The sequence below is a fragment of the Ambystoma mexicanum genome, chromosome 2q (assembly GCF_040938575.1).
Source record: "Ambystoma mexicanum isolate Mex_15411 chromosome 2q, UKY_AmexF1_1, whole genome shotgun sequence".
Taxonomy (NCBI): domain Eukaryota; kingdom Metazoa; phylum Chordata; class Amphibia; order Caudata; family Ambystomatidae; genus Ambystoma; species Ambystoma mexicanum.
Window position 1 is genome coordinate 39,838,186 of NC_090924.1, and position 72,089 is coordinate 39,910,274.

Below are 72,089 nucleotides of genomic sequence, written 5' to 3' on the forward strand. Positions count from 1 at the left end.
GAGCCCTTTCCAGTAAACAGATGCGTAAACCAGGCCTGTGTCTTAGCACTGACCCTATTCAATTTATATGAAAACAAATTGGAAAATTATGTTGAAAAATTGGAGGTCAATGCCCCTTTATTAGATGGCAGAACAACAGGTTTACTATTATTTGCAGACAACACAGTCCTGATCAGAAAGAACTGCAGCGGGATTAAAAAATCTCGTATTAAAATGGGGCTGGAAATAGATTTCTCTAAAAGGACATTTTTAATATGGTGAAAAAAACAAGAACGTTCCCCCACCATACCTAAACATCATCATATTGAGTTGATTTCTATGACTACCTAGGTATTTGAATAGACACGACAGGTAGGTGGTAAAAATAAGTTAACAAGTATGCGCTAAATTTAATGAGACAAGGTAATGGAGTGAACGTTTTCCTATGAGATTCAGAGTCAACTGATCTTTCAGCCTGTGGAGAAGCTTTATCCAGAAGCTTTATACAGTGCTGAGCTTTGGGGCCATGCAAATCTTAATCTTTTGGATAGCAATGAATTGAGAAGTGTGAAGAAATTCTTCACAATGCCCAAAAGTATTTCATCACTATGCTTACACCTAGAATGGGGATATATGGTTTAACATTTGAAACTAAGCTTAAACATTCGGTTAATTGGCATACAATAATGACCTCAAGTTATTTTACATAATACAGGTTCGATTTAAAGGATATTTTGCCGCAAAATGGTGCTAGTAATATTCAGTGGGTTAGATATGTCTGAGATGTATGCACTACTTTAAATCTAAATCCAGCTAACATGTCCTCACATTATCATACCTTAATATCCAGATCTGAAATTATTCAAAAGTATATGGACGAATTTTACGGGTTTACCCAAGATCCGTTCTGCAGCCTGATTACAAGATAGTTAGGCCCTTATTAGCGTTTTCCAAAGGGATTTTGCCATTATAAAATGCTTCCCTGTATTAGGTCCTTAGACCTGAAATTATGCTATGACTGTAGAGACATCTTTATTTTATAGAAGACAGGTTAGCAAAATCGTTGCACCTGAAAGCCTCTTTGGGTATCTTACCATTTAACTACCTTCACCAAGAAATGGAATAGCGACAATTCAGATAAATGCAGATGTTCTACAAAGCCAGAGAATCTTTTCCACTCTTTTATATTTATTTTTGCTTTTATTTATTTTTATTTGTGTTTCATGCACAAGCACCTTTACAACATAAAATAAGATAACAATTACATAATCGCATAACATTTCAAATCGCATAAGTTGAGCAATATACAGAATAGTAAAATGATACTGTACATGCAGTTATACTAGTGCGTATTGACACAGGATTAATCATCACACTTTCATCAAAACTACGAGTAAGACAATTTCTGTGTTACCATCAACGTGACTCATTTGCTTGATATTATTATGTCCAGCTATGATGCCATGATGAATCTTGTGATAGATAGTTACACTTGTCATAATACACAAAACATAAGTTCAAGCCATATATAACAAGAATTCTTCCTTTTTTTCTGCTAATATACATTAGTAATATTTCATTCTTCAAATTTGCAGAGTTTTACCTGTACACAATCGAGTAAGCGTACCAACGAAAGGACTAGGGCGTTACTATGTCCCCATATACAACTCAACCACAACAGTTCACGAGAGAGAGATGTGTTTGAAGACAAATATTTACCCAGTATTCATAATCTCAGATTTTCAAGAAACCACAGAATATAATTAAGTGCTTCAATGTTTCCAGCTCTATAGTACTGTGGCAGAAGCGACAAAGACCATCATTTTCAGTGTCCCTATTACATTTCCAGTTTTTTATAAGTACATTGGTATGAACTAGGTTTAATCTAAATCTCATATAGACATTCCTGGCTTGATTACACAGGAAGCATATTAAGTATGGCATACAATAGTGTTTCTTATGTCTACATTTTTCATATTCTATGTATGATCAATATGTGGCAATCTGATCTAGGGTAAGGGTCCAATCAAGTTGAAAAAGCTTTTTCTTCACAAGTGCTGGACTAGTTTGAAGATCTACAGGTTCCATCACTATCGTAGCCAAGAAGGTCAACATTGGCTTATTGAATAATGAAATCAACGCTGGTGTAGAGTTTGCATGCATTACTCCTAGGTCCTCATATAGGGAATTGAGTAGAGGATGTGACATTTTAGCATAGTTGTTGAGCCTTCTCCATAGAAGCTTTGAGGCCAATGAGGACAAACCCAGCTCGTGGATGACTATTACATTGAGCAAACTTTTAGGGAGGCCAAGAACGATTTTCCGGATTAGACCTTGAATTTTATTAATAATGTTGCCAATGTCAAGTAAGCATAGATCAAGCAATTAAAGAATGATCACCTCTACTTTTAATAAATAGAAGTCAAGCAATGGTATGAGCAAGAATTTGCAATGCTTGCAGTATATGGGCTTCATTTGTGCTATCAAGGGGGCAATTCTGATTGTTAGAGAACTATGCCACATCTTTAAAGAGTTGGTGTTTGTAACATTATAGCCTAAGTATGTCAATCCCATCGTACATTGGATTGGGTTATGTTCGATGTTGTATTGAAATCTCACTATAATAGTCGTATTAGAGAATACAAGAATGTTCGATTTTGCAGAGTTCGTGACCAAGTTGTGCTGTTTGCAAAATATAGAAAAACTTTGAAGTTTCTTCTGTAACCCAAATGGTGTACGATCAAAGAGAATGATGTTGTTGGCAAAAGCAAGCCAATTTAGTCTCAAATCTCCTAATCTTACTGGAAAACTTGTAGAGTCAGACCATAACAGGTTGTTGTTGGCCAGGTAAAGGTTAAAAAGTACTGCAGCGGGATTACACCCCTGCTTTACGGAAATTTCGATGGTGATTCTATGGTATAGGACAAAATGACCGAATCTAAAAGACTTACCCCACCAAAAGACCTAAAATGCACATCACGAAAAGTTGTAACTATAAAAATTTTGAACTTTTTGTGGTATGTGTTTAGGTGTTTAAGTTGGGTCGGTATGGGGCTGTGGCAGTGTCCCCTAGTGAGCGGGGATTGCAGGGGACACCCCCCACCCCTACCAAAAAAAAACCCTTGGGGCTGCAGGGTTTCCCCTGCAACACCCCGCTTACTATACTATGGAGTATAGTGAGCGGGGTGTTACGGGGGACACCCCAGCAACTCACCCAAGCAAAAAAAAAAAAAAAAAGCTGGGGGCTGCAGGGGTGTTTCCCACTACAGCTCACTCACTATACTATACAGGGGTTGCGGGGGACACCCCTGCAGCTGCCCAAAAACAAAAGAAAAGGACCCTGTGGTGAAAGGGAACCGGCACTGCAGGGACACAGCGCGAAGGAAGGAAAGGTAGGTAGGTTGGTGGGAGTATGTTGGGGGTGGGGGTGTGTTGTGGGTGTGTTGTGGGTTTGAGTGGGGGTGTATGTTTGGATTGTTTTTTATTGGATGTTTACATGGGAAATGTACAAACATTTTTAGTGCGTACCTTTCCCATGCAAACATTTCCGTCGCTGACTTTTCCGCGACAGAAAAATCACATAGATCCGATTCTATCTGTAAGAAGCCCTGATTGGTCAGTGCGAATATTGAAGTTAGTTTGAGTATGCAATAATGCTATGATTGCAGTAATATGTGTTGGAATACCATAACATTGCATTTTTTGCCAAAGTGTACCTCTAATGACACTGTCAAATGCTGATGACAGGTCGAGAAGTGCCATATAGATGGGACCATTTTTGGTCTTTCCCGAAGATGCCAGAAGATGAGGTAGGATGGTGGCGTTCAATGGACTGCCCATTAGTTTCCTGAAACCCTTCTGGAATTGAGTATAGTTAGTATCTGATGAGACAAGATGTAGTGTTTCAGATTTTTAAGTACTAATGTAGAAAATACCTTAGCTGCAACATCGATCAGAGCAATCGGGCGGAAGATAGCTGGGATTCCAATTGGGCCTTTTTTTTGAAGGGGAATAATAATGGATGTCAGCCACGATTCTGGAATCCCTGAGATATCATATCGGTTCTTCAAGATTGAGGTTCAAAAATGGGGGTCATTTTTGAGGAAGCTGGTATTTCGTCTTGTAAAATGCTGTCCAGGTATCACCTGAGATAGCAGCTTGAAAGGTACGTATTTGACGGCCTAGTGGATTCCTCAAGATCACCCATATGTCCCTGGCATTTTTGTGTACTAGGAGATTGATCATTGACTGATTATATATCAGATGATGTTCAAATTGCATTTTTTTCAACTCTTTTTTGTAGGTAGAGATAATGCAAAATGTGGACCGAAGAGGAAACAGATTCCCTTTGTAACTGTCTGATTTTGCAATTTTTTCGTTGTTTAAGAAGCTTTATCGCTTTGATGAATTTATTGGGGTGTGAAGTTGACAGGTGTATTTGTTCTTGAGCAGCAAGGGTTCTAAGATGTTAGTGTATCATCCACATATTCCAAGCGTCCGCTTCTTTGCTCACACCTCCCAATAAGTCAGGATCTTTGACGATCCAGAGATCACAACTAACATGGGCTGTCGACAGCCTACACAAGCTGGGATTCCAGCATACCGATAGTGTGGGTCTATCGATTTGTACCAATGTTAGTTTGGGGTTAGAGTGAAATTGTTTAACTGGAAAGGATATATTGCATTTTAGAATCATATGATCACCCAAATTGGGATTACAGATGGTTGAAGGGCTACTGCTGCTTGCCAAAAAGTGAGATGTGGCGTTTGGGATTAGAGTGAAATTGTTTAACTGGAAAGGATATATTGCATTTTAGAATCATATGATCACCCAAATTGGGATTACAGATGTTTGAAAGGCTACTGTTGCTTGACAAAAAGCGAGATGTTGCAATATAATCTATACATGAGCTGCTATTTCCATGATGCCAGGTGGCATTTGAGAGGAGCACATCCGGTGGAATAATATGGCCATCCCACTGTTTCAAAAAATTGGTCCAGTGAAGGTAATGAATAATTAAAGTCTCCTCCTATTATAATTTCATAGTTTGGCTTATTGAAAAATGCATCCATTAATACTGAGTTTAAGCTTGCAAGTGCTATGTCCAAGGGGGTAGCATTGGGGATCCAGTCTACTGACACAATTAATATACTAAGGGGACACAAGCTATCAATGGTTAATTCAATGGCTAAAAATTCTGCAGAGGAGTATATGTGTTTAGAAGAAAATGTAAAGCTGTTTTCAATCAGTATGGCCATGCCATCTGAAGGACGACCCATAGGTCCTCTGCCAGCTCTCTTCGAATAAGAGGTGAAGCCATCTAGATGGATGTCAGAAAGACTCATTGTTTCCTGTATTAGGACAAGAGAGGGTAGCTCTGCTGAGAAGAAAGATTAATGCCACAGATTTTTTTTGAAGCCGAAACAATTCCGCGTTAAGATGGAAAAAGCAGATGATTATGACTTATCTGAAGGTTTATGCTCATTGGATAGAGATTTAATCATAGTTTCAAGCCAGACTAGACCCTTTAGGATGTTTGAAAAAGATTCAAGTTGTCCTAACATTGCACTGTTCAGGGCATTAGATTTCTGGTCAGAAGTACCCAAACAAGCCATTTCTGTAACGGATGGTTTGAATTCAATAAAGGTACTAGTCTCATCCATGGACCAAAAAGCATGTAACTGAAAGCCAAGTAGTACCAGATCTGTTGTATGGTTCCATAAAAGCTGGGCAATTATTTACAAAGCATGCACTTATTGTTACAGATTGGAAGTTTGATCCATTCTACATCATCTGAATCGCTCATTTGCTACTTCCATTAAGTCATTTTTTGGGTTGTTATCAGTGCCCAATTTATGAGAACATTGTTGCTTAGCGATCTGGGCATAAGTTTTTGACTGACCATAAGAGCCTTCTGTAGTTTCTTGGGTCTGTGTGAACTTAGTTGCAGTAGTTTTGCTAGTATCTTTTGGCACATTTGGGGGCTGCTTAGGTACTTATGTATGTGAGGGCCAAAATAAGTGACAGTTTTCCTGTGCCAACATAAATCCTTCCAATTTATTTAATTTGGCGAGAATGTCAGATGTAGATGTTATAAGCTCACTAATTACTAACACCCTGATTCATGGAATTATTTGCATGTAAAATGCACATTTGTGTGCCATTCTTCCCGAAAATCCCCATACCTCAAACAGGGATTTTAGGGCAGAATGTCACGCAAATGTGCGTTTTACGTGCAAATATTTCCATGAATCAGGGAGTAAATGGGGAAATTCTGTAATTCCTGGTTGTTTAAATCAATAAGGGATTCTTCAAGTGGATGAAAGGGCAGCAATGAGTATGGCTGTTGTGGTTTCTCTGTCTGTGTGTTTGGATGAATCATAGTGTGAGGAAGGACTGGAGATTGTGAATGGATCAGCTCAAGAATAGCCCCTATTTCATCTGTTGTGTTTAATGACCCGACTCCACTCGCATGAGACAAACTTCCCTGTTGTGGAGTCTGAGCTTTAAAGAAATGCACTTGTTCGCGAAAGGCAGTTGAGCTGGAATCAGGCGATGAGGGACCTAGAGAAAGTCGAACGCGCTTGTGAATTTCTGCCATCACCGCAGCTGCCACCAATGACGTATTAGAAGTAGGCATCAAAAACTCTTCATGTGATATGCCCAGCATAGAATTATCATTAATGGGAATATTAATGTAACTTTTTGTTAGGGAACTGAATGAGACATTTGTGTTTGTTAGAGATGTCTTGATAATCACAGCCGTTGGTGAACCTTTTATATCTTGTAAGGTGTTAATTGCACAAAAGTCAGCGCGTGGAGAGGCAAGACTACTCTCTCTCGTATGAGCTGTCTCCTCACCAATGGCAGAAGCCATTGTTTGAGAAACCTCAATGCTTGCGTGCTGCTTTTCAAGAGATTTAGAGAGCACAGAAGTGGATATGCTCAGAGTCTGAGTCAGTTTAGAAAAGGAGTCTTGAAGGCATTTCCCGCTCCTAAGACTCTTGTCCATTATGGAACTGAAATACAACCTCGTCTGCTTTACTGTCCAAATTATCGATTTCTACAGTTAAGCAACGGTGCTCAATCCAGGGACAAACACCAGTCCAACACTGTGCCCCGCGGCTGCCCGACTACAAAAGTTAAACAGTGGGCAAATAAGGGAAGCTGTTCTGAAAATGCACAAAACAAAACACAAAAGACAAGTATGTATGCAGGTTATGCTCCTGCTAGGTCATTCACACACGTTGCACGCGCCAAATAATTGCCTAAGGCGTACTTAGGAAAACTCAGTGACTGGCTTGTTTACAAATTAGGGAGACTGACAGCAGATAGAATACAATGGGTGTGTTAGTTATGGATGTTGGTATCCAATTATACACCGAGTGGCTGGAAGGCCCTGGTTTAGCTGGTTGAATCCATTTGCCAGAGCTCCTAAATTAAAACAGAATCTGAGGGGTTCTCCCTATCAGATGGAAATATGTCACAGAAGGAGATGCATGAGTAAAGTTAATGAAGGAATGTGATGAGTAGGAAGGATGCTTGGGTAAGTTTAATGAGAGACTGTGATGTTGAGTGGTGATGCTGGGGAAAGGATCATGGGGGCTGTGAGAGAGAACATTGGTAGAGCTAATGAGGGCATATGATGTGGATGAGGGATACCATGCTAAGGGTAATAACGACCTATGAGGAATATAAGGAATGCAGTAGTAAGTGCAAAGGGATATGGTGACAAGTAGGGTTTCCAGAATAAGAGTAATGTGAGACTGCAACATGGGATGGCAAATGTAGAGTAAGGGGGGTGTGTATTATGGATGGGGGATGCCAGGATAAGGGTAATGCGGGTGAGTGTTGAGGCTCGTGGATGAAGGGGTAAAGATAATGAGAGGCTGGTGAGTAGATGAGTTGCAAGGTTAGGTAATGCATGATTGTGACAAAGGGGGAGTTACAGGCCGGGTAAGAAGGACTGTAAGAAGGAGTTTGAATACTAGGATAAGGGACATGAAGGGCAGTGACAAGGAGGGGGATTCCGGGATATGGTTAATGAGGGACTGTGATGAGGAGAAGGGATGTGGGGGTCAATGTAATGTCGGATTGTGACAAACCTTTAGGAAGCCAGGTTAAGCTAAATTAGGGATTATCATGAGGAGTGAGTGCCAGTGCAAAGTAATAAGGACCCTTATGCAGAGGAGGGATACTGGATTAAGGTTAATGAGGGCCTACATCAAGATGGGAAATGCATTGGTATGGGAAAGTAGTAACTGTAACTTGGAGAGGGATGCAGAAACTTAAATAATGAAGGACCTTGATAAAGAGGAAGGATGATGGTTTAAGGGTCATGGACTTTGTCAATGAAGGTTGATGCTGCAGTATCATGAGGGACTATGACAAGGAGGGGGAACATTTTGGTTGGGGTAATGAAGGACTGTGCTGAGGATGAGGGATGCCAACGTTAGGGAAATAAGGGACTGTAACAGGAGGGTAGATGCAGGTACAAAGGTTACAGTGGATGGTGACAAGGAGGCAGATTGCTCAGGTAAGTGTATAAAGGACTCAGACGTGGAGGTTGGATGCCAAGGTAAGGTTAATGAGATACCGTGACAAGGGGGACAGATCCTGAGTAAGGGTAACAATGGTAAAAGATTAGCAAAGAGCTTCCAGTGTAGGGTTATTAAGGGACAGGACCAGGGAAGAGGGATGTTGAGGTATGGGTAAAAGAGAGACTAGCACAAGGGGGAGGGTTGCTGAACAATACTGAGCGTTTGTGATGAGGAGGCAGGATCTACAAGTAAGGCTAATCAGACCCTACAGGATATTGCGGTATGAAATGGAAAGTTTTGCGGTGCAAAAAAGCGCATTCTGCAGCACAAAATTGTAATTATTGCAGCTTTTTTGTGGCACATTGTTTAATGAATTGAGGGTGTAAGATTGCCAAATTACAGGAAAGAGGCAGTGTGTGAGGGTACAAGCGAGCCAGGTTGTCATTATTTGTGCCTTTTGGATGAATTTAATAGAAAGAGTCCTAGATGTCCCTGGCTTGACAGAACAGTATTCGTTTTGCTCTACATGTTTGGCTTAATATGCATGCCTATCTGATATTATTAACTTTATTAATCATTCTCAGTGTTAATGGCTAAAATGGTAATGGTTAAAATATTCCCCCTCTATGTTCTCTTATCCCCCAAACACCCACACATGTCTCCCACCAACACATTCACCAATTCCTCATGTCAACTTACATTCCTAAATCTCTCACTCATGTGCATACTCACATGTTCTATCACACCGCCAAGTCACAACTCACACTCCCCAATTCTCTGCCACACTCCTAACCATATTCCCAACTCAAACCTTCCCAATTCCTCCCAGAGTCCACAGTCCTTCATTCTGTCTTGCTACTTCTGCATCTTGCATCCTTGTCCCCATTCTACTGCACACTTCCCTCATTCTTTCTTCCAATCAGCAGCTTGCTATACTCTATCCAGTCAACCACTCTCTCTCTGCTTTCTGGCCCACCGCTCTACCTCAGGCCCACTGCTCCACCTATGGGCCACTGCTTCCTCCTCTGGCCCACTGCTCTCCATCTGCTTTCTGGCCCATCACTCCCCCTTCATTTCCTTCCCTTACACATATTTTGACTATTTTGCATTTTTTTTTTTAATTTAGATTTTGGCCCAGATCCACACAAAATGGGGGATCTAAAGATAAAGCAGTGGATATGCTGCTTTCAGGCAACCCATATTTGGAAAAGAGCAGGTCACCTTATTCACAAAAGTGACCTGCACATTTCCACAGGGCTGAGCTGCAGTGCAAATGATGTGCTCGCCAGCCACTTTGAATACATTAGTGTCATAAGTGCTCTCCCAACAATATTCTACATGCTCCCAGTGCATTTCACTGTGACGGCCCTTGACGGGCCTATCACTGTTTGAGGAACCAAACTGTAAGTGAGGCATCAGTGGTTCAGACCTCTCCTGTCACAGTTAAAAAACAAAGTTGCATGACAGCATCAGGAAAAACCCTGTAAGACCCTGTCATAAAGTGTGCACCCCTCCCCCCCCAACCTATTCAAATCAGACAAATGGGTGTTTGCTTAGTTTTTGGCACACTTAAAAGTGCAGCCTGTTTGTAAATAAGGGATGTGCTTTTAAATGTGCAGGTGAAAAGGGCCATCTGAATGGGCACATACAGGATGCGCCTATTCAGATGTTCTGTGTTGATTGGGCTGCTCTAGTTTTTGAACAAGTGATAAGATGTGCTAGCACATAGCATTGATTATGCCATAAAAAGGTTTTGAGAAATTGGCCCCTTGTGTCACGTTTTTTTTTAAAACTGCCGTTTTTCACAGGTGTTTTTGCAAAAACTGCAGTTTGTGCAGCATTTTGCAGTATCATAAAATCGGAATAAGCTGGAGGGTCTGGCTAAAAAGGGACAGGGATGTGGAGGGGGAATAGACCAGAGTAAGGTCAATTTTGACAAGGAAGTGGTATGCCGGTGTTAGGATAATGATGGAATATGATGAATAGGAAGGATGCAGTAGGGAAATGGGGGACTGTGATGAGAAGAATTTAAAGAGTAAGGGTAATGTGCGACTGTGACAGATGGGGATATGCGGGTTTTATGGAAATGAGGGGCATGTGTCATGGAGGGGACAAGCCAATATATGGGTAATGTGGGACAGTGGCAAGCATTTGGGATGGAGGGGGGAAGGGTAATGAGGGACTGATGATCAGGCAGGGTGCTAGGATATGTTTTCTGAAGGATTGTGTCAAAGATGCAGTGCTGGGTTTAGGGTTTGAAGCACTGTAACAAGGAGGTTGGATGCCAGGATGTGGGTAATGAAGGACATTGACACGGCAGGGGGATTCCAGTATACCTTTAATGAGGTACTGTAACAAAGAAGAGGTTTTCTGGCTAAGGATAATGGGCGACAGTAATGAGGAACGGGTGCTGGGGTAAGGATAATGATGGACTGTGATGAGGGAGGGATGCTGGGTTAAGGGTAATATTGGAGTTTGACAAGGAGGGGGAAGCCAGGGTGAGAGTAATTAGGGATTTTGATGAGTGGAGATGCCAGGCTAAGGTTAATACGGGACTGTGATGAAGAGAAGTGATACCAGTTTAAGAGAAATAGGCTCTATGACAAGTAGCAGAAAAACATGGATAAGAGAAAGGATCGACTGCAACGTGGAGAGGGATGCAGGAGCAAGGGTAATGAGGGACTGTGATGAGGATGAAGGATGCTAGGGTAAGAGTAGTGGGTTGTGTCAATGCAGGATACTGTTCGGGTAAGGATCATGAGAGACTTTGATGAGAAAGGGAGCTAATTTGTTTGGGGGAATGAAGGGCTGTGATGAGGTTGAGGGGTGCCAGGCAAAGTGTAATGTGGTTCTGTGATCATGAGGAAGGATGCTGGAGTAATAGTACTGAGGGACTCTGGGGAGAAAGGAGGAGTCTGAAGTGAAGGTAATGTGGGTCTGTGACAAGGATGAGGGTGCTGTGTTAATGGTAAGGAGGGATTGAGATGAGGAGGGGATGCCATTATAAGGGGAATAAAGGACTATAAAAAGGTGATGGGATGCTGGGATAAGGGCTATTAGAGACAGTGACAAGGCAGCGGATGCTAGGTTAAGGGTAATGTGGGAATCAGACAAGGAGTGGGTTGCTCGGGTAAGAGTGTGATGTCACAAGGAGTTTGGGTGCTAGCTAAAGGTTAATGAGGCACAGTGAAAATGAGGAGGGATACTAAGGGTAATGTGGGATAGTGATGAGGAGGGGGATGCCGGGGTTACTTAGTGACTGGGCTGAAGGGGAGATATCCTTGGGTAGGGTATGGTTTAAGAGAGACTAGCACAAGGTGGAGGAATGCTGGCTTAAAGGTATGAGGAACTGTGATATGGTGGAGGAATGGGTGGGTAAGACTAATGAGGGAATGTGATGAGTTGGTAAGGTGCCAGGGTAAGGGTAACAAAGGACCAAGATTAGCTGACTGAATGTGGAGTAAGTGTAATCAGGGACAGTGATGAAGAGAGGGTATGCCAGAGTAAAGTTAATGATCAACAAAGACATTAGGTGCCGGGGCAAGGATAATAAGGGACTGTCTGTGGGATGCTGGGTTAATGAGGGACTGTGATAAGGAAGAAGGATATTGGAATAAGGAGGGACTGCCAGATGTGGGAGGGATGCAAGCGTAAATAGGTACCTTCCTCTGACTATCTGGCACAGCCATGAGTCTTGCATGGCATACACAGCACGGCAGAGGTCCATTGTTGATCAGACCAGTAGTTGATATGAAGCTGTAAATAAAATGAGATCAAAGACTGCTTAAAAAGCTGCACCGCACGTTGACTGGTTTTGTTCATTGTAATGTGGGACAACAATGAGAGGGGCAGATTCCACAGTAAAGGTAATTACCAGACTGTGTTGAGGAGAATGGTTGCAGAGTTAAGAGTAGTGGCGGAAGGCATTGTGATACACAAACCTTTTTTGACCCAAGTGAAAACGATTTGAAAGCAACATACCTAATTCAGAAGAGTTATATGCGTGTGCACATCATAGATGCCCACATTCCAATATCCCTGTAGCCTCTTTCACCTTTGGGCAAATCAGGGAATGGAAGTAGGCACAAATGGGATAAACGGTATGTTGCACCTGTTTGGAACGGTTCCAGTGTATGCAAAATGCATAGAAGCATCACATCTTCAGCCAAGTAATTACCAGCTTTTTTAAGAGGCCCTTCCTTCAAGGGCAGTCCAACAATGTAGTAGTCAGTTTTTACATGCCCCACCAACGGACGATATTGGGCTGAATTCACGCATCTCCAGCAGGTATGCAAAAGTCTTAGGCCCATGAACAGGCAGTGGCAATGAAGTACTGTATGGACCTGATTCATGGAAAAGTCTGCAGAGGTCCCACAAAGCCTGTGCACCGAGACCGACTGTGCTTGAGCCTGCGTGCAGAAGTTATTCTGCGTGCTCTGCATGTTCATGGAACTGTTCTTGCAAAGTAAATGTATAGGTAAGTCGTGGCTGGAACGCCCACAACATATCCCCACGCAAAGAAAAACAGCCAGAACAGCTACCTTTGCATGCTCCCCCAGTCGCAGATACATACACCCTTCAAACAGTGTGTGGGGGCCCCACAAGCAGGCATGCCTCTCAGGGACCCTGGGCAGGTCCGCCGTAACTGTTAACGGCATCCCAACAACATGCGTACAATTTATCATAACTCGGGTAAAACCTGGAAAATCTGCATGCAAACCCCCGTAAACCCTTCCTGCATCCCGCTACACTGCATATGTGTACCCCTAAGTCAGATCGGAACTCCGGCTGTGTACACGCACCCCCAAATCTGACATCCGATCTTACATCTGCACAGTGAATCCTATGCGCAAATGTCTGTGCGCCTGCCTTTGGGTGGCGGATAGTATAAGGGCTTTGCGTGGCCATTTCCCCACCAAGAGGTTACACGCTCAGCTACATGAATGCGTATCATTCCACTCAATATTGGGCATGCAATGGACTGCCTGCTGGCCGTCCCTGGTAAAGGCCACATTTTCATTTCATCGTCATCATTTTCCGAGTTCCATCCCCTACCCTGCCCTCTGTGCATGCCACACGCACACTCTATGTGGTGTCTCGCACAAGGCACTCAGCCTCTAGAGGTGACGTGCCGAACCTGCACAACGATCCCACAAAGTACAAAAAAGTACAGCAGAGTCGATTCCATGAATAGACAAACAGGATTTTGTGCGCGGTTTGGTGCACAAAGTTCCTATTTTCTGCACAGATATTTCCCTGAATCGGGACATATATGTTCACACCTTTCTTGATTATGTAATCTGCGCACACTGATGCATTTTTAATTGTAAGCAGTTATGTTAGTTTGTTTAAGGACTTATGTCTAAATTGCAATGTAGGCCTAGAGCACATTAATCATGTTTGCGTCCTAAACCTCAAACATCATGTTTTCTCATGCACAATTCCATTTCTATTGGGGTCTTCAGCTGAGCCAGCGTTACTGAACCTACTGCTAAGAAACACATGTTAGTACCCTAATCATCATGTACAATCCGGACTAGTGTCTTTTGCCGAGGGTGAATGGGCTGCGGCTAAGATGCATTTCCAATTTGACATTTTACAACCTACCCCACTCTTTTTCTGCAGAGATTATTGCTATGGGTGCGCAGAAAACATATCATTATAATTGCACCATCGTAGTAAAAAATAATGTCTTATGTGCAGGCGCGTCCTCTCATACCATGACATTGAAAGGCCTAACATGGAAAAGTACACTCCCACCGCTCCCGCTGTTCTTGGGATCCTAAGAACGCTACATGCGTAGAAATCATACACGCAAGTGTGCTGGAAAGTTAAATATAATAAATAAATACGTGGGTCACCATTGTGAATCTGATGGCCTGATCATTTTCACTTGAGCGATTCTAGCCAAAAATGGTGCGGCATATGAATACCCTATGTTTATTCAAGCCAGGTTGTATAGCCTGAAGAGAACCAATTGATAGGGTTCCATGGCATTTAATCGCGGGATGAAACAACAATGGGTTTATTAACGTGATTCCGCGTAGGTGAATACATTTTATACAATCCCAAAACACTGATATTTTCGGTATTTGCTTAACTTTTACACTTGTAAGAGATTCGAGAAATCTATTTATTGAGACTAGTCGGGCCATATAAGAGTTCTGCATCTCGCTCTCTTCAAAATTCACTGAAAACCATTGACATATGAAGAAGGGTGTTGGCTGTTATTGTGCGTGGGAAGCTATTTTAAGGAGAGGTCTGAGAGAGATGTGTTGAATTCAGCTATATACTTTTGATAAGGCTCCATCGCATCAACAACAAACTAACTACAGATGACCATCACTAACTGCACACGTTGTCTTGCCCGGTCCAATACTGACACCAAAGCGCAGCACACGCTGTATACTGGGCTGAAGCTGCCAACAGCACACTACCTCTATCACTCTTCTTCTCCCTCTTCTCCCCGACTAACCTAACCCCCACTGCCTTCTTGTTTACTCCGTTGGTGACCGTGCGCAATACAAATACCTTTAACATTTAACATTCAACAAGACTGACAAAACAAAAAACATAATTTTTTTTGCAGAGCGATCGAGTAGTTTGAATGGAAACATATGCGTTTGAGAGAATTTAGAAAGAGCTTACTAGAAATATAATTTAAAAGGATTTTTTTTTTTTTAAAGAAATGCAAGCGAGCCCAGGGAGTTCTTTCAGATTTAGGCTGAGATACATTACACTTTCTCTACCAGATCTTGTTCCACATTTCTGGTGTATTTCACACCAGGTGCCTTGCTGCACTCAAATCACACATGTGTACAGCATGCTAGCTTTCGGAAACACCTAAATTGAATAGCCACTAGTCTTGGGGAAAGAAATACCTTAGCAGAGTTGTAGATAATCATTAGGCAACAGCATTTCTAGCAGCAGGTTGATTGCTGTGTGATGCAAAAACATATCATGAGATTAACATTAGGTGTCTTCATTATTGATGGCAATCAAGATGATGGTTAAGATGGGCAAGATGTTGAGCGCAGCATACGATTTCATAGAGAACTGAATCAAGCTAACTGGTACCAACTCCAACAACAGCACAAACAGTGACACACAGGGTCATATCGAAGAAAAAGCGTGCTTCGAAACGTCAATTAACACCAAAGCCCTGCATGGTTTTTAGAGTGCAGGAATATCAGCAGTGGCGTCGCTGGGGAGGGAGATGGGGGGCCGCCCCCCCCCCCCCTTGTGCCTCCTACCCAAGACAAGCAGTGACCATGTTCTCCCCCTACTTTTGTCTGTGCCCCCTCTCTTAAATTTGATTCCTGGCGACCACTGAATATCAGAAAGCATGCGTCATTTGCATAGTCTCTTTAGGCACCCCTGAGAGTAAGTGAGGTTTCAGTGTGGCATGCTGTCCACCAACATCATCTCCAGCCAGACCAACAAAGCAAACATTTTCACATAGTGCACGCTTTCATCTCGCTGATCACCAAATTCTCTCTTTTTCTTGCTGCGTCCAACAGCCGGTGGCACTAAGTCAGAGTCCACTGTTTGTATCTCCCTTGTGGAATTTGTTTGTGCAAGGCAACAGCCACATTGTTCCACCTCCACTCTATGGCTTAACAATGTACAATGGCAAGCCAGTAACCATCTGGGTACATTCTCAATGCTGAGCGAAATGAAGCAGTGCCATTTAAAGGATTGTGACCAGCATATGGGGCCAACAGATGCCTGCAGTCAAACATTAATTTACTGGTTGTGATGTAGCTTACTGACAATCTATTTTCTCAGGTACTTGTTAAGTCCAAGACGTTCTTCTGTTTCAGAAAAAGTCCTGGTTATGAACATTTTGTTTGTTCATTAAGAGGTTTTTATGGGCTTCCGACCTTTTCTTGATATTAAAAACAAAAAAACCTTTTCAGCAGCTATAGCTTTATTCTGATTGAAGGCTTTTAGCCCTTGTTTTGTGTTTTGTCATGTGTTTTATGACGTTGCATTTATATCAGTTGAGTATGGTAAAAATGCTATTAAAAATATGTATGTTTTGCAAGCCGCTCTGATAGGTGAGGGAAACTTGTTCACACTTAACACCAACCTTTCAATCAATAAATGAATACAAATGTGTTGTAGCCAGTGGTAGAAGTGTTCTGAAAAAAAGTAGTGGAACTGTGGTCTCAGCACAGGAGAAGGTAGGCGGAAGCATAGTGAAACATGTAACAAGGTGTTTGCGGCTGGGTTATTGCAATAGCCTAAGTGACTATTAACTAAGGCTCCTATTACAACTTTACGCTTGCACAAGGACATGAATGGACAAATCCTCTGTATCGAATGGTGAATATGATGGTAAAAAGTAGAGGAATGGTCAACATAAGAAAAAAAAAAGTAGTGGAACACCGCTCCCAACTGTTACCACTCACTTCGATCACTGGTAGTATCGCCCAAAGAACCATTCAACACTCAGAAGCATGCTGGCACGTCTATTTACAGCCACTGATGGAACTGAAGGTATGCTGAAAAGTTCTCCCAGAGTTCCAAATAGAGGCAGTGGTGAAATCACAATGCAACAGCTCATCTTCAGTGACTCATTTGAGAGTAATTTGAGTGCAGCCAATCGATGCTTGCAAGAGCACTTTCTTGCAGATAAAAGGTTTGAAGGATGGGTAAAACCTGAGCCTACCTAACAACCCAAAAAGGAGGACGGAGGAAGGCAGAGAGAGCCCACGTGGTCTGCTGGTCATGCCCCCTTGTGCAGGAAGCTGGTCAGAAAAAGGGCTTCTTTTACAGGTTTGTTAGCACTCAAACCCAATCACGTGCTAAATTGCACTGTTTGGCTATTGGCCGGCTGCCTGTTCGGCTGGGTTGCACACATTGTGCAACAGGATAATTCAATCAATATGTCTGCTGATTCAGCGGAAACCAAGATAACGTCTGTACAGTAATGATTCTATGGCACGACAAGGAAGCTCATATTATGCTTTCAATCTTTACACTGACAAAATAGCAGCAAAGAATAATTTCGTTTAAACAGTAACTTTTTCTTATTAAAACAGAAAAAATCCATTCACCATAAGCACACAGTGTATGAACCCAGTCCAAGATGGGGTTAATAAGCAGCCCATCACCCAATCCTAATGAGCCCACCCCCATAAATGTCCTTTACTCTAACAGTAACTCCTCTTTCTTTGCTGCTGAGATAAGTCCTTTGTTACACGCTCGCCCTTTTTCTCTGTGAAAGGGTTTTAATTTGATACATTGTTTCTCGGCTTAAACTATATTTAGTGTAAATTGTTGTATTTACGTTCGCTCGTTCGAACGTGGGGGGAAACCTTGTTTGATATTGTATTCGCTCGGCGTGAGGCGTTCACTTCGCCTCACTCACGCCTAGAGCCGGACCCGTTTCTTTTTCCTTCCCGCCCTCTTCACTCCGCCCGCCCGTTCCCTTGAAACTTTTATTGTTCGCCTGCTCGGCGAAAGGAATTATGACTGCAGCGCTGCTCCCCAGTCTTTTCTTCGCACCTGCTCGGCACGTATTTACATACTATAGTAAAGGTTATTTGCTAGCTCGTAGGAGCAGATCCAGCGCGTTCAGCGCAGTCACACCTCATTATAAGAGGTTTATTGGTGTTACTACATTCGCCTGCTCGACGTTCAAAGTGACTGACTGCCTCAGGCAGTACATATAATTCATATTTTGCGTTACTCACGAGAGTTTGTGGGACATTGTTTCATGATTGCTTGTCTCCATTTTTGTACCTGCTTGGTCCTGGGTTCTTCCTAGGTTGATTGCATTCATTTTTTATATGCTTTAATATACGCATACATTACCACATATTTCAAGTGGAACTTTGATAGGTCTGCTGGACCTTTCTGTTTGGTCTGTGCCGCTTGGGTGTTTTTTCCCTCAAATTGTATTTTCTTTTCTTTGCTCTCAACAATGCAGTAGGGGGTAGAAGGGGTTCCCTCAGTTAATGCTAGCACTCAAGTTAGAGCAGCTTCAAAGAAAAGTGATAGCTTTAATGAGGATTCCGGATTGAGGGGGTTGGGGGAGGCCTCCCTGGTTCCACCCCATCTGTTTCTAGGGCAATAAAGGATTCCATGGATTCGGCTCTGTCGAATTTAAACTCAACCTTAGCCTCAGCATTTGACAGGCTAATCAATAAGATTGCCAACTTCCATCCTAGTCCTGTCCAAGGACCCTCTACAGCGCCCAAGAAGTGCACAACAAAAACTAAACATTTACAAGGGCAACTAAGCCCAGTTCAGAGTTCTCCCTCTTCCCCCGACTCCCTGGTTAGAGCATTAAAGCGTAAGTTAGGTGAGGGCATTGCCCAGTCCTCAGCCCCAATTAGAGTGACCTCTACTCCTTTGTCATCCCCTGAGTCCTCTGACGATTCGGACTCCCCGCCCAAGAGGCGTAAAAAGAAGGTTTCTTCTGCAGGGCTATCCCAGACTGTTGAGGAACAGTTGTTAGATGAAAGTGGTGTCCTGTTTTTTGAGCCCTCCCTCATTCAGCACCCTAGGTCAGTGGAATGGCGTCCTTCTGAGGCTTTGTCCTCTTTCCTCCATCATTGGGTTAGGGGGGCTCTTCCTAGTGAGGACAGGAGTAAAATACGTTCAGAATATCCCTGTCCTGTTATCCCTGACAAGATGGCAGTGACTCCTGTTATTGATCAGTCCATGGTTGACTTTTTGTCCCAAAGAGGTAAAGACCCAAAGAAAGGAGTGGATGGGGCACTTAAGACTTGTCAGGAAAAATTGTTGGACATGTTGGGTCCCTTCACTCAAATTTTCGAATTGGCAGAAGAGGCTGCTATTAATCAATAACAAATAGATGTTGAAGCGCTCAGGGGCTGGGTGCAGCGTACTGTTTGCCTGCTCGGCAATGCTAATTCCAGTATTTCCAAGGAGAGGCGCAAAGCTCTGCTTAGGTGTATAGATCCCAAACTACAGGATATGGCAGAGGGAGAGGCTGGTCCCAAAGCTCAAGGAAATCTTTTTGGAGATAAGTTTATTAAGGAACCTTACGCTTATGTCCATACTTTTACGGCATTGGACAAGGCCCAGACAAACATTAGAAACGTTTTTGCTCCTAGAGTTTTTGATAAGGCCGGACGAGGAAGAGCCTGCTCTTCTGGCCGTTCCTCTTTCAGGGGCTCCGCCCGACCACAACAATATGCCTCTAGAGGGGCCCATCATTCTTCCTCTGCTCGAGGATCACAGACGACCTTCTATCCCCAGAGAGGAACTCAATGGAGAGGTTGGAATGGCAGAGGTGCAGGTAGAGCGAGATCCGCTCCAGGTACTGTCTCGTCTCATAAATGTTTCTTCCCACAAAGGTTTGGGGGGCAGGTTGGTAAGATTTCTTCATTGTTGGGAAGGTCTCACATCAGACCCATGGGGGTTTCAGATAGAATTCTACTCCCCTCCATGTCAACTGTCACCACCTCCACCTCTTGTGTTCAATAAAGAAAAGCAGAAGCTGGTGGATGCGGAGATTCAAGAGCTTATTTTCAAGGGTGTGGTAGTCCCGGCCACATTCAAGGATTCTCAATTCATCAGCACGATTTTTCTGGTCTCAAAACCCAAAGAGGGTTTTTGCCCAGGGATAAATTCTCAGAGCCCTCAATTAATTTGTAGTTTACCATCATTTTAAAATGGAGGGCATTCATCTTCTGAGGGATTCCCTGCTCCAGGGGGATTGGATGGTGAAGTTAGATCTCAAAGATGCTTATCTGGTAGTTCCTGTTCCCCCCCCCCCATTAGGAGTTTCTTCAGTTCCTTTGGGGGGGTCGCCTTTGGCAGTTTGCCTCCCTCCCGTTCGGCCTATCATCAGCCCTGTGGTGTTTCACCAAACTAATTAAGCCAGTTATGGCATTCCTCAGGTCAAAGGGGATCAGAAGTATAATATATCTGGACGACATTCTTCTTCTAGCCCAGGATCTCCAGATTCTGCAAGATCAATTGAATCTGACAATCTCCCTTTTGCAGGATCTAGGGTTTGTTGTAAATGTCAAAAAGTCCATATTTTGTCCTACTCAATGTATCGAATTTCTGTGCTTCAATATCGATTCAAAGCAGTGCATCCTCCTTCTCTAAGACTCCAGGCTCTTGAAGATTCGGAAAGAAATTCGCCTCATCCTAAGGCTGGGGATTGTGTCCCTCGACAGTTAGCGAGGGTAGTGGGAATGTTGTCCGCCTCCATTCAAGCTATATTTCAGGTGCCTCGTCATTACAGGGCTCTTCAACGTCTCAAGGGAAGACATTTGCGCAAGAGTCTGTCTTATGGTCAAATGGTGAAACTGGATCCGGAAGCCCAATTGGTGCCTTTGGTGGCTCAAACATATGAATGCCTGGAATGGCAGAGCGATCTTTGGGCCCTCTCTGGATGTGGTTCTCTAGTCCAATACCAGCAGAGCCAGTTGGGGGGCCAGGATAGGTCAGATTTCCACGGGAGGGAAATGGCCAGATCAAGAGAGATTGCTTCACATAAATTGCCTAGATTTGCTCGCAGGATCCTTTGTGGTAAAGAGCCTCCTCAAAGATCAAGGGAATTGCTGCATCCTCCTTCGGATGGACAATGTTTCAGCAGTTCAAAGTATCAATCACCTGGGGGGGACCCGCCAAAAGCCCTAGCAGACTTAGCAAGGGAGTTCTGGCATTTTTGCCTGGACAGAAACATTCTGCTGCAAACAGAGTATCTTCCGGGGATAAGCAATTCAGTAGCAGACTGGAATTCCCGTTACCTTCAGGCCAGCAGCTATTGGATGGTGGACAGGAATGTATTCGCATTGATTCAGTCTCTCTGGGGTCCCATTCACATAGAACTTTTTGCCTCCCATCTTAACTGTCAGGTTCCTCAGTTTTACAGTTGGAGACCGGACCCTCGGGCTCTGGCAACCGACGCGTTCCTCCAGGACTGGTCATGTCCTCTCCCCTATGCTTTTCCTCCATTCTCCATGATAGCCAGAGCTCTGGTACAGCTGTGCAGGCAGTGCACTACCTTGATAATAGTGACCCCATTCTGGCCTTCTCAGGTATGGTTTCCCGCTTTCCTATAGATGGCCGTGGACTTTCCTCACCTTCTTCCTTTTCATTTCCAGCTCCTGAGGGACCCGTCCAGTCACCCTCACAGACTGGTACTTCAGGGACATCTTTCCCTTATGGTTTGGAAGATTTCTGCTCTTCCTGGTGTTTCAGAGGACTTAGGCAGGACTCTATTAGTGTCATCAAGGATTCCTGGGCAGCCTCCACCAAGACAGGTTATTCTTCGTCATGGGGCCGCTGGGTTAGCTGGTGTTTGGTTAGACACCTCAATCCCATTTTTGCTCCTCCAGTAGACATAGTAAACTTTTTAGTGGAATTGTTTAAAGAAGGCAAGGCCTATCGAACAATTAATGGGTTTAGATCAGCGATATCAGCTGGCCACGTTCTGGTTAAAGGGGAACCAGTTGGTAAACATTTCCTGGTCAGGAAGGCTCTGAAGTCAATTAGACTTAAGGTTCCTCCTATAGCCAGGTATTCAGTTCTGTAGGATGTTAATAAGGTTTTGAATTTATTATTTGCGTGGCCTCATAACCAGGAATTATCCCTTCAACAACTTTTTTCAAAGTTAGCAATGCTGTTATGTCTTGTCTCCATTAAGAGAGTATCTAATATTAGAGCTCTTGATGTGGAAAACAAGATCTTCTCTCCTCAGGAAGTGACTTTTTTTGTGACTAAAAGAACAAAATGTATGAATTCTTCTGTTTCTTATCCGGCGTTTCCTGAAAATAGTAAATTATGTGTGGTTCAGTGTTTGAAATGTTTTGAAGATAAAACTGTGGATTTTCGCCCCCCAGGTACCTCTCAGCTGCTTATTTCATACCATAAGCCTTATAAGGCAGTGTCCTCAGCTACTCTGGCTCGGTGGGTTAAATGGGTGATGGAAGAAGCTGGTATTGACATTTCTTCCTTTGGAGCTCATTCAGTTAGAGGTGCCATGGCATCTAAAACGGCTCTCCTTGGGGGAGAGTTGGAGTAGATCCTAAAAGCAGCTGATTGGTCCAGGGAATCTACTTTTAAGACATTTTATCATAAACAGATTGATCATGTGGTTTTCAATGTAATGCAAGGGCTTTAAACTTGCATAATATGAGGCTCCTTGTCGTGCCATAGAATACCTAATCCCCCGTACTATCGTGAGTGGGGGTTTAGATTCTATTAAATACAAGGAGGCAAATATTATGTGCTTACCCACCCAGTGCTAACATCTGTCTCCTTTTTCAGCTTCGGGTTGATCATCTTGGGACACCTGGATCAGCGGAAGGTCTCCAGTGTCTACGCCTGGAGGAGTTGCCTAGAATGTTCTTTAGTTGGACTGTGGACTTTTTAGGTTTTGCTTTTTAAGGCATCATTGCAGCTTCAGAAGAGGAGTTGCTGTTAGAGTAAAAGATATTTATGGGGGTGGGATCATCCTGATTGGGTGATGGGCTGCTTCTTAACCCCATCTTGGACTGGGTTCATACACTGTGTGCTTATGGTTTATGTGTTTTTTCTGTTTTAATAAGAAAAAAATGTACTGTTTAAACGAAATTTTTCTTTGCTGCTATTTTGTCAGTAGTAAAGATTGAAAGCATAATACTCGCCTCCTTGGCCCTCATTACAAGTCAGGCGTTGAGGGTTTAACGGCGCCGTCAGCGCCGTTAACGCTTAACGCCTGATTAAGTGGTCCCGGGTTTTAACGCCTGCTTTTTGCAGGCGTTAAAACCCATGCCGCAAAGTGACCTTGGTGCTAAGTACGGTGGCACAATTTGCGGCACCGTACTTAGCGCCTTACCCCATTCCCATTATGCCCTATGGGGCAAAAATGGGAATGGGGAAGGGCAAATGGTGAATGGGGAATTACCGCCCCACTCACCTTGGAATGGGGCGGTAATTCCGCCATCCACCATGCCGGAGTCCGGCATGGACCATGGTGCTAATAGCACCATGGTCCAGCGCCGGACTTGTAATGAGGGCCCTTGTCTTTAATAGAATCTAAACCCCCACTCACGATAGGTATTATTCTTTATTGTCCGTGACCTGACCACCTGCTGGACTTTTTGGCGATATGGAAGAAACTGTTTTATTTTTTAAAAGGGAAACATGTATGCATGTATACAGAGCTTACCTGTGTAAGTGCGTACAGTTTTGCTATGCTTTGAGTCTTAGGCAACATGAAGACTACAACTAATCAGACATCTCATCCTCTTACTCAAAATGTCAGCATTTTGGATCCTCAATAACATATGCTAATGCACTTATCTCTTAGGTATAGGCACTTTTTAGGCAAATTTCAAATGTCTGATTCTTTGAACAACTAACTACAGAGTGTGTGCCTCATTGGCCAATAGGAAAATACTTCAGGACCCCCCGCCAGCCCCTTTTATTTATTGACCAGTGGTATTTTGGCATTTTATCATGATCTGATAATACCAAAGAATATTCCGGGGGTGGGGGAAGGCAGGGCTGGTCTGGGGGTTAACTTGCCTGTTTTTGAAATCCAAAGACCTCACCATCAAGAGGGGGGACACACATACTCTTTGACAGTAGATGCTCCTAGGGTAGCCAAAGCTTATTTACGAGTCTCCTTTGATCATCATGACAGTAAGGATTTGATAGTTTGCATTGAACAAGGGGCCAATGATTTCATATTCTTTACAGTAGGGGTTGAGGTTACCAGTCGTTCTAGCCCACTCAGTCAATGCATTGACTTATCAGAAACATACATTTTGCTTTAACAACAACACTAATCAGTCTGTACCCCCTAAGTGTGAGGGATTTATGGGGTGTGCAAAGATTGTAGACTCGTTTCAAGGAACATTGTGAATATTTGTATCTTGATGGCATCCCTTAAGAGGCTTCAACAATCTTTAAAGACCAACTACAATGCCCATAATTGCCTGTTTTACACCTGCATGTAATAATCTAGATGATATGGTGGCAACATATCCTCAAGTCAATAACGAATCACGTGCCTTTCTAAACACTGCGGCAGGTAACAATGACATCTACACAGGGGCCTTGCAAACCAACTTTAATTCAGCATTTACCCTCTCTGTATTCTTTAGGCCTATCGGGGAACTGGCAGGCTTTAGCCGGCCCCTTTCCAAAGGCCCACATCTAAGGCACTGTCTGTTCCTGTCCGGTTGTGTCTGGGCACTGTGGGCCCCACTAAATTTGACAACCCCTCATTATGCACCTGGACATGTGGGACCTTATCCTGGCACTCTTGGGCTATGTGATCCTCCCCTCAGCTATCACGTAAGTGTTGACTCTTTGTATGCTGCCTGCATCATACCTTTGGACTCAGCGCCTATCCTGACAATCTCTTTTAACTTTCTTCAGAAGGCACTTTTCTTCTCTCTTTTTGTTTCGAAACGCAAAACCATAACACCCACTCCCTTCCAGGATTTTCAACTCTGCTGCCTACACCCCTGTACAGTTATGCTGTTATACCTGTTGACCTAAAAAATTAAAATTGTCTTTTTTGCATTGAGCACTTCCTGATTGTCTTGCTTCTGTTTAAATTGGATTTTGCTGTTTGCATATCCTGATTGTTTTGCTGCTGTTTAAATTCAAATTTTGCTGTGTGCACATCATGATTGTCTTGCTGCTGTTTAAATTAAAATTTAGCTGTGTGCACAAGGGCCTTCTTGAGATTTACTCTCTGCGCCAAACCAGGTCCCTTTGTTCGTTTTGTCTTTGGCGGGGGGTTCACGAGTGAAGCCCGCCTCTGGCTCCAGGGTGTCTGGCGGGGCAGGAAGCAAGGGCGGTGCCCGATACCCCCTGTGCTTAGTCTCCTAGGAGACTAGAATGCACTCTTAGGTGATTGGCCGGCTGGCTGTCCGCCAAAGACAGCCACCTTACTGGGTGACTGACAGCTAGGCTGGAATGAATGGGAGAAACCTGTATAAAAGGTGAGGCTTTTTGGCTTGGAAGGCAGAGTCGACCACTAGATGAAGGAATCCGAAGAAGAACTTGAAGAGGACGCCTGCTGCAACTCCTGGACCGTTGGCTTTCCCTGTGAAGCTTTGCTGCTGTGCTGAAACTCCAAATTTGTATCAATAGAGAAGCTCCTGCAAGGACGACTTCTCCCTTTGAGTTGATGGGACCAATCAACTCCAAAATAAGAAACCTCGACATCCTCTCTGAGCAGGTTGAAATCCCACTGCAGTTGCTGCTGGAACCGAATAGCCAGGGAGAGGAACACCAGATTATGTTTGTTGGTTTTAAGCTGGCCAAGAGCTCCACGAAGATCCATCCGGAATCCCACGAAGCAGGACTGACCAAGCCTGAACCCCCTCAACAGAGTGTGGGACCCCAGATGCAAGGAAAGCCCATCTCGACAGCCAAGAACCGCAGTGTTGCTATTTGCGGTAGACGCGAGGAGCTGAAACACCGAAGTGCCACTTGTTTGACGATTGCCTGTTGTGAACAGTGACTGTCCCATTGCATTGCTGGAGTCCCCAGAAGTCCTCCCTCTTGTCCCCATGACTGAGGCCCAAGAACAGCAGGATCTGCAGAGCTGCCCAGGAACAGAAGTTATCTGCTGCACTTTTTCTTCAACTTAAAGATACTGTAAAGTCTGAGAGAATTTACTGTTTGTTCTGCCACCTTGATTGTCCTTGTTGGAGACTTGCCTTGGTTGCCTTGGTAGAGTTTCTAACAGCTTCTTTACCTAATAAGCCTAATCAGCTTGTGGCCCTACTTTGAATTTCTTCTTATTCTACAAAGACTTCTAAAACATTGTGCAAGACATTTACCTACCTACACAAAGTACTTGAGTTCACCTTCACTTTTGCTAACTTAACATTGGCTGGCCTATGCTCCCTGAATGAATCTTCTCTCTTCTGCTTAGGTGTTGTGTCCTCCTTCCAGGAAGGAGTTAACTAATTATGCATTGGGGTTACAAAAAGTACTTACCTGATTCCGAATATTTGTATGATTTCTTGTTTTGTTCTGATAACCTTTTTCCTTTGACATATTCCTAAGTCGGATTCTAAATGCAATAGTGATAGATTAATGTCCCCAGCACCCTAACTATTGAAGTCACCTGTGGGTGTAGGTAGTGTCTGTGGGCCATCCCGAATGGGTACTTGCTGATTTAGAAATATTAAGAGTGTGTATTTTTTTAAGTGTATTTGAGTGTTACTATTATATTGTCCCTTGTGAAGAAGGCTTTTTATAAGTGACTGATAAATACATTAATAATTGTTTAATCAAGAAACCTTGTGTGTAAGAGTTTATTTGAAAACTTTTCACTGTGAATCTCTGTGTAACTCCCCTACAGCTCACATTGACCCCTCTTGAGATAAGCCTGGCTGCTCAACACGCTACCAACCTGTGTAGTACAGACTTCTACAAAAGGTTGGGTTCCTATTGCCAGGAGGTCAGGATTGTTGTAGTGCACCCAAAGGGTACTGCATACAATCTTATCTAACAGGCCCACCTCGGCTTCTCCCACCCCTACCCCCAGGGGTCAAGTCCTAAAAATAAAAGTGGGGGGACTCATCAACAAACGCAATGGGATGTGACGTCGCCAGAAATTAGAATATCCATGTGAAATATGCACATCTCATTAAATTGGCTTTGCATAACCACCCAAATTTAACAGGACGAATGTCATTTGCCTTTCATAAAATTAACCCACACAAAACCAAGACAGGATATTTTCTTCTAATAGTGTTTTTGAAAAAGTTAAGGTGTGCATGTTTTAAACTCCAAGAACCAATAAAAATGTTTTCCCTGGAACTTGCAGTACCGAAATGGGACCTTTCACCTTTCCTTGCTTGTTATTTTTCATCAAGTTATGTAGTGCAATGGTGAAGTGTCCGGCCTAAAAATCGATTGCGATTCGGCTTTAATTCATACATTCAAAGAGGACAGCCAATGTTTCTCTTTTAGCTGGGGGGACTGAGTCCACCCTCTGAATGAAGTGGGTGGACTACATCCCCCCGTGTGTACCCTGGACTTGAGCCCTGCCTACCCCTCTTCTTTGTGCCCACTCCCCTGTCACTTCTGAAGAGGTCCCTAGACAAGTCAAGTCCGTGAAAGCCTCCTCCAAATAGGTGTACTCCTGCCCCTCCAAAACCATCAAGGACAATATTGACACTCTCGCTCCAGCATTGGCCAACCTCTGCAAGCTCTCTTTCACCACTCGGGTTTTCCCTCTCCCCTCAAGCACTCTCTTGTGCACCCTCTGCCCAGAAAACCCTTTGCCGACCCATCCATCCCGGCAAACTATTGCCTGATCGTCATCACCTCTTTCCTGGGAAAACCCCTGAAAAAGCACGCTATCACTCAATTTACCCTCCACAATGAATCTGTTTGTTGTCTCCATGACCATCAGTCTGGCGTTAGAGCATCCAGAGGCAAACTGCTCTTCTGAACACCCATGAAGGGCTGCTCTCAAATCTTGATTCCAACTCTCCCTTTGCCCTCATTCTTCTCAATCTCTATTCTGCTTTCGATACGGTAAAACACAACAACCCAATCACCTGCATCTGTGATACCCTGGCCATCACAGATCAGGCCCTGGCGTGTCGTCACCTCCTTTCACTCTGATCGGCCCTAGCAGGTTCAACTCAGGCCCTTTATGATATGATATGATATGACATTTATAACGCGCCTATACACAAGTGTTTCAAGGCGCTCCTCTACCACTCTTTCTACTTGTGGGGTGCCCTAAGGATTGAAACTTTCCATCTAGTTCTTTAATATCTACTTGGCACCCGTGGCCCACGGGAGCTCTACCTTTACCTCAAACTTTCAGTGTTATACAGATGATATGCAGCTCTCTTTGAGGCTACCCTCGGCCTCCTACTCCTTGATCATCCCTGACTGTCTATACGCAATTCAGAATTGGTGCGCTGCTAACGATCTATGCCTGAATGCCAGTAAGACAGAGATCATCCTCATTGGGACCCTTGCTCTCGCTTTCTCACTGGCCTGCCTCCCTTGGCCATTTGCCCTTACCTACCAATGAAGCAAAACATCTTGGGGTCATCTTCAACTCCACTCTCTCCTTTTCTTCTCACATCTCAGACATCTCCAAAATGTCCAACGCCCAACTGCACCCCCTCAAAGGTATTCTAAATGTTCTCACTTTTCCCCTGAGGCTCATCACCTCTAAAGCGCTGGTTCTCTCTAGGCTGGACTATTGCAACTGCCTCTTTCTCAATCTTCCTACTTCTACTCTCTTTCCGCTACAACTCATCTAGAACAGGACTGCAAGACTTATCCTTCACCTCAAGCCCTGGGACTTCATCTCTCCTGTGCTGAAATTCCTCCACTGGCTCCCTGTGGCTGCAAGGATCAAGTTCAAGACCTGCTGCATAATACAGACGGTTTTCTGGGGCCAGGGCCCGCACTATCTACAATGCTCTCTTCCTAAATACTAAATTCCTAAATTCCTCTAGAGTCCTCCGCTCGTCCTACTCCAACTCTCTGCGGGTGAGCCGCTTTCACGAACAGAGATTTGGGGGAAGATCCTTATCCTCTGCAGGTGCTTCTGGAACAGCCTACCTGCTTCTCTCCATCTTGAGCCAGAGCACCTTAAGTTCTGGAAACTCCTCAAAACCTTCCCTTTCTCTTCTCCCTTCTCTCCTCTGCCAACCTCCTTTCTTTTCTCTTCACCCTCCTTCTCCCCCCTAACTCTGTTCAGTTTTTGCTGAGTGGTTGCCTGGTTCACCTCCACAGCCTACAGGTCCCATGGTCTACCGCAAAGTCTTTTATTTACACTTGCCTCCAGACCGCTGCAATTTGTTCAACACTACTGCACTTTCAGCATATGGTCCTTGAGCTGGGCAACCTCGCTGCAATTAACCCAGGAACTTGCTGGACCAGATTCTTTGTTCCCCCCGCCTTCCCCACCCCGTCTCTAGACCTCTGTCTGTAAGTATGCATGACCTACATGTACTAGGACCATTTAGTTCATCTGCCCCCCCACTCCCCTCACCATTTTTTACCCTCACCCACCTACAGAGCTTGGACTCAATTGTACCACTTCATGCACTTGCTCTAGGAGAAACGTTTTCAGGCCTAGTATGCTCATTTTTCTGTTTATATCATTCGGAATCCCCAAGGCCCAATAATTATTTCTGTATTCCCTTGTTACGTTCCCACATTAAAGCGCTTTGAAGCAATTCACCTGTGTATAAGTGCTATATAAATAAAGAATACATACATTATTAAACACCTCTAAATCTCCAGTGTGGCAGGATTCAGTGAGTCCCTTCATGTCTCTTGAAAGCACTTTCTTGTACACAATCTTCTCGAGTGCTGTAGGAGGATGGGAGCTTGTCACCAACCACTTTTTGTTATGCTTTGGCTCCTTACACAAAGTTCTGTGTACACATTTGTTGAAATGTTTGTTTTCTCCGCAAGAGTGTATGTTTGAACAATGGTGGAGCATTGAATGCCATTTTTCAAGCAGAATATCTACAGATTCATCACAAGTTTTTGAGCTCCACTAAAGATGATTGCTGATAGACTGTGTACAATTTAAAACATTTTCTCTACCCTTATTTTTTTTACCAGCAGTTGTATTTTTTAGAAATTGATTTTGTGAAATGCCATACATCATATTGATGCTGTGTGTGCGGGAACTGCCCCCGCAGGGCCTTTGCTATTCCATCGTGCCTGTCAGTGGCTATCAGGACTATTTGCATTCATCTGGATTGCAGAGGTTGAATTGATTTAATGAAACCATATTTCTCTATGGCAACAGAAGATGTACATCAGATGCTACACTTGCACAATGATTAAACTCACTATGGGCCTCATTACGACCCAGGCGGTAAGTTACCGCCTGGGTCGTACCTTTACCACCATGGCGTAAACTATGTTTACGCCATGGTGGTTGGCGGACTTACCGCCCCATTCCGAGGTTGGCGGGGCGGTAAGTCCCCAATCCCCATTTACCCTTCCCCATTCCCATTTTTGCCCCATAGGGCATAATGGGAGTGGGGAAGGCGTTAATTACACCACCGTAAATTACGGTGGCGTAATTAACATCAAGGTCCCTTAGCGCCATGGATTTTAACACCTGCTAAAAGCAGGTGTTAAAACCTCCATGGCGCTAAGGGACCTCGGAATCAGGCGGTAAGGGTCGGCGCTGTTTACGCCGCCGTAAACCCCTTACCGCCTGAGTCGTAATGAGGCCCAATGTATTTGCTTTCCATGTCTTGGAAGTGGTAAGTGCAGTATTTAGCAGAACAACCAGGACTGTCACAATGCTCATGTGGTCAATGGTCCCCATGCGAAAGAACCCTTTGAGGTGTACATGGTATTTGCCACCTTGAGTGTTCCCATCCACTCAAACCCCCTGTGAGTGCATGGGCACAGGTGTGAACTGCCATTGATACTGGAGGGGGGATGGCTGTGCATGAGGGGAGCACAGTAGGTCTACAACATAGTCAAAGGACACATACAAATGTTGATTGCAAGTACTGTGTCTTCAAAGTGGAGTCTGGAGACATGTGGCAAGTGGTGCCCATGTGAAAGAACCCTATAGGTGTACATAGTATTTGGCACCTAGAGCATTCCCATCCACTCAGCCCCCTTGCTATCGTACGGCCACATGTGGGAAGAGACCAGAGGGGGGTGGATGTGGATGAGACAAATGCAATATGCCAGTAAACTTGTTAAAACACATCAATTGTTCAGGATCCTTTTAGATGTTTGGACGTGTTGTTGACTTACAAAACATTTCTAACAACTTTTCATAACTAATTTTGGTAAGGTGGATGGCAGTGACAATCTTCTGTGGGTGAGTTACTGTCTGTATGAATCCCTTGTATTGTCCGTAGTCACTGGGGAATTTCTCACAAATGGTCTTCCGTGGAAACGCACGATAGACCACAAGCCTGTTCCACATGTGTAAGAGATACAGAAATAGTTTACATGAATGAACCTGATAATTTCCTTTATTTTATTTGCACTTCCGTCTAAAATGTCAGGCATTGTTATGCTTAAGAAAGTACCTTTCCAGGCAAAGTACTTGTGATTTCAAGAAATGCGAGTGCCCATTCCAGCAAAAATAGTTCTGGACATAGGGAAATATTGTTTTTAACTTCAAAGTGAAAGAAACATAATTGTTAGGATATTAAATATAGTGATGAATAGCTTGATTTGTGATTAGAATGTTAAATGTATTCAATTTACAGAAAAAACCTTTTGTCAGTGATCCATCGAAGTTATAATGATGTAGCAGAACAAGATACAATGGTAGCATCTTGGTTGTCAAAAATACAATATATATAGACTAAAAGTACTTGTTACTTCCTGCTGATCCTTTTGCACATTCCATCAACCCTGACTGCCTATCTGCCATCCAGGCCTAGTGCACTTCCAATGATCACTGCCTCAATGGCAGCAAAACTGATATCCTTCCCATTGGGACCCCTGCTCCCACCTTCTTCCCTTAACACTTGCCTTCCTCCATGGGCTCTTCCCCTGCTCCATCTTATGAAGCCCGAAACCTTTGAGTCATCTTTGCCTCTTCTCTCTCCTTCCTCGCGCACACTCAGGATGTTGCCAAGAAGTCCCATTCTCAAAGGAATTCTACCTTTTCTCACCTTCCCCCAGGCTTGACTATTACAATAGCCTCATCCTGAATCTACCTTCTTCCACTATGTGACCCCTCCAGCTAATCCAGAATGGGGCAGCAAGAAGTATCCTTGGCCTCGAGCCCAGGGACCGCATCTATTCTGCCTTTGCTGGCTCCCGGTTGCTTCACGGATTAAATTCCAATCCCTCCGTATCACCCACAAGGCTTTCTGGGGAAGGGGACCACATTATCTGCAATTCTCTCTTACTAAATATTTTCCCTCTAGACCTATGTGTTCCTCTTTGTGTGTGAAGCGTTTCTCTAAACAGAGGGCAGGAAGTTGATCGCTTTCCTCAGCTGGCACCCTTCTCTGGAACAGCCTCCCCCCGTCTACATCTTGAGTAGGACTTTCATAAATTCTGGAAGCTCAAAACTTTCCTCTTTTCCACCTCATTCTCTCGTCTGCTAATCTCACACATGCTTTGATTGGTGTCCATAGCCATGATGAATCCTCAGGGCCCTGATCTCCCCCACCGAATCGGCCCCAGCTTCTGTCTATCCTCAGCACTTGCCTCGGCACACCCTCTGCCTTGGAGGCTCTTACTTACCATACCTTGCACTTCACCTGTTGTACAACCAGGAGCACAGCCCCCCCAGCACCTACCCACATTGCCCCCTCCCTTCTGCACATGCATGTTCTTAATACTTGCAAGACATAGTAGGTGTATTCCTTTTTTAACTCTCCTCAGATTTTAATATTTTTTATATATTTTAATGTGTCTCATTCGCATGTCTCCTCCCAGTTGCACTGTGGGAACTTTGAAACAGAATGTACTTGCTTTATAAGCGCATAACAAGTGAACAATAAATAAATAAAACAAATACAAGGGCAAACTATAGCTCAGAGTTCGTGCATAAGGATTATCATCATTTACAACACAGATCTTTTAAGGCAGGCTGCCCTAAAGTCATGGAGCTCTGTAACACATAGCGTTGGTGTGTCTTCTTCGGCAATGTAGGCCAAGCTGGGAGAGATTTCTCTGCAACAGCATTCCACCACCACAGTTTGGTTTACCTCATAACGATGGAAGGTACAAACATCTTCCATGCAATTTGGTTTAGGTTCCTGTGATTGATCGTCACAACTTTTTTTCTGAATTCATATTGTTTTGGCTTCTTTCTCTTTCAAGAATGTCCTCTTCTGATTATTTGGGCTCTCACTGGTACGACTGAATTTTTGCCATAGCTCCTGAATATTTAAGAAGTGCAAAATCAACAGCAAGAAAAATAAAAATGTTTTTGTTTGTATACAGCAACAAAATTAGTTTTTACATTAATATTCAACATTAAAGAAAGACAAGAGAAGAAACAGCCGTGTTACACAAACCCATTGTGCAAAGACAAGAAACATATGCACAAGCTTTGAAGGTTCACAAAGAAACATGTAAAGAACATGCCATGTAAAAGTAGAATTTAAATATAAAGACATTTATATATAACATAAGAAATGTTTAAATAAAAAAAGTGACCACTGAGTTAATTCATTTTAGGTCATATAAGGCCTGTACTCGGTGCGTTGTACTTGGAAGATAGCTGGACAGGGCAGAAACAAGTCATTGAGGCTTGAAATGAAATACACTGACACGAGGGAAAAAGAAACTCCAATGCTGTGTGGTAAAAAAAAACTTGTGTGACCCTCTCCATGCACTTGCGCATTCTCAATGTCACTGGGCCTACTAAGATCATTCTTTTATTCTCCCCTGTTCCTTCCCCTCCCTTGCCTTGTCGCGTTCTGAAAAATCTGTGTACGAGCACGATAGAAATAAAATTTCAATTCAATTCAAAGGATGTGTTTATACTTGTCTAAGAAAGAGGCATCTTAGCATTTCCATGAAGGCACATCTATAGATGTTAAAAGAGGACGTTGACATGAGACATGCATTGGCATTGTGAAAAGGGGCTTAAGCACCTAGTGATGTTAGCTTTAGGGGGCGGGTGATCTGAATTACTGCTGTGAGGGCACTTGAACTTGGGGCAATGGATCAACAGATACGTTTAGCATAAGATAGCAGTACCTGACCCGTCATTTTTGCATGTGTAAATATGAGGAGCAACTATAGTAAAATGCATTGGACGATGTATGCTCAAAAAAAAATGCCCAATTGATTGGGCCAATACAATTTCTGAGCAAACCTCCCCTTTGAGATTATAGACTGCCTTGGACCACCTTACTACAAAAGGCAAAGCAAGTATATATCTTGGCTGTGCTTGTTTCACCTTTGTTATTGGAATCACTGTTGGTTTGAAGTAGTGTGAGGTCTGAGTAGACAGTTTAGACACTCTTCATCCTTGTCTTCATGCATAGCAATAGTAATGTCATCACAAGAGACAAAGGCAGAAACAGGGATAGGAGACTGTAAAAGGGAAGGCTTTCTAGATGTCTTGTTATGAGCCATATTACACTCTATTCCCTGTATATTAGACTACACCTTGCTTTCAGCATTTTGTATCACTGTTGGATGTCTGGTTATTACGGGTGTCCATATTTGGTTGTGGGAAAGGCTGGTGTGGAATTGGAAGCCACATCATCGACCTCTGAGAACTGCATGTGGTGACATTTTATTTTGTACACTGCTCCAAATCAATCATATCAGCCTACTTAGCAAAGTGTTATAGTATTGAATCATGCAGGTCTCATATATCTACGCTTTTCATGTCCTACACTAATAGTGGAATTAGGTAGCTGGGAATGTTCATCAGGCAGGCAGAAAGTGGCAAAATGGCTCTGCCTTTGGTAGTTGTCGGCCCACTGCACACCCACCCTGCAACCTCAACATTCTTGTAGTCTTAATAATAATAATCTTTATTGTGATTAGTTCACTTAAGAACTTTACACAAGATATACAGTTTAAACTCAAGGAATACCATATAAAACACATGAGTTAAATGCTTACTTAAAACCGTTAGAGTCGCATGCCAACACTTAATAACAATTAACAACAGTTAATACAAACCAAGAGAGTCAAAAGAGAAGTCGCATATACCGTTTGTTCAATACTTCATTCGTCAATCATATCATCAATTAATCTACACATCATTCATTCACTTCATTCATTCATTTCATCCTTACTGAGAATTGTCCAAGAAAAAAAAAATAAAGACCTTCTTCGAATTATTTAAATGTTAATACATAACTAAATCCTGAAGATTGGGAATCTAGTTGTTTATCTCAAAGTCACTAGTCCAGATTTTAAAATAGGTTCAATATTGCCAAACATATGGATGGGGCCTTACTGCACCCATAATAGGTTACTGTAGTTCTGTCGCATCTAACACGTCTATACTGAGGTTTTCCGTGTTATAGAATGACATCCTCGTCCTGATGTAATTACATTTAGCATTCGATACTAGCATAGTTTGTACACATTCCCATATGCGCAAGAGTGCAATTTGCAATTTTAGAGAGTCTGGGTTGAAACATCTGTCCCAAAAGGAATCATTAAGAATGATGTCATAACTCATAAAGTGGACCGTAATTAGTCATATATATGTTTCCCAATTTAGAACAGTCTATAAGCAAGTGCCTAGCTGTTTCAGGTTGAGTTATATGGGGATATATGCAACCGTATCCATCCTCATTCTTCAATTCCTGACGAGGAATTAGCACAAGATTGTGCGTAAGGGCAATTGATTTACACGTAACTTTAGGAGAAAAGTTCTTTAATTTAGGGTCTAGGCAGAGTAACAAGTAAGACTGAGTTTTGCAGTAGCAATGAATCACATGGGATACAGTCTCGTAACCCTTCAGGGTACTAAGGTGGGAATAGTTCTTACACCAGTCCCAGCGATCCAGCTTTTTCTTAAAGGATTTCCTGAAATTAATAAAAGGTGTCTCTAAACTGGGACTATGAATCCAACCAATCTCTTTAAAGTACTCTTCTTCCAGGGTTTGGTAATTTAATCCTGAATATAGTTTTTGGGCATGAAAATTGCACCCAGTGATCGATAATGGCTCACATTCTGGGTTGGCGCGTGATTTTAAATAGAGACAGCCTCTCGCCCGGTTTGCCATACCCCTCAATGAGATGAGTCCCAGCTCCAGGCGTAAATATTCCATGGAGCAAGAGGGACTCAAGTGTTACATAGTACACCAAAATCATCCTTCCAGGGCATCAAGCCAATAAAAGCCTTGCATGGCCAGAGCATCAAGGCCATGTAGTATGGCCCGAACAAAACATTGTTCATATAGAAGCAAAATCCCGGCAGGCGAGAAACCTGCATGTTCCTTCGCAAATGTACATGCTTGTAAAGTTAACATCTTAACTCTAGGAGTTTTCTTGGTTTTAATGACTTCGTAGCGGCCATCTGTGCTAAAGTCCAATCCAAGATATGGGTAGGAATCAGTGTAATTAATAATGCTGAATGTACTGTTCATCTGAGCGCAATATACCCTTTTTCTAGTAATAAGCATCAAGCTGGTTTTCTCCAGACTGATAGTCTGAGTAAATATTAATGTCCAAGGCTCAAGAGTTGTTTGCTTTAGCTTTACAAATAGTCTGTTTATAAGATGTTGCTGTCTGTTTGTAGGTGGTGGCCGAGTTGGCTGTGGAAGCTTTTCTCCAGAAACTCTCAGCTTTTCACTTAGCTCTTCTGGCTTTCAGGATTTCTGAGGAAAACCATTTATTCTGGCCTATAGATTTATTTTCAAGAGGAATATTATCTTCTAGGGACGGTAGTAATGGTATTACTTGTGCTTTAAAAGCCTCAACGGTCACTTTGTTACAATTCCGCGAGAGCATAGATGGTTTATTCCTTGTTAATAATAGATCTTGAGAGGATGGTATAGACAAATCAAAGTTCACATGCGAGTGGTCTGACCAGGCACATTGCTCGACTGTGGTGACAGTTGTATTCAAGTTTTTCATTACAACCCAATCTATGATATTGCCACCAAAATGGGTTACAGATGAGACCAACTGCTTAAATCCAAGGGACGCAAGAGATAGTTTCAAATCCTTAGCTTCTTCATCCAATGGTTTATTCTCACAGAGATTAAAATCATCCAGGATGATAAAAGCAGTGGAATCTTTGGAAGCATTGCCTATGAGAGCTAATAACTGTTCTTCACACAATGGTAGTACTCTCGGTGGGTGGTTTAATAGTAGCATACTAATGGAGAATGTAGGGTTAATATTTAATTTTACTAGCATTGTCTCACAGTTGTCAATGTATGCAATACTGCAGGTGTATAGCCTCATGGTTTGCTTGAAGAGAATGGCCACCCATCCCCCCTTACCCTCCTCCCCATCAGTTTGTAGAGCAGAGTAGTCTACTGGAGTAGCCATTATCATGGAGTGATATGTTGTTTTAGTCATCCATGTTTCTGTGAGAAATAATATATAAAGGTCTTGTTTTAAGACACAATCTGATATTTCAGAAGCATGTTTTACTAACGATCAAGTGTTTAGCTGTTAGGTAGAATTCTCATAAATGGCTGATTTCCCTTACCTAATGAGTCCCCCAGCAGCTTTGCTGGATTTCTAGGATTTTTTTTTTCACCTGGTAAGATTGTGAGCCCTTTTCCCTCTCTTAGATGTGTTTAGCTGTGTGTGTTTTCACTTGTGTGGTCTTGAGCACTGGAGCCTCACCTACTCCATGGCCTCATATTTGTATGTGTGTTACACAGCACCTTCAGTGCAGTGACACAGGGTTGTCTTTGAGACGTCCCACTGACTCCATTTTCTGGGGCTGACTACTGTCCCCCAGAAAAGGGTAAAGTTGTCATTAACTTTACCTTAGTCACTTTAAACCACAGACCCAGTACACCCCATCTTACATGGAGTATTGGAAAGGGTTAACTCTTATCCCTTTTTGTCTGTGCCTCTTGGAGCATTTTTTTGCTCCCTTTACATTAAGACTTGGCTGGTGGCAGTTATATCTACCCTAACTTTTCTACTGTGATTATCTTATATAAACGTGGTATTGTTTTAGGCTATTATATTGGCCTCAAACATAAACCCGCTTAACCAAATACATTTTATCTTCGCTCCGGCTGGGTTTATTCGTCATTTCTTTTTGTTAAAGTCTTTCTCGTGTTTTTCTCTGGGCGGCAAACTGGGGATGACTCCTTTGTTCGCTGTCTTTTCGCAGGCTTCTGCACAGAAGCCCTCCTTAAGGTGCCTGAAAGTCGAGGTAGGCAGGATGTGAGGGAGGGATCTTCAGACCCCTGCCATGGAGTCCCGTGATAAACCAAGTCGCACTCCTGTTTGATTGGCTGATTGGGACTGTCCTTGTGTGATTGACAGCCCGGCTGTATGAATGGGGGAAAACTGCATAAAAAGCAGGTCTCTGGGACTGGAAAGGCAGAGTCGCCACTTGAACGAAAGAACCACCAAGGAACTGGCAGAAGAGGACCCCTACAATGACTGAACTGCCCGGTGAAGCCCTGTTGCAGGTCTGAATCACCAGAATCCGATGACAGAGAAAATCCTCCAGGAAACGTCTTCCCTTGAGCTGGTGGGACAAACCAGTTCACCGAAACTACAAGCCCGGAACCCTCCTCTGGTCGAATTCACTGTACTGAGCTACAGTGGGCCGGATAGCCAGGAAGGTCGGACCCTGCTTGGGTTTTAAGGAGCGTACCTTTTATTTGTTGCTTTGCTCTGCTGCTGGTTTCTTCTGCTGCTGGTTTCTTCCCTGGGTAGTGCTGGACCCTCCAGTCTTCCTACTTCTTGTCAGTCCGACAGTCACTTCAGGAACCGTGAGCCTGCAGGAGTACCAGGAACATCCGCCTCAGCTACAGCTCACTCTCCGTTTTAAGGTACTGTGCAAATCTGGTTGTCCGTTTCGTTCAACCGCATTGAAAATGTTTGAAATCTTTCTCCAATCTGAGGGCTTGTCCTTCTCTTATCTTTGAACTAACTTTTGTATCAACCAACCTCATCCGGAAACCGTGCCACAAACTTTACTGCAAACTACCCTCAACTGTGTGATCTTGAGCAAAAGACTTTTGACCCATTGACTAAGGACCTAAGCCTTTTCTACCTGATACTATCTCTGTAGTTCCTCTTGTTCAATTGCTCTGAGTACTTACCTGTTGGTTTGACCTAATTGCTAATAACTCTGTTATTCCCTCCCTTTTAAATTGCTGGAGTGCCTTTTTGCTCCCACTTCATTTTGTGAGTTTAACTGGTCTGGAATTTAAGGGAAGTGGTGTGGTGTGGTGTATTAAAAGTGTGATTTTTAAACTGCTTAGAATAGTGAAATGTTATACAACTGAAGTGTGAAATAAATGTTTATTGTTTTACTTGAAAACCTTGAGTCAGTGTTTGCCGGAATCATAGTATTTGCTGTCCATTGTGTAACTATTTGACACTTACTCTTGAGATAAGTCAGGCTGTTCCGCTACTGCTACCATTATAACTGTGTAGTACATGCTTGTACCAAAGGTGAAATTGTACTGTCACTTGTAGTCTTAATTGCGTGTAGTGTTCCCAAAGGTACTGCATATAATTCTGCCTAACACTGGTGTACAGCGGTGAGGATAAAAGTATAGTAATTACACTTAGAGTGCTGCTATTACCTTGGATCAACTAACCACAAGCCTAACATCACTAAAAAGCAATACTAATTATGTCTGATATGGAAAACCACATTCAGGAGACCCTCCTGAGTTACACTGCTGATTATTTAAGAAACATGTGTAAAGAAGCCCCCTTAAGGCACCTGAAAGTCTAGGTAGGCAGGATGTGTGGGAAGGATCTTCGGACCCCTGCCATGGGTTCCCTTGGTAACCCAAGTCGCACTCCTGTTTGATTGGCTGAGGGGACTGTCCTTGCCAGGACAGCCACCCTGCTGTGTGATTGACAGCCAGGCTGTATGAATGGGGGAAAACTGCATAAAAAGCAGGTCTCTGGAACCGGAAAGGCAGAGTCGCCACTGGAACGAAAGAACCAATGAGGAACTGGCAGAAGAGGAACCCTACAACGACTGAACCGACCGGTGAAGCCCTGCTGCTGGTCCGTATCTCCAGAATCCGACGACAGAGAAGATCCTCCAGGAAACTTCTTCCCTTGAGCTGGTGGGACCAACCAGTTCACCCAAACTCCAAGCCAGGACCCCTCCTCTGGTTGAAATCGCTGTTAAGTGAGTAGCGTGATTTAACTCCTATCTAGTAGTAGTAGTAGGCTCCTCTTTTACTTCGTTTCTGTAACTGTATGGAATCTGTGTGTAGCTATTGATTGGGACATTAATGTTGTTAGCCCCCTCGGTCTTAGCCATAACATATACTTTTACCTGAACTGCCAGCTCTCCTACCCCATGGGCCTTAAAAGCAACCTCAAGGGGTAGGATATAGGGGCATTTTTTAGGTATTAAGGAGAGAGCAGTGGCGGGGGAGTTGTGCCCTGTGAGTGGTCATGGGAGTGTTCTCAATATCACTGTGTGTTTTCCCTGCCTTGCAAACTTCGTCTGCATGGTCTGTTGGTTTGCCTCTTGGGCAACCTTATGGGGTACGACAATGCCAGAGCACACAGGTGCTAAAAACCGGGATAAAACATTTTGTCCATTGTTTGGCACAACTGCGTCCAACCTCAAAGTATGATTCATTAATGTATTTACTGTGTTGGAACTAACCAATAAGGATTTGCTATGTAATGTTTCCATGTCTTCAAGGACTACTGCTAAGCCCATGCTGGGAGCAAAAATTATGTGACACCCCCTCCCGTACCTTCCACGTACTGCCACAAACCGTCCCTGATGAGCCAGCACTGACACTTCTGACGTGTCATTAAGATGAGGTTTAGAAACTACAAAGTGAAAGGGAGTTGTAGTTTCTTTTGAACTGCTTTCACGTGTAGAAGGCGAGACAAAAACTTTAAATACAGAAAGGCTGTTTTGCAATTTGATACTGCGCAGCTAATATACCATTTCACTTAAGCAGCAATTAGGTTAAAACAGGGTAAAATTACAATTCTAACATAAAATTCTAATTTCAGCAAAACGATTATGCATACACTAAAAGAATGCACCTAATAACAACAATGCTAAAACAAATTGAAGTACTAAGAAGAAAAAAATGACAGAAGCTCCTATGCTATCTCTTTAACGGATTCTAGTCAGCAACAAATGTAACAAAATTTCAACATATTTGAAACATATTTTTCAGTAAATTATTTTGATTTTGTATTACTGTTTACTTGTTTAATATGTTAACAGTCATGAGAATCTACACTCCCTCACACTCAAAAAAATGTACATGGATCCATTTATGTAAACTCACACTTATGTGGCACATTTTTACGTGTTAGAATGTGCAGTGTTTTACAGAATAAAACACAAGTAAAACATAGAAGAATGCTATTTTCTCTTCTAAATGATATAATCTTCACAATACTACCTCTACATGTATTTAGTACTTAAAAAAAAATCCTAGTAACAAACCATGCACTACTTTACATAAAACAAATATTAGTCTATTTTTCTATTTCAAATGTTATTTTGCACGTTTATATTCAAAAAGAATATTAGACATATATTTTAAAATGTTGCTTCTAACAACATTAAATAAGCATTCTTTAAACCCGTTGGCAATCTAGCTTGGTGTGTGACTATAGAGACATTACAAACAAGACAATCTACTTCTGTGCACAACCATGTCATGAAATGTCCACATGTGATGTAACTGTGCTCTTGTCACAAAGGTTTCCTTAAAACACATGAAATGCACGGAGCTCCAAGAAATCAAGTGAGTTCCATCTACACCATCAAACTTAACTTCAACATGTTCAATATTTGTACTGTGAGGAAAAGTGTAAAATGTAATCACTCTTCTAATCGCTACACTGACTAGACCAATTTCTACATTCAAGTTCCTCTTTAACATTGATTGTGCATAGGTGCAGTTTTAAAACTCCTTCAAGTCCTGCTGTTTTAGAAATTGAATTCACTAGTTGACCCAATCAAGCTTTTGCTCTCTTATTGTCACAGTCCACTGTTGCCCCAAGACAACAGTAGGAGCTATGGCATGGTATGGGGGACATGGCCAGGTCACCCACTGTCTCAAATATGGAAAAGGGCCAACCTGGACCCAGTCCTGGCACCTTTGGTATAAGGCTCATGAGGAATACTCAAGTGTAGCAAGTATAGCTCTTCCTGGATGATTCAACATGGTGGGAAAAGGCCAGCACCAAAACCTCTGCATGTGGTCCAGTGTTTACGGTGTGGTGGTATCCTTGGGTGGGGCTGGCTATATAAGCCACACCTTTCCAGCAATCTGTGCTTGACATTGTTTTGCTTCCAAGCAGCAGCACACGCTCACTGGCATTCGGCATCCAAGACCAATCTTCATAACTCCAGACCAGCCCACGCTTTCCTCCATACCTGCAACACCTGCTCCGCGGCCACTTACCAGGACCAACTCACCCTTATCTGCAACACCTGCTTTGTCTCCGCTTAACTGGACCAACTCACTCTTACCTGCAGTGCCTGCTCCGTCACCGCTTACATGGGCCAGCTCACACTTACCTGTAAGGAAGGTCCTCGACCACCGCTCGCAGCGGGAATCTCACCAGCATCGCATTCTTCCATATGTCTGGTTCAGCTCAGTACAGCGTCTACGCATCCAGCATCTGAAAAAACAAACAGAAAAACAAGGTCAGTTAACATCAGAGCAGGACCACTTTAATTTACCTGAAAATGCTTGTGCAAGGAACAAATTACATACTTACCTAACACTGAAGCCTCAACCACAAGAAGTTCGCTTCACACGTGTTGGAGTCAGAGCTGCACACGACCCAACAACTAAACAAATTGTTAAGTGAAGAAAGGTTTAAAGACATTAGTAATATAAAGACAGCAAAGGACTTCAAGAGAAAGGCCTTCAAGAGAAAGACTTCCAAGTTAACAACATGAGGAAAGGAACATAAGAGTGTTAGAACATAAGAGAGAAAGGGAAAGACACCACTGGAAAGACAACCAAGGATGTAAGAGAGGAAAGCTTTATAAAAAGAAGACAAACACACGCAAGGAGTCACAGAAGGTCTGGGCACCTCAGAGAACTTCTGACAGCTAGAACCATGTACAGGGGGCACTGGGTATGTGGGGTCCAGGGCTACAGCAGTGGCTCAAACTTATTGTGACTCTCTCATTGTAGGCACACCTTCCTCTGCTAGGGATCCATAAACAGCGCACGTGAATTCCCTAACAACCCAGTAGAAGCCGCCCTCCAGACTGATTCAGCACCCCCAAGGTGAGCGTAACAGAACGCACAGCCTCATCTGAATCTCCGCCTGGACGCCATGGATATGTCAGATACCAATCAGTTAGCCCAATTGTTGGGGGAACTATGGGCTGAAGTGCATGCCACCCGGCAAGAATCAAACACCCTAAGAAGAGAACTAATCGTGAACAGAGACCACACAGAGGAATTAGCCAAGCAACTGCACCAGACTCAAGCCTGGCAGGCGCCTCTGCCTTGTACTGTACCAACAGTGGCACCATCGACATCCGCACCGATGCAAGTGGTCTTACCTGGGACTATCCCACTGGCACCACCAGAACACTTTTCAGGTGACCCCACTAAGTTTGCTGTGTTTATGAACCAATGTTGTCTACACTTCCTCTGTAGACCAGGAGCATTCCCAAATGTTCAGTCGAGAGTTGCTTTTTTTTTGTCGTACCTTGGGGGCTGCACGGCTGACCGATCTATACCTGTGGTGAATTGGGATGACCCTTTGCTGCGCGACTTCCAAGGATTTCAAGAAAATTTGTATGCTCATCACACCCGAGGATGGGCCTTGGACAATGAACTCCTATCCCTCAGACAAGGCAACCAAGACCTGCTGACGTAGATAGCAACACTCAATCGGCTTGTGGCCAAAACCACTTGGCCAGAGGAGAAAAGGACCACACTTTTTTACCACGGGTTGCGAGGTGAGTTAAAGGACATCCTATCCCTAGTAGTGAATCCGCCAGAAGGGTGTGTGGAGTTCATAGACTTAGTCGTCCAGTTGGACCACAAATTGTAAGATCGCAAGACCGACCAGGCTCGGTTCAAGGGGTGAGCAGTGTATGTACAGCCAAAAGAGACTCCAAACCGACCATTAGACACTCATCCAGAAACCATGCAAATCGGGGGCTTAAGAAGCCCGCTCACGAAGGCAGAGAGAGAGAAGAGGAGGCAGCAGCAGCTGTGTTTGTATTGCGGTAAATCCGGTCATTTCCTCCCTGAATGTGCAGTGAAACCTCCCAGAAGAACAGTGGGGGCCACTGATAGGGACACCAAACCTGACTCGGAAAAATCCTGGGCCCGGCAAGTGTAGAGGTCCGCTTGCTGAGCTGTAGAAGAAACCGTAGGCCTCACACTTAGTCATACCAGTGATCTTGGTTAGCCATCGACAACTGTCTAAAATACATGCTTTTGAAGCATACATGGGCAGTGGAGCAATCGGTAACTATATCGACCAGGACCTGGCAAGGAGGATTGGTCTCTCCCTCCGGCAAAAGACAATGACAGACAAAGTCACGGCAGTAGATGGTACTCGATTAGCCTCTGGTCCGGTGACACGATGTACTGAAGAAGTAACCATTGTTTGTCAGGACGGCCATCAGGAAGACATCGTCTTCGACCTCATTGGAGCTCCCCAGTTTCGTTTGATCCTGGGACTACTGTGGTTGGAGACGCACAATCCACAAATCCACAAATCGACTGGCGAACCAAGAAGTAACCTTCTCCGACGAATGTCTCGATTCCTGCTTCAAAGTAAACTTGCTCTTGGGACAACAGGCTGAAACAGGTTAAAGAAATAAAAAGGTGTTGGGTTTGATGGGCAAGCTACCACACAAATACCATAACTACCAGGACGACTTCGAGAAAAAACAAGCAAAACCCCTACCCCAACACATGCCGTATGATTGCCAGATCGATCTCGTTCCTGGTGCACAGATACCCTGCAGTCGGATTTACGCCCTTACAGATCAAGCAAATCTACACCTGAAAATCTATTTATTCCAATACCTGGCCAACGGGTTCATCCGTCCATCAAAGTCACCGGCATCCTCTCCCCTCTTCTTCGTATCCAAGAAGGAGGGGGATTTAAGGACATGCATCGATTACTGGGCATTAAATCAGATCACAGTAAAAAAACGATATCCGCTGCCACTTATCCCAGATCTCCTAGATCAGATCAAGGACGCCCAAATTTAAACCAAACTGGACCTTCGAGGGGCATACCACCTAGTACAGGTTAAAAAGGGAGACAAATGAAAAACTGCCTTCTGTACAAAGTATGGCCTCTATGAGTACCAGATCATGCCCTTTGGGCTTTGTAATGCCACAGACGCATTACAATTTTTCATGAACGATGTTCTCTGGGAATTATTGGACGTTTGTCTAGTGGTATACATTGATGACATCTTGATATACTCAGCCACAAAGCAGGACCATGTCATCCATGTTTGGGTGGTTTTGGAAAAACTCTGGCAACACCGGCACTATGCCAAGTTAGAATTTATTTTTCTCCATGTTTCGGAGGTTTTTGGCCAGTTTTTGGCTTCCTCCTCACACCGCAAGGAATCAGAATGGACACTCATAAAGTGGATGCTATACTCAATTGGCCATCACCTTCATCAGTAAAAGGAGTTCAAAGGGTACTAGGCTTCGCAAATTTATGTCACCGCTTTATCCCCGGGTTCTCCCAGATTGTCCACCCGATAACAACCATGTCATGAAAGAAGAAACACTTCAGCTGGTCTGCTAAGGCGGAAGAAGCCTTCCAGCCCTTGAAACAAGAATTCACTACAGCACCAATCCTGTGACACCCCCGGCCAGACTTGCTGTACATAGTAGAAACCGACGCCTCCAGCATCGCCAAGGGGGCAGGTCTCTCACAACGCAACACTGATACAGGTCAGTTACACCCAGTGGCGTTGTGGTCATGCAAGTTTTTCGGCAACAGAGCTGAACTACGCAATTACAGACAAGGAACTCCTGGCAATAAAATCAGCATTGAAGGCATGGAGGCACTACCTCCTGGGGGCCAGACATAAAATCACAGTAATTACCGACCACCGTAACTTGCAGTACCTAAAGTCGGCCAAATCAATCTCATCAACTTTGCTGGGCCTTGTTTTTGGGGAGTATGACTATATAATCACTTATCGACCAGGTGTTTGTAACTTAAAGGCAGACACTCTCTCTCGTATGGGAGAAGGGAAAGAGGCGTATGCAATTCCCCACCCAATGCCAATTGTTCCCAAAGAAAAAATTCTTGGATCCCTCGATAAAACATCAGCTTTGGAAGATCTAGAAGCCACAGTGCGACAATGTCTCAACGAGAAAACACGTCAAACATGGGGAGCTAAGAGTATTCACCATACGATTTCCAATGAGCTTCCGTATTTCCAAGGACGTCTCTACCTCCCAAGGACAAAACTTCAGAACTAAATCATCACCAGTTACTACGACTCCCTGGTAGAACATCATCCAGGAATCGGCAAAACCCTGACTAAAGTCAAAAGATACTACTGGTGGCCTACTTGGCGAAAAAACGTAATCCAATATGTGTTAACATGCAGAATCTGTGCCCAAAATACATCCCAGCAACAAAGACCGGTAGGCCTATTATGTCCAATAATGGTGCCCCCTGCACCTTTGCTCAAGTTATCTCTTGATTTCATCACAGATCTTCCTTCCTGTAATGGTTGCAATACCATTCTCATTGTGGTGGACTTATTCTGTAAAATGGCCCACTTCATCCAGCTAAAAGGCTTGCCTGCTGCTTTCACGTTGTCCAAAGTCTTTCTCGAGCAGATTGTCCGGTTGCATGGATTCCCGTCAATCCTGATCTCCAATCGAGGCAGCCAGGTCATCTCAAAGTTTTGGAAAAAGAGCTATGACCTGGCTCAAATTGATGTCTGACTGTCAAGTAGTCACCACCCTCCAACTGACGGGCAGACAGAAAGAACGCACCAGACGCTGGTACAATATCTGAAATGCATGCTAGACCAGACAGAGAACACCTGGAAGGACATATCATGGATAGCGGAGTATGCATACAACAACGCAATCCATACCAGCACAGGACAGAGCCCATTCTATGTGATATATGGACATCATTCAGACACCTCCACATTCGATCTACCCAAGGTTCTGGAAATGCCAGCAGTGACAACTTTACACACTACCATTGCACAAGTTTTGAAGGATGCAACAACACAGTTGATCCAAGCTAAGGAAAGACATAAGAAATGTTCAGATCAACACCGAAAGAAGGCACCCATGTTTCAATTCGGGGATGCTGTCTGGTTGACCTCCAGACATATCATGTTGAAAGGTCCCCGAACTTTCCATCCCAGATACCTGGGACCATATACCATCAAGGCCATTGTTAATCCAGTTGCAATGAAGCTGGCCTTACCTCCGAATATGCAAATTCATCCTGTGTTCCATGTTTCTCTCTAAAGCCAGTACAATCTGGAACTCAGATCCTAATACCCCCAGCCCCAGTGATTGTGGATGACAAACCCAAATACGAGGTTAAAGACATCCTGTACTCAAAAATAATCAGGAACAAGGTATTTTACCTTGTGGATTGGAAGGAATACGGACCTCAAGACACTTCCTGGGAACCCAGCGACCATGTTCATGCATCACGGTTAATCAGGCGCTACCACCGCAATAACCCATCCAAACCTGGGCCAGATAAAAGACCACCCTTGAGAGAGGCCTTGGGTGGAGTGCTGACACGGTCTAGTGTTGCCCCAAGACAACAGTAGGAGCTATGGAATGGTATGGGGGACATGACTAGGTCACCCACTATCTCAAATATAGAAAAGAGCCCACCGGAACCAGTCCTGGCACCTTTGGCGCCAGTCTCATGAGGAATACTCAAGTGCTTAAGTGTAGCTCTTCCTGGATGATTCAACATGGCGGGAAAAAGACAGGACCAAAACTTATGCATGTGGTCCAGTATTTAGGGTGTGGTGGTATCCTTTGGCGGGGCTGGCTATATAAGCCATGCCTTTCAGCAATCCGTGCTTCATGTTGGTCTGCTTCCAAGCAGCAGCACCCACTCACTGGTGTTTGGCATCCAAGAACCATCTGCATAACTATGGACCAGCCCACGCTTACCTGCATACCAGCAACGTCTGCTCCACAGCCACTTACCTGGACCAACTCACCCTTATCTGCAACGGCCGCTCTGTCTCTGCTTACTTGGACCATCTCACTCTTACCTGCAGTTCCTGCTCCATCACCTCTTACCTGGGCCAGCTCACACTTAACTGTAAGGAAGGTCATTGACCGCCGCTCACAGCGGGAATCTCACCAGCATCACATTCTTCTATAGATCCAGTTCAGCTCAGAACACTGGCTACGCATCCGGCATCTGAAAAAACTAACAGAAAAACAAGGTCAGTTAATATCAGAGCAGCGCCACTTTAATTTACCTGAAAATGCTTGTGCAAGGAACAAATTCCATACTTACCTAACACTGAAGACTCGACCACCAGCAGTGCGCTTCACACGTGTTGGAGTCAGAGCTGCACACGACCCAACAACTAAACAAATTGTTGAGGGAAGAAAGGTTTAAAGACATTAGTAATATAAAAGACAACAAAGGACTTCAACGGAAAGACTTTCAAGTGAAAGACTTACAAGTTAACAACATGAGGAAAGGAACGTACGAGCATTCAAGAAAAAGGGAATGACAACACCGGAAAGACAACCAAGGATGTAAAGAGGAAAGACTGATAAAAAGAAGACAAACACACTTGAGGAGTCACAGAAGGTCTGGGCACCTCATACTGCACAGAGGACCAGTGAAGTAAATGGACATTTAACACCCCTGCTGACGCAAGAAGGATTGAGAGTTCGCCAATACTATAAAGAAGGTAAGAAGAACTTCTGACAGCTAGAACCACATACAGGGGGCACTGGGAAGGTGGGTTCCAGGGCTACAGCAGTGGCTCAAATTTATCATTGCAGGCACATGTTCCTCTGCTAGGGATCCATAAACAGCGCAAGTGAATTCCCAAACAACCCAGTAGAAGCCAAACTCCTGACGGAATCAGCACCCCTGTGGAGACAAGGTGAGCCTAACACTTATCCAACTCTAAAGGCATAACATGACCATCTAAAACATGGTTTAGGGTGAAAGGGTCGAATACAAAGGGTTGAAATGCAATTGTTTCGAATCAAAAGGACCGAGAAAAAAAAAATCGAATGCAGTTTTTTTTGGGGTGGAGGGGAATCCCCCCAAACCCCTGTTTTTTTGGCCAAAAACCACAAATTTAACCTGTATCAAGGTCCAAAAAAAATACATTTAAAGAAAGGCATTCGGTCATTTTTTTTTTCCGGTCCTTTTGAGTCGAATGTATTGTATTCGACCATTTTGAATTCGACCCTTTGACTGGACACCCTAATAAATCACACAATTTTATCTCTACAATGTTTTGCTTCTCTGACAGTAGCATTGTATAGTTAAACTTGTCATACTCTGCAAGTGTGACACATCAAAGCTGCACAAAAAATGTTTTCTTTCCTTTAGAGTCAACATGACATCAGACGGACTACAATCTGCATGAAACATGTTAGAAATCAGTCTTCCCTTTGAGGCTACTTTCACATTTTCCTCAAGAACACCTACACAAACCTTATTAAGCATTTATGCATACTCTAAGTCTCAAGATTGCATCCTATTAATGTTAAGTTCCTGGCATTCAAAACAATTCCAAAGGTTGAAATTACCAATGCTTCCTATACTATTTTGAGAATCCTTAGTTTGCAGCATTCTTTAAACCGGTTGACCTTTCACAAGAGTTATTTGTAACAAGTCTCCAAAAACAAGTACATGTTTAGCTCCAAAGAAATTGTTGCAGTCAGTTTTTTCAAAACCTCTTGTATTCACACGTGAATGAAAGCTAACATCAAGTTAGACACCATATTTGATATGATATGATATAATAGTTTATTTATATAGCGCCTATACACAATGTGTTTCAAAGCACTTCAAGGCCAGGGAAGGGAACAAGGGAAAATACAATGACATTCTTACCAGCCATGCGCAGTAAGGATGTGAAATTAACTATCGTACTCGGCCTGACAAAATTTCAGATAGTGCAAGAACTAAGACATAGATAATGAAGGAAGGGGGGAGTGGGAAAGAAACGGAAACAGACAGGCGACTACCACACTAGGCCTGACGACATTTCTGGTAGAGCCGGAGAAAAGCAAAAGGTGAGGGAGAGTGGTGCAGAAAGGGAGGGGAGGAACAAAACAAGCGACTATCATACTAGGCCTGACAATATTTCAGATAGTGCTGGATGCGGGTTGGGGTGACAGTAAGGGGAGGTGGGAGGAGACAGACAAGGTTGCTATCATACTAGGTCCCGGGAAAATTCTGATAGATTAACTGCATAGAAGAAAGTAAGGGGAGGAAGGGAGGAGATAGGAGAAGGGAGAGGAGGGGAGAACAGAGAGTAAGCAGTCAAAAAGAGTGGAGAAGCAACAGGGGAGAGCGTATACAATTGCAGAAGTCAGTAGTAACACATCATGTTGCAAGCAAGGATACACGATGAAGACAGGAACAGCATGATTCAGGGCCACCATGAGTACAACATGCAAAGGAAGTCCAGCATAAGAGTTGATAAAGGGTGACACACCGTGAATCAATGAATTCCATAAAAGTCAAACCCAGCATTGGCCACAAGACGGTGATGGTGAAACCAGAATGCATCAGGACAGACTCCTGCAGAAGTAGGCTGGAGGGTGCCGGGGGGAAGCGAGGTAGAAGAATCAAGCAAAACAAATAACATCTGTGTTTGAGAAGGGGGGGCAAAAGGGAACATCACGGGGGGACAGAGGGGGTGGGGATGGCCTGTGGGGACAGAGGGTGTAAACACATGTTGATGAATGCTAACCTGCTGTCTGAGAAGGGGTTTGGCCCCTGGGTCCTCCTAGTCTGAACAGGTCTAAATAGGAATTGCCCTTTTCTTTGTTTGCCCTTCGCTTCGGACGCCCAGGAGAGAGACGCCCTTGATCTAAGAGTTAAGAGCAGGAAGGAAGAGGCAGGCAAGCAGGAAGGCACCAGGTGGGCAGGGCTTAGGCCAGGTGACCTAGATCCACTTGCACCTGCTCCCCAGCTGCAAAGGAAAAGAGGCTGTAGGGCTCCTTAAGTACGGAAAAGAGCAGCAAGCAGGAAGGCACCAGGTGGGTGGGACTTGCTAAGTGGTGAAAAAGAGCAGCAACCTGGAAGGCCCGAGGTAGGCGGGCTTAGACCAGGTGACCTAGATCCACTTGCACCTGCTCCCCAGCTGCAAAGGACAAGAGGCTGGAGGGCTCCTTAAATAGGGAAAAGAGCGGCAAGCGGGAGACACAAGGTGGGCGGGACTTGCTAAGTGGTGAAAAAGAGCGGCAAGCAGTAAGGTACCAGGTGGGCAGGGCTTGCTAAGTGGTGAAAAAGAGCAGCAACCAGGAAGGCACGAGGTGGGCAGGGCTTAGGCCAGGTGACCTAGATCCACTGGCACCTGCTCCCCAGCTGCAAATGAAAAGAGGCTGGAGGGCTCTTTAAGTAGGGAAAAGAGCGGCAAGCAGGACGGCACCAGGTGGGCAGGGCTTGCTAAGTGGTGAAAAAGAGCGGCAAGCAGGAAGGCACCAGGTGGGCGGGGCTTGCTAAGTGGTGAAAAAGAACGGCAACCAGGAAGGTACCAGGTGGGCGGGGCTTAGGCCAGGTGACCTAGATCCACTTGTACCTGCTCCCCAGCTGCAAAGGAAAAGAGGCTGGATGGCTCCTTAACTAGGGAAAAGTGTGGCAAGCAGGAAGGCACCAGGTGGGCAGGGCTTGCTAAGTGATGAAAAAGAATGACAAGCAGGAAGGTACCAGGTGGGCGGGGCTTGCTAAGTGGTGAAAAAGAGAAGCAACCAGGAAGGCACGAGGTGGGCAGGGCTTAGGCCAGGTGACCTAGATCCACTGGCACCTGCTCCCGAGCTGCAAAGGAAAAGAGGCTGGAGGGCTCTTTAAGTAGGAAAAAGAGCGGCAAGCAGGAAGGCACCATGTGGGCGGGGCTTGCTAAGTGGTGTAAAAGAGCGACAAGCAGGAATTACCAGGTGGGCGGGGTTTGCTAAATTGTGAAAAAGAGCAGCAACCAGGAAGGCTCCAGGTGGACAGGGCTTAGGCCAGGTGACATAGATTCACTTGCACCTGCTCCCCAATATACTTACTTGATATGATATGATAGTCTATTTATATAGCGCCTATACACAATGTGTTTCAAAGCACTTCAAGGCAAGGGAGGGAACAAGGGAAAATACTATGACATTCTTACAGGCCATGAACAGTAAGGATGTGAAATTAACGATCGTACTCAGCCTGACGACATTTCAGATAGTGCAAGTGCTAAGACATAGATAACGAAGGGAGGGGGAGAGTGGGAAGGAAAAGTAAACACACTGACTCCTCCAGACTTCATCTACAATCAAGGTATTTAATTTTCTAAGAACAATTTCTACTTCTTGAGCTGCACTTGATTCAAGTTTACAATACTGTAGTTTGTTGTCATGTTCCACTGGTAACATCAACAGGTGATGTAAAGTAACACCCCCTACATTAAATACTGTTAAACCTGTTGGAGCAGTTACAATACATGACAACGTGGAATCTGTTACATTTTGGATCATAGCTCTTATTGTATTAATTAAAAAAAAGTGTATCTGTTCCTGCTTATCCACTAAAATACAACAATACAGGTTTGTACTGTAAACAAGAGCATTCCCGCTTGTCATGTAGTAAACCATGTAAGAACCTATCTTTAATTTTATAATCAAATGATTTTGCTCTCTATTAAGTTTACTAACAATTTCATCACAATTCACATCTCCAACTTTACTTTGTGGCATTGAAATTTCTACTTCTTCCATAGTAAGCTCAACATCAGTTTGAATAATTGTCTCACCAAGAGAATTTTGATTTCCTGCTGCAGAATCTTGACTGCCCTTGGGACTCTTTTTTGCCAATTCAGCTGCCATAAGTTCTTCTTGATGTAGTTCTTTCTCAAGCAACTCCAAGTACCACTCAAAGTCTGCATTTGTAATTAAGCATTTTTTACTAAAATATTATTTTTCAAAAGTTCCTAAACTTCCAGGTAAATCACTTTCTGCACATCATGGGAAGAACACTACAAAAGAAAAAAAAAAGAATCCTTTTTCTCTACATTTTGGCAAGACAGTTTCATGTGGTTAATTAGACTTGCATGTTCATGTCTCACTAGTGTGAGAAACCTGAGGGTGTCTAACTTACTAGTCCATGGGGATCTGCCATGCAGGTGGCCAGGACATGGCCATCACTATTTGATCCAGTTCATGGGGGTGGACCAGTGAGGGAGGATCACCTGGATGGGGGACTTTGGGGAGTGGAAGTGGGACACCGATGGGTGAGATGCGGTATCCCCCTTCTTATAACACCTTTCCCCCACCCTACCCCATAGGATACTCAAACACTCTACCCCCATTTTCTGACATGAACACTTTCGCACACCACAAAAGACAACGGACAAACGCAAGAGCCATTCACCTGACATGTCCCACCACAAGGGTCAGGCAAAGTCACGCAATGGACCAGGATTACACACATCTGACGGCCCTTTCCCTTCCCCACAGAGATTAAAGGTGGAGCACGAGAGCACAATACGAGCAAGGCAGACCGCATTACGAGAGAGCTAACTCAGCATGGCAGTTCAAGAGGAGGCGAGTGACAAGGAGAAAAGTGGCCTTGCCCTTTTCGACCAAGGCCCTTGAAACCTCTGAGGAAGGAATCGTAAGACTGTGAACATTAGCGAGCGTGTGTTGCAGCAAATGTCCGCGTACACAGGGCCCTCATCCACTGAGAACCCAAACAGAGAGAGATGCATGTCGCTGTGTTACTGGCCTTGACTCCAGAAACATGAAAAGCCAAGTGATATATCACAGTCAGCAAGTCAACAGGAGATCTGATAAGAAACCGAATTGTGTTGAACAAAAGTAGCAAATGGCTAATTGAAGAAAGTACAAAGGACTTTTGATACGAAAGTGGAAAACCAGCTATAGAAGAGTATGGCACCATGTGGGTACTCACTCCAGAAAATCTGTTCAGTTACCCTGTTATTCAAACTGCTGTTACCAGAAGGCCTTGTGAAAGGTGTGAAATGGGTCATGCAGTGGTCTAGTAAATCCTCTGTACACTTGAAAGTCTTTGACTGATGGTTGTGAAGCCAAGGGAAGTGAATCCCGCCTCATAAGAACTGTTCAAGAAATTGTGTGATTGACAAAGTTGGCAAGAGTGAACCCAACAGAGGTTTGCCGATAAAGGAGGGGCGAAACCAAAAGTCCTAATAAACAGTGTGTTGGCAAGAGTGAACCCGGCAGAGGGATGTCCACAGTGAACTGTATAAAAAGACATTAAGATTCGAAAATGCCATTAAGTTGAATTGACAAAAGCTGTAGTGAACCCGACTGAGGGATGCAAACATTCATTCTAGAGGGATCTGAGCCCGGAAGCGGTGGATGCAGGGGTGAAAAGCCATCACCCACTGAAAAGCACCATAGTGAACCCAATGGAGGGAGGCTGCTATTTGAGAAGGCTCTGTGCCCGGAAAAAGGGGGATCCAGGTGTGAGAAGCAATCACCCTAATGACACATGAATGTCACAGATAAAAGTGTGTGAATACAAGCCATAGTGAACCCAAATGAGGGAGGCTGATATCCGAGAGGGGTTTGAGCCTGGAAGAGGCAGAGCCAGGGGTGAAGAATCTTCACCCAAAGTGCAATCTGAAAGGACCTTTTGTTTGTTATTTTAAACTTATCAGGATCTAGGAAACAAGAGAGTTAACCACAAAAGGTTCTGATATTGTTAGGAACTTTTGAGGGTCTGAGCCCTAAACGGGGGACTCAGGTGTGAAACGTCATCTCCCAACACACAAGCAGAATTAACGTTTGTTAATTATTTTGGAATACATCAGGTTCTCAGAGGCAAGAGACTTTTTGTAGAAAAGAGACTTAACTACCGAAGGCCCTGATAGCTGAGAGCAGAACTGTTAGCTCTTGCTGGGAAAGCTTAAGTGTATTCTGTGCACAGCAGTCCCACCTTGTCCCATGCTCAAAATGTGCGGAAAGGAGACCCCTGACTACCACATCCTGACTTATAATTTGTGAACACTTCTTTCTTGTGAATACTATCCCACACTCTTTTGTATTTAGTGTAAGGATTGGCAATAGGTTTTTTTCTTAGTAAAGGCCCTTTTATTTGACAAGGCACCACTAGTACTGCCTTTTTATTATTTGATAGTCGCAGCTTGCTCCCATCTTAGAGTTAGGTTTACATTAGGTATTTTTCCAACCTTCCCATACAATCTAATAAACACTCTTGCACTGGGATCACTTGTCTCTGTATTTACTGTTGCCACAATGAGTTCCTTACACTATACAACCACTATATCCATGTACTTTAACCCATCCTCTGTCACTGTTTGCGTCAATGGGCCTCATTACGACTCAGGCGGTAAGGGTTTTACGGCGGCATAAACAGCGCCGACCCTTACCGCCTGAGTACGAGGTCCCTTAGCGCCATGGCGGATTTAACACCTGCTTTTAGCAGGTGTTAAAATCCATGGCGCTAAGGGACCATGGAGTTAATTACGCCACCGTAATTTACGGTGGCGTAATTAACGCCTTCCCCACTCCCATTATGCCCTATGGGGCAAAAATGGGAATGGGGAAGGGTATATGGGGATTGGGGACTTACCGCCGCCACCGTGCCCTGCTAAGACTAACACCCAGGACATCAAAGATGACATCACAAATGTCATTGTTGACATCACTGATGACATCCAATGTCTGGCTCCCCCTTTTTTCCTTTACTGACATATCTAGGCCACATGGTTTTCTTCAGTAACAGTCAGGAATTAAAAGTGGAAAAGGTAGTATATTTGTAGACTTATCCTTCAAGTATGTTCTTACAATAATTCCCTTAGGGTCCAGTCATATCATATGAAACATATACATAGAGGAAGACACAAGCATGAAAGACAGCAATCCTTTCTGTGCATTAAAATTATCAGTAGAGTTATCAGCACTTTCTGATAGTTCTGTTGTTTTATTATTACTGTACTTTCCCTGTATATGCACCTATTTTTATATCTTGTATTCACACTACTTTCCTTAGGGTCCAGTCATATCATGCGATATATATACATAGGAAAAGTAGCAGCTTTGAAACAGAGCAATGGTTTCTCTGTATAAAGGTAATCAGTTAGGTTATGAACACTTTTTGCTACTACTGCTGTTTTTTTTTCTTACTTCAATTTCCTTGTATATACTCATATTTGTATGTGGTGTTGTCTCTTTGTGTTTTGTCTATAATAATGCAATTATGTAGTAAGTGGGTTTTATTATCTACTTATCACATGTTTCACAGTATGCAAACGTCTAATAAGAAAACAGTTATCATTTCACTATTCAACATGGCAAGCTTATGAATATTGAACCTCCATCATGTATGCTGCACACAATGCCTATGTTTCTACATGAGCACCTTAGTATACTGGATGGACTAATTAGCCCTTGATATTTATTCCAATGATCCTTGACACTTTTTTTATTAACATTCCAATAAGAAACCCTTGTACAGACTTTTCTTGAAAGGTAAATGCACATGTGATGTCATCGGTGATGTCACCAATGACATTTGTGATGTCATCTTTGATGTCCTGGGTGTTAGTCTTAGCAGAGCAATGTGGTGGCGCGAGTTATGGTTGCTTAGCTTACCATAATTGGTGAATTTCAGCGTTTTTTTGGTTTTACTTGGAACCATAACGTTCCTTTAACAAAGTTTTTTTACTGAATCTGATAGGTTTTTAGTAGCGCAACTTAACCATAACGTCCCTTTAACAAAGTTTTTTTACTGAATTTTATAGGTTTTAGTAGCGCAACTTAACCATAACGTCCCTTTAACAAAGTTTTTTTACTGAATTCCATAGGTTTTTCGTAGCGCAACTGAACCATAACGTCCCTTTAACAAAGTTTCTTTTACTTAATTTCATAGTTTTTTAGTAGCACAACTTAACAATAATAACTTTGATTTTATGTACATGTAATATGGAACATACTGAACCCTTTCTACTGAATGTGACTGTCCGCGGTCATGTTCGGACAACAGTACCACCACCTAAAAACTCTGGGGGGGTGTGTGTAATTGTTATATCATAACATAGGAACATTTAACAAATTCACAAAGCAGCACACAAACAAAGTATATGTAGTAATATTAAAGAAATGTAACCCATATATGTAACACACTAACCATTCATTTAAATACAATATGTTCTTAAATGGAATATACCAAAAGAAGATAAAGTGGCTTCCAACATAATTACCTCACAGACACTCCACAACTAAGAGCAAGACCAGACGTACAGACTACTCATCACATATCTTACCTGATATAGTAAGTGCACTTCATTTTACTCATATTTTTATAAACTTTCTGTATTAGATAAAAAAAATATATTACTTTTTTGTTTTCTCACAGAAATATGTAGTACTCTGGAGTTGCTAGAGGAGCATTTCCCACGAGAGGAAATGTCAGAAGATATTGCACCTAATGGTACACACTTTACTATATAAACCAATTCATAAATATTATTTTGTATGCATTTATCAAATACTTTATTTTTTGTACAGACCATACAAAAATTGAAACTACTACAGAAAAAGAAGCGGTGGATAACACTGTGGAACACATAAATGAAAAAATGGGCCAATTTATGGCAAATTTTACCAATTTAAAAAACTTTGTGGAAGATCACTTAAAACTAACAGCAAGATACCATTGTCCCACCTGTACTTGTGCCCCCTCACCATATCCCACTCATTTAACCCCAAACCCTCTCCATGGACCAAAACGTTTTGATGACATTTCCATCCCTTCTTCACCTGATCCCAATTTTGTTGAAATCCCTAATTCTCCTGTTTTTGTTTCCTTATCTGCCCCACCTTCTCAGTCATAAAATGTTAGTATATGTCAAATAAAGTTACTTTTTTATATTGTGTTGTAATTAGTTTCAGTTCTTTTTGTTGAAACCAATTAAGCTGTCCACGGACAGCGAGGTTGTTTGGAAATGTTTGGAAATAGACAAAAATGTAAGTGTCCTGAGGACACTATATCTGTCTGGAATGTTCTCATGCAAGTTGAAACTGTTCTAAGAACACTCGTATTGTTCTGAAATGTTCGTAAATAAACGAAAATGGAGGTGTGCTGGGGACGCTATTTCTGTCCGTATTGTTTGCAAGTAAGTTAAACTGTGCTAAGAACAAACGGCTGTCCGTAACTGTTTGTTTTACGTGTGACACACTTTTAATTAGTTCAGGACCCAAACACTGTCCGTAGAACATCAACGCGCATGCGCAAAAGCAATGTCCGTACATTGGGTGTCCTGCGGACGGCCGCTTCCTTAGCGAACATGCTCACGAAGCAATCATGTGACCGCACCCACGCTGATCGCGTGTTCTGAATGCGGACACTGTTCGTGTCCCCAAACAGTTTAAAAGTACATTTCCAAGTAATCCACAATATTCCTCATTAAAAACTCACCATACCACAAATCCCACATACTAATACTAAGTTTCCACATAGTTTTTGTGACTTTTTGAACCTTTTCTGGTGTTCGATCTGTCCAGCGGATGGCACGCATGTCCGCGAACAGCGTACAAGCACCCCTATTAAAGACCACGCCCTAGAGCTCATTCTCATTGTGTTTCTGGCTATTCCACAGAGCACACTGCATTTTGCTGCATACTTTGCAGATTGTGAGATTTCCATCTCCAAGCCGATGACATTCATGGCTCCACTATTGCCACCTGGTGCTACATATGTCTCAGCACCACCCCCAACCCCTCCACCACCATCTCCCCAAGGGCCTAAAGAGGGGAACAGGAGTGAGGATACAGAGGAGGAAGAAGAGGATGACGAGAATGAGGTAGAGGAAATCCCCACTACCCGCCCTCGGCGTGATTCTTGGGTGTGGCGGTTGTTTACCATTCATGGGAATGGTCCTAAGGCTCGTGTGAACCGTGTCACCTGCAATGAGTGCAAAATGGTACTCAGTCGCGAGAGGCATGGTTCGTACAGCTTTGGGACCACTACCATGAAGCGACACCTCAACTCATTCCACACTGGGGCCATTCGCAAGGTTGTACCTTGCGAAGAGCGTAGTAGGTTATTTGCCTCTACTTCATCCTCCATTTCTGATCCTGTCACCATAAGGAACACCTCTGTGGGACAGCGTCTTCCTCAAACTGCCTCACAAGCCATACAGAATTCTGATGACCCTTACCTTTCGAGGGTCACAGTTGTATGTATGTACTGTGACACAGTACTCTGCAGGGGGGAGCGACTTCGCAGTGCGCTTAAGACTATCGTCTCACAGCACGAGAAGACCTGCTCACTACCCAAATAAAACCCACTCTACATCTTCCTCTCTCAGCTTGCCCTTTCTTATCCATGTGGTTGGTGTCCCCCCCTTTACCCTCTTTTCCCCTCCTCTCCTAGTGTGTCGTGAGTAAAAAACCAAAATAATACAAAATAACAAAAATTAAAAAAAATAAGGCTCTTTTCAGAGCCGCCTTTCACAGTTAAAAAATAGAAGTGAAGATAAATAAAGTAGGGCCCTTTGTATTTCTTGAAAGTCCACGGACAGTTTGCGAACATAAAAAAAAATTGGGGTACTACCCTATTGTAACCATTGCATTTTTCTCTGGGAGGAAGTGGTGGCTCTGAAAAGAGCCTTTGGGAGGTGTTTGTATGTCAAAAATTATAAATACCTATTTCAAAATGGATGTTGTATTTCTAAAGAAGGTCGCAATGCATTTTGTACATTTCTCGGAAAAATCTGATTGCCAGCATAAGTAAGATGGACTCCAGCTCTGCGAAAAATGTATGTACACGAAACATAATATTTTCATTGTGAAAAGAGGACATGCCCAAATCTCTTAGGAAGGCACAAACATCCTTATTAATATTACGCCTTGCTTTCTCCATTTGTGGACCACATGAGAAAGAACGAAGCCACATTTGTCTCTGCGCAATCTGTGAAAAAATTACTTTGGAGTTTGGAAACATGTCCATGATCTTCTGAAGTCCTTCTTCCATTGCAAATTGCAAAGAAATTCCAGACACATGTCCTAAACTGTTGCCTCCACAATGAATTACAATTATGTCTGGATGTTCCTCTATGTTCAAAGTTGCACAGAGAGGTAGCAAGTCCAACCACTTCATTCCACGCACTCCATGCCAGTGCACTTCCACATGTGGGAATCCAAAATCTATAGATACTCCACAGCTTTCTGTATGCACCTTCAACCAATGTATCCACGAGTCTCCCAAAATCCACACAATCTGTTTTTTGAAACACTCAGCCATAGCTATCTGTTCTTCTCTCACCAAAAAGAATATCTGAGAAAACCTCTCCTAGCACAACACACTCACTAAACTTTACTGACCTATCCCTTGCTACATTCAATCTCATTTGCATTCCTCCCCACCCCAAATTCCCCGGATGTTATACGCGGTGTCCTAGAACTACCGCCATGTCCGCGAACATATTGTAATATGGAAAGCCCTTCTACCATTTCCACTTCACTCTCTGTGCCATTCCCTCATTGGATCTAGCTAAGAAATCACATGACCATCCAGCTATCAAATCCAAGACCTCTACATGTAACTACATCATCATAGATCAACACTGCAAATGTACGGTGAATCTCTCGGAGTACAAGTCTCATACCATTGGCAAGCACGATCTACGAGAAATACTATACAAGTCTCCAAGATTTCTACTTGCAGCTTCGTCCATATCCATATGCATGAACACAAACTACAGGTATACATATTTTCTATACAGTACATGAACACATTTTCTAACCAACTTTTACCTTGTATAATCTGTAAAATGAATCTACGATCATTTTTTCATTGTCCTAAAATTAACTGTGACTTACAAACCTTTATACCGTTTAATTTCTTCATACACACACACACACGCAAATAATGGTAAGCTAACATTTTTGAAATAAAATATATAGAATACATATAATCAAACAAAATTACATGCACACTCTATGATCAAATCTCAAACAATAATATTTGTACAGACACATAATTGGTTTTAATTTTTTTAATTTATATAATTACTTACATTTATATAGGACAAGTAGACTATGACATTGACTCAATGTTACGTGGAAAAGCAGCCTATGACATTGGCCCTCATTACGACCCAGGCGGTAAGTTACCGCCTGGGCCGTGACTTTACCACCATGGCGTAAACTACGTTTACGCCATGGTGGTTGGCGGACTTACCGCCCCATTCCGACCTTGGCGGGACGGTAAGTCCCCAATCCCCATTTACCCTTCCCCATTCCCATTTTTGCCCCATAGGGCATAATGGGAGTGGGGAAGGCGTTAATTACGCCACCGTAAATTACGGTGGCGTAATTAACTCCATGGTCCCTTAGCGCCATGGATTTTAACACCTGCTAAAAGCAGGTGTTAAATCCGCCATGGCGCTAAGGGACCTCATACTCAGGCGGTAAGGGTCGGCGCTGTTTACGGCGCCGTAAACCCCTTACCGCCTGAGTTGTAATGAGGGCCATTGACTCACTATTACGTGGAAAAGCTTAGTTACAGGAATAGTGGTATACAGTGGTACATTATGAATTTCACAAGCCACAGTAAAGATATTTTCTTTCCTACAGTTAGTCATAATATAGTTTTAATTGGTTTGAGGAAGGCGCTGAGCATTTCAATTTTAAAAATCTATGTCTAAATTAAAAGCAGTGCTATATACAAACCAAATTACTAATTTCTTTCTCTTACAATTGCAGTGAAGACCATTCTCCTGAAAAGAAGCAGCCAAATTTGAAGTACAAAGAACAAACTGCTCATTTTAGAAAAAAAGTAAGTAGAATGTTACCATAATATTTGAATTATTACTCAAACACACTGTACGGTTTATTCATGCTATTTCTGTGCCTAAAAATAGAGATTCTGCATCATTCTGACCAAAAATCCCCCCGATTTAAACAGTGATTTACTGGCAGAATGGCCCACAAATTCCTATTTTTGGACACACAAATTACCCAACTCAGCCGCTAGAATTTAGATGTTGTAGAACAAACAACTGTTTTAATTGTATAGCTTTAGATATACTATTTATAATTCTCCACACCACTGGCTTACTTTTTCTGTCATTTGAACCTCAGTTTAGTAACACATTAATTCAAGAATACCCATTTCTAGTAGTTGTACTTCCCAATGCACAATCACACACCATTACATACATCTTTATCATCTTACTCAAACACTCATGCACACAACACACCTGCATTTCAGAACACCCCAAACCATACCTTCTGTATTTTTTTCAACATACCTTAAAGAATGCCTACCAAAAAGCAACTCCGTAGAAAGGAATGCAGAATTAGAGCAAATGAAAAAAAATTCTCCAACATAAACATCCATGTACAGCAGAATTTGTAAAAAAAAGTTGAAACACAACAGCTAATACAGTCATGTAGTGAAACAGAAGAAGTTTCTAGTACAAAAACCTTGCCTCCTCTATCAAAAAGTAAAACGACCCAAAAAAATTAACAGAAAATCAACCATCACTACAAATAAAACTTCTTCTATAAATCTTGATATAGTACAAAGTAAACATACCAAGAAAAGTATTTTAGCCAAAATGTTCCGTCACAAAGTCCTTCAAAATCGTATAAAAACACAGAGAAACCAGGTTCAACAGTTCAAACCTATCGTAGGAAAGTAATCTTAGAAGCGTTGATAGACAGTGCAATTCTTCTCAAAAGAAAGTTATTTATTTTAGTGTTAAACAGAATAAAACCACTAACTAAACTAATACCTAAATTACAAAAAAGACTTCTCAATAAATGAAATGTCAACCGAAATAACTTCTTAAATATCTGTGGAGGGGAATGGAGTCACACTACAAGCACAGAACCATACTTTAATGAAGAAGCGTACAAACAAAAGCAGACAAATACAATTGCCATACATAGCAGTGGTCGAGGTTATGAAAAAGTTAATAATACCATAATGGAACAAGAAGTACTCCTTACAAAAATATGCCCTGAAAACGTAGATTTACCCCTCCATTCAACTGAATCAGAACATCTAGTGTACAAATGGCCATGCACGTCAATGTGTAACATGCCCAAAAAAATGGTCAAGTCTTTACGCCAATTCCTCAATCAATATGTGAAAAGCAAAGAAAAAATCAAAATTAAACTACTGCAAAATATGGATGCTTGTCCAGTACGCAAGTACACAGGACTACAAGGACATTCATTGGCCTGCATTATAGGACCTACTTGCAAAACAAACTTCCATGCTATCAAAAGGATATCAACACATCATGCAAGTATAAGAAATCTAGTTTATAAACTGTACAATGCTAAAAGTCCTGCTTTAGCACTAGCCAATTTAAATAACATTCTTCTAGATGGCACAGCAAAAGACCTACTAGAAGAAATCAACTATATCCAGACAAAATATTTTGGAAGTGAAAACCACTTACAAGATGAATTAGCTGTAAACCAACATCGTAACAATTCTGCACATGGCAACCTTTCACTACACACATACAAAAAGAAATACTAAAATTTGAAAGTACCAAACCACGTGTTTGTATGTTGCCACAGAACTTTTTATAAAAGTAACATAAAAACTGTAGACCTATCATACAAAATAGAAGACAATGAAGATTCTAAATGGTTTGAATTAGCTCTCTACCTTATAGCAGAAAACAAATACGAAATAACTGACCCCATAATACTTTGCAGTTACTGAACTACAAAACTTGACAACAACCAAACTCCTTCACGTGCTAACACAAATTACTTGGAATTATATGCACTACCAAAACCCCTTAAACAACTTAATTTATATGAGAGCATCATAATTCAAACATTGCACCCATTTCAAGAAATAATACGCCTTCAGCCAAAAACTGCAAAATTACCTCCCTCTGAATTATTGAATAGTATTTGTGGAAAAGTAGTGTATTTACCATTAAATCTAAAAGAAAATGTGCACACTCTAGGAGTGCAACGTCCAATGCAACAATCTTTAATTATCTTGGTAAATGGAGTACTTACAAAAGATAAAAAAAGTTGGCAACAAATGGTAGATTTACATTAAGTTAGAGAAGCCCTGCAATATCCTAAAGAGAATAATGTATATTACAAAGAAATTAATATTGAAGAAAACTTGAAAGATACAACTGAAATAATTCAAGAGACACAAGAAGCTGGTCAATTTGAGCTCCTAGATCCTGCTACAATATCAAATACTTTATTCATCCATTGCACTCTAATGACACCATAGAAGATGCACTGGAAACGTAACAAATGCGTCAAACAAAAGGATCACCAATCAGCATATGGGAAAAAAGTATAGAAGCACATGCTTTTCCTCTACTCTTTCCTACTGGCAAAGGAGGAAGATATGATGATAGACCTATTCAAATATCAGCATCAGAATACCGCTAATTACGGATGTATTCTGAAGATCCCAGATTTAGACAAAATGTGGAATACATATTCCACCTACGCTTTGTGAAAGTGAACTAGCAACTTTATGTTACAGAGATGCACACATATTAAAATCAGGATCACACTTTCAAAATATGACAGCTACACAATTATTACAAACAGTGCAACAAAAAGATGAGGTTTTACAAGCAAATATTACAAATCTATTAGCAAATATGCGTGGTACTAAAGAGTACTGGTTTCAACGTCATGGAGATGCACATTGTATGATCAGAAACCCTGGCCCACCCACTTGGTTTGTTACATTAAGTTGTGCAGAATATGCACAGGAAGATTTACATACTTTCCTACGCATATCAAACGAAAACAAAACAAACATAGATATACTAACACCTGGAGAACTTTGTTCTCAGGATTCTGTTAATGTTTCAAGATATTTTCACCATCGCTTCATTGCTATGCTACATTTTATTTGTAATAAAACTGTTCCTTCCCTTTTGGAGAAAAGAATACCAAGCCAGAGGAGCACCACATGTCCACATGCTTTTATGGATTAAAGATGCTCCTAAATTTGGTCAAGACAGTGATGCCACTGTTTTACAGTTTATTGAAAAATATGTGACTTGTGAAATTCCATCAGAATCCACAAATAGTGATCTTCATGCAAACATTTTACAATTCCAAAGACTCAAATGTGGCAAATACTGTCGTCGCAAATACAAAAACAAAGGGAAATACTACACCAACTGCCGATTTGGTTTCCCTAGACCAGTTACAAATACAGGTCAAGTGAACAACCTCATGTCTTCAGTTAGACATAGTGTTAAAGGTAAGTCACCTAAAAATACATATTGCATAAAAAGAAAAGAAGAAGAAAAATATATCAATGATTACAATGCAATCATTGCCCACTTATGGAATGTAAACATAGATGTGCAGTACATTGCAGACAACTCTACTGCAGTTGCACGATATGTCACAGCATACTTAACCAAATCAGAAAAGACAGAGCTCCAAGACCTCTGGAATGACCTGTCATCAGATAAAACAGTGTCTCAAAAATTATACAGCTAGGGCATAAAAATGCTGTCCCATAGAGAAAGTGGATCCTATGAAGCAGTTGATTGATTAACTGGTACTGCATTGTATGGTAAATCTGAAAATTTAGTATGGCTAAGTCTCGGTCCAGCTAAATCTAGAAAACGAGTTCTAAAATCATATGAAGATATAGAAACAATAGCCAAAAATGATCCCAACAGCCAAGACATTTTAAAAAACAATGTATTGAACACATACTATCCATACAGGAGTACCACTTTAGAAACCATGTGTCTATACCACATAGCCCAAACCTACACATACAAAAATAATATAAAACCTGATGAACAAAACCGTAAATACAAAGTGACAAACTGTGAAGGCAGCTTAGTAAAACTCACCAAACCAAATTTCATTAATTATATCAAATTGTCATTAAAGACTCCTCAACATAAAGAAGTATATTACATGACCCTGCTACAACTCTTTAAACCATGGAGAAAAGAAGAAGAAATACTAGATAACTATAACTATGACTCATATGAAGAAGCTTTCAAAGCAAATGAAAGCAGTATAACTGATGTAAACTTTGCACAGTACAAAACAATGTTGCACAATGAACAGCAACACGAAGAAGAACTCCAGGACCAACTAGATAAGGACACACCTGACAGTAGTCAACATTCTGTCACAGGAAGCCAAGAACCACTGGGAGACCCACTAACAACAAATGAGGCAGAATTAGCTATGATAGAAATAGTAAACACCATGTGTCAGTATGAAGATAAAGAAGACTTAACTATACTACAATCAAAGCTAAACAATGAGCAACGTAGCATTTTTCAAGAAGTAACAAAAGAAATTGCACATGGTGTACAATATGAAAACAAAGAATGCACCTGTCAAAATTACAAACCTATACTATTGTATGTCAGTGGTGAAGCTGGTTCTGGCAAAACATTCCTAATCAAAATCATCAGTAAGTTCCTTCAACAATTGACAAACAACAAACTGTCAGCTATTGTCACTGCCCCCACAGGTTTAGCTGCCTACAACATAGGTGGTGTCACTTTACGCCGATTACTACTCCTGCCAGTAGAACACCAAAACAAATTAGATTATTACAAACTTTCTGCAGAAGCTGCAATGGAACTATGCAGAGTATTAAAACAAATGAAAATGCTACTAATAGATGAAGTGAGCATGGTGTCAGACCTAATGTTGGCTTTGATTCACCTCAGATTACAAGAAGTACTCAAAACAAACTATGAAGAGCTCTTTGCAGGAAACACATTATTGTTTTCGGAGATCTTCTTCAATTGACACCAGTAAAAGGTGAGCCTATTTTTAAAATATTAGGACACAAACTCTGCCATAAAACTGTTGGCAGCATTGGAAATGTCAACCTTTGCCAACATTTCCAATACAGAGAATTAACAGAAAACATGCACCAATCTGCAGATCTCACTTATGCTAACATCTTAAAAATAAGAGTTGGTATACTTTCTGAAGAAGCAGAAGCAATATTGAAAACCAGGCACATTCATGCACTTCATGGTGATAATGCATGTGCTATAGATGTTATGGAACAATTATCCCACAAAAATGTCAATTGTATGGCCTTAATTCCACCTCTTGCAAGCTGTTTCAAATTCAATGAAATAATGTTAAGTAAAGAAATGCAAACAATAATGGAAATTAGCACCACAGAAAAACTAGATGTACATTGTATGACACTACCCATGTGTGACCAAGCCACAACAAGACTAAATAGTTTAGAAAAATCAATCTCAAACAAAGCAGGCTTGGAAAACATATTAAAATTATCCTTAAATTGTAGAGTAATGCTGAAACGTAACCTTGACGTGGACCAAGGACTAGTTAATGGAGCACTGGGTACAGTTGTTGGCTTTCAAATATACCCACATGACAACAAAATTCAGTTTGTCAATATTCTCTTTGACAAACTTTCAGAAGTAAAAAGAATAGAACGCTCAGCAGCTCAATTCCTTCTCTTCAAATACATGTATATACGCAGAGAACAATTTTCTCCAACTCTTGCATACGCAGTCACCATTCATAAATCACAAGGTCTTACCCTAGACAAAGCAATGATAGACATTGGTAACACAGTCTTTAAAGAAAGCATGAGCTATGTAGCACTATCATGCTTACGTACACTTGACAGTCTATTTCTAATCAACTTTGATGCAAGTAAAATAAACGCTGATATTCCTTGCATTTTAGAATACAATAGATTTCGTTCACTATACACTCCCCATCTAAACACATATTCTGTTCCACAAAAAGTGAAACATTATAAAAGAAAAATAAATCAAACAGAAAAGCAACAGGATATTACTGTAAAGAGAGTAAAAGAAAGTAATACTTCATCAAGTGCCACAAGCAAAAAAGAATCAATTAGGGAAAGTAAACCAGGTACTTCTTCAAAGAAGGAAGACAAACTCCAAAAAAGTGGTCAGATACAGAACTACCTGGTCCATTTAAACTATCAAATATAGTTGGTGTAAGTTGCTACGCAAATGTAGCAATGAATATTCTATTTCAATTACCACCAATTGTTGAGAACATTTACTTACACAGTACAGACCCTTTGTGTTTGCAAATGTTATAAATGCAGCAAACAATCCTGACAACATGTATAGTGTTTATGGAATAAGACAACAATTGGACTATTGTGCTGGAATGGTGAAATTCACTATAAACTCACAGGAAGATCCACAAGAATTTCTAATGTACTCACTATTAGTACTGGAAAACAAAAACATACCTATAAATGAAATTTTCCAGATTTCATACATGTCGAAACATACATGCACTCTCTGCAACAATGTGACACAAGAACAAATCCCCAATGAATGCTTTTTGTATATATCAATACCTAATTGTGAATCCGTTCAATTTCAGCAACTTGTTCAAAATGCAAACCATGGTAGATTATGTTCGACCTGCAATTCAGTTAATCGCTCCACGTTAGTAATACAAACACATAGTAAATACGTAATTCTAATGCTTCTACGTTACAATGCAGATGGTACCAAAAACAACTGCAAGCTGACTGGATTCACACATGGTCAAATATCACTTGGTAGGAAAACCAATAGGTATAATCTACCTCGCAGGAGCCATAACCAATTCACGGCACTATAGTGCCAGCAAATCTTACAAACGCTTATTTAATGTTCTTAAAAGCAACATTTGATAACTAAACTGTACTTAAACCTTAAGTACACTTGTAGCAAAAAAATATAAACTGTCACAATATTGCAAAAGCTATCTAACTGCCCAAAGATGCTACAACACCTAATCAGATAAATTAATACCACTCAAATAGAGAAAAAAATAGACAGTTAGAATACGCCAATTGTCATCTAACTGTCCCAAAATGTAACAATATCCAAACAGATAAATCAATAACATTAAAATATACAAAAAAATAGACAGCATTCGCGGACGACCGCGGACAGCGAGGTGAAGCATAGGGCTCCCCATGTCGCATTTAAACACATGCAACAACTGTGCGGTTCACACATTACTGGTGGCACATGCATTACCATGATGTCCCTGCACACATACATGCATACATGGCCTATGTCACACATACAGGCAAGTATCAGACAACCAGCACACTGCAACATGCCCTGTCTCACACAGCAATGCTTGGCCACTTACCGCTCAACTCCAGACGGGTCTCCCTCTCAAGGACCTGGGTGTGGAGCGCTGGGTGTACGCGTTCCAGGACCCTCATCTGGATGGAACTCATGCGGCCCCGGCCCCCCTCCACGAGGCGCCGGGCCTTTATGAGGGTCCTGGACCTCAAGTCCTCCCAGCGCTTCTTGACCTTCTGGATGGTGCGGGTTGCCACCCCCTCCACGTTGATGGCAACCACACAGTCGGCCCAGATCCTCTCCCGTCCTTCCTTGTTGGCGCGGGACGATCCGAAGAGGGCATCATACTGCCCCAGGACTTGCTCCACCAGGACACCAACTTCGGTGGCAGTGAAGCTGGTGCCCCTCTGCCCCTCTGGCCGGGGGTTGCCACTGGTGCCAGATGTTAATGTGCCCGACATGGCAACCCCAGGGGCAGGAGTGGGTGGGCAACTGGGTCCTGGGGCTGGGCTGTGGAGCGATGTTATCCGAGTCGGGAGTCTTCTGTTCCAGCAGGGGTGGACACAGCAACTGGACCCCTGCAGATGGCTGATGTGCAGGCACCAAATGGCAGGGCACGGTGGCAGCAGGCAGGCAGGCAGGCAGCAGCAGATGGCACGTGGAAGGCTGCTCAGGGCACTGGGGGGCAGTAATTCGGCCTTCTGGGCAGGAGCGTGGTCTTCCGTGTGTTTTCACATGGCCAGCTTGATACTGAGTGATTTGGAACGTGAAAATCCTGCACATCAGCGTGAAATTCGAGGAAAGGCCCTTAGCGCATAAGCGCGTCAGCACGTGTACGCGATTTCATTGGACCAAAGGCCCTTACAACGTAAGCGCGTCTGTGACGTTTCGCGCACCGGTCTTTCCCTGGCAGGGCTTGGAGATCCCGCGTGCCTTTACACTGCTCTGTACGTGCTTTTCATGCGGTGCGTGTGTTTTCCATCTGTTGGGGTTCACACGCTATTACTTCACAGCGGGTGTTGGCTACGCGTTCTTCTACACGCAAGGCAGACGGTGAGTGGTACCCCGCTCCCCCCCAGGCCCGATCGCGTGAAAAACTTCACGCGAACCCCTGAAATACATGTAGCCCGCTCCCCCAGGCCCGATCATGTGAAAAAGTTCACACAAACCCCTGAAATACACATAGCCCGCTCCCCCAGGCCCGATCGCGTGAAAAACTTCACGCAAACCCCTGAAAGACACGTAGCCCGCTCACCCAGGCCCGATCGCGTGAAAATCTTCACGCGAACCCCTGAAATACACGTAGCCCGCTCCCCCAAGCCCGATCGCATGAAAAACTTCAGGGGAACCCCTGAAATACACGTAGCCCGCTCCCCCAGACCCGATCGCGTGAAAAAGTTCACGCGAACCCCTGAAATACACGTAGCCCGCTCAATCGCGTGTGTAACTTCCCGCGCACCCCCGAAATACAGGTACCCCGCTCAATCGCGTGTGTAACTTCCCGCGCACCCCCGAAATACACGTACCCCGCTCAATCGCGTGTGTAACTTCCCGCGCAACCCCAAAATACACGTGCCCCGCTCGCACAGGCCCAATTGCTGTATGTTGCCACTTTTGTAATGCGCAGGGACGCTACCGGCTGCCTTCGTGTGGCAGACGTGTTTCGGCTTGTGCATGTCTTTGGCTGTGCGTGGATTTGCCCTATTCGATTCCATGAATACGTGTGGTTCGGGTGCGTGTGGGCGTTCCGTCTGCTTCCCTGCAGTACATCCCCAGTTACGCCCTTACGCCCTTAGTTTCGCGCATTGTTCCCCATTCTGTGCGTTACGCCCCCTGTTCCGCCCACTTTCTAGTGTATGCGCCGAGGTTGTGCGTTTTCACTGTGCGCGTCGCGCACGCCTTTCGGGATGTTGCAGTGACGTGTGCACCATGCACGGGTTTGGCGCACATCCCGAGGAAAACACGTGCGCCTGTTTTTTTGCACTTGCGCCTGCTTGCGCAAAGATTTTCAGAGCACGTTTGTTCCATGAATCGCCCCCTGAATAAGCGATTGAAAGATTTGCTTGTAATCTCTGCTTTAGAGTAATTGTACTATCATTACATTCAAACAATCCACATTTCTTTTTTATATATGCAGTGTAGTGCCCTAAATTGGTTGTGGCTCCTGCGTGGTAGATTATAACTAATGTTGTGAAGGTTGTCTTACCAACTGATATTTGACCATGTGTGAATCCATTCAGCTTGCAGTTGTTTTGGGTACCATCTGCATTGTAACGTAGAAGCATTAGTAATACATATTTACTAAATGTTTGTATTACTAACGTGGAGAGATTACCACGAGAGGTAGTTCATAATCTACCATGGTTTGCATTTTGTACAAGTTGCTGAAATGGAATGGATTCACAATTAGGTATTGATATATATATGAAACGTTCATTGGGGATTTCTTCTTGTGTCACATTGTTGCAGAGAGTGAATGTATGTTTCCACATGTATGCAATCTGGAAGATTTCATTTATAGGTATGTCTTTATTTTCCAGTACTTGTAGTAAGTACATTAGACATTCTTGTGGATCTTCCTGTGAGTTTATAGTGAATTTAAGCATTCCAGCACAGTAGTCCAATTGTTGTCTTATTCCATAAACACTACACGTGTTATCAGGATTGTTTGCTGCATTTCTGTGAAGTACTAACATTTGCAAACACAATTGGTCTGTACTGTGTAAGTAAATGTTGTCAACAA